The sequence below is a fragment of the Grus americana genome, chromosome Z (assembly GCF_028858705.1).
Source record: "Grus americana isolate bGruAme1 chromosome Z, bGruAme1.mat, whole genome shotgun sequence".
NCBI classification, from domain to species: domain Eukaryota; kingdom Metazoa; phylum Chordata; class Aves; order Gruiformes; family Gruidae; genus Grus; species Grus americana.
Window position 1 is genome coordinate 2,708,056 of NC_072891.1, and position 58,357 is coordinate 2,766,412.

Genomic DNA, 58,357 nt, shown 5'->3' on the forward strand with positions numbered 1-58,357 from the left:
AAGGTTTAAATTCCCTCCCCGTGACCCTGACCACTCAGACAGACTGCACCAGCCAAAGCAAAGCTCGGTGAAAAGCCACTCAACACCAAATAACCCTGGAATGCAAATATTCATGCAATGCATGGGTTAGTTCGGTTGTTCACGATCATTTGCAGAAGAAACCTACAGGAATAAATATTTCAAGTCTCATAATAAGCAAAATAATGACACGCTACCAAGCAAGGAAGGCTCAGGCCTTAAATTTTATTGGTGTAGATGAGAAATCAATCTGGCTTGTGATCAGCTGAGCACACTCAGGTTAACAAATTAAACCCACCCCTCTCGTTCTCCCCCTTTTCCAGCACGTGATGCTGAGGTTTTGGACAACGTTAAATAACAGTTCACGAACTGAGATGGAAAATCCAGAGCAGCGGCAATAAGCTCTGTTTCCTTCTTGTGAAGTTAATATTAGACTTTAACTGTGGGCCCCCAAGCTCCCACTCCTCCTTAGAAGATAATACTCAAAAGCAAACCCGTTACTTTCATGGCCATAATAAATAGTCCTATATGCTTCTGGTGAAGATATTCAGGTCGAATGTCACAACCCACAGGAAATGGCTTCTGGCTTCAGAGGATGTGGCGATTCATGTCTGCTGGGAAAACACTGGTGTGATTTGATCGCTGCTGATTTCATGTGTCAGTGTGTCTCCATGTTTAACCCAGTGGTAGCAAGTAGTTGCTGAATCTGTCAGAAGAGAGTTTTAAAAGTCAGGTCTCACATTGCTGATCTTATCCTTCAGGTTTAAATTCCAGCGGCTCCCAAACATCTAATTTTCAGTTGATGCCTCCGGCTGCAGCATTTGTGCATCTCCTGTCAGAGCTGGACATTATCTGCTCCTCCCAGGGCAGCATCAGGGAGTGACGGGGCACAACGGTGGCTGCTGCCACCGCCTCCTCTCTGGGCACACACTCACTTGAGCACCAGCAATCCTGTTCCCAGCTTTTGTTGGCCGCTGCTGGGCGCACGGCGAACGAACGTGGACGATGGGCGGTGAGTTGTGGGCTGCTGGGACCAGATTCGGACCTGCTCCCCTGCAGGGGTGGCCACTCCTTTGGCCTCTGAATTTCTCCCACCGTGAGTAAAAGTGCTGAGCTTTAGTTGAGGTATATCAATAATATGCAACACACTGGAAACCAACCCTCTGTTTCTCCCTTGTTTCCCCTTTCTAAACCACCATGGGGGACGTTCAAACACTCAAAGCAAAGACCAGAGCCCAATGGCTTTGCCTTCTAGATGGCTTCTCCAATGGCTTTGCCTTCTCCACCCCTGCCCCAGGACTTCCACCTCATCCCATCCACGCAGCCAGCAGCCTTCACACCTATGCTGCTAATCAGCCGGAGTAACGACATTTCAATCAGCTTAAGGAGAGATCCTCACAATAAGAATAAGTTTTCGAGCTTGTCAATGCCTAGCACAAGCTCTCCTACAGCTAAACCTGTACCTGATCCCACCAAGAACAGAAACCAGGGTTAATACAGTAAATGCTGCTGTTAGTTATCATCCGAGTCTCACATGAGTTTTCTTCACATCTCAGAACATTTAGTAGATTGCTTGTTAAAAGGGTAGAAATAAATCATATAGGAACAATAGTTAAATATGGACCTTGGAGTTTCTAAGTACAGTAGTTTCTCTTTTACAAATGGAAGTAGTGCCACTGTGCTGGAGAGCACTGCAACACTATGGCAAGGAAACAGAGATTGGCTTTTATGACACTATTTACAGGTTTTCTATTTAAAAAACTGCCAAGCTTGATTAAATATAAGTATAGTACATTTCTTCCATATACAAACTCTTGTTAGCTGATTAATTATTAAGGTGCTCAGAAGTGTGGATGAAAACAGAAGTTACAATAGATCTGTTGTGTTTGCCTCTATTTACAAACCGTGCTCGGTTGCCTGCTGACACCGGCATCTTCCAAAGAAACTGCAAGCAAAGTGGCCAGTTACGAATTCAGTGCCATAGGAACTGTTGTTTTCTTCACAACATCTTTCTTAGAAGGTAAAATAGTAGTACTTTCATTCCTTTTTTTTATTACCAATGGTGGGTGCCCTTGCTGAGTCTGGGTAGCGGGTGGTGCCAGGCAGCATCACACCGTGAGACACCCTGTTTCTAGCTCTCCACTCCTGCCCAGCCCTTACCACCAGAATTTGCTGGTCTGCTGGGCAGCTGCCTGAGACAGGACTTGCAGCGCCAGGTTGTTACACTGAAATGCGTCCTATGGGGCCTCCTAAGTACCTGGAGAGCACAGATCTACCCCCTACTCAGAAGGGAGAATTTATGTGCGAGAAACTAAACAAGGAGAACGCGCTTAGCAAACATTTTGTCTTCTGATCAGAAAAAATAAAATAAAATCCAAAGTGGCCCATATTTTGTAGGTCAAATTCCTTCCCCATTAACATTCTCAAAGAGTTATTTTCTGTCTGATGGCCAAACTCTACTTCTAGTTCCATTCTCTGCTGACCGATGGCTGACCACGGACACTGCCCGGCATTGCTACTCTCTGTACTCACACAGGTGCTTCAGAGGAGCTCAAAGTTTGGTGTTTTGGGAACCCGTCAAACCAGGAGAGTATCTGACCATAATGAAAATGCTGATTTTGTCCTCATCTTTTTAAGATGCTATAGAAAAAGAAAGGAAAAGAAGTTGATTTGACTTCTGTTTGTAAACTTAGCACGTACTGGCATCTTTCTCTTGTACATTTAAGTTTCAAACAGGTCCCAGAGATTGCAAGGCAAGAGTGTTAAGGCAGTATAAGAAACTCAGTATTTCATTCAAACCTCTTGATTCCCTTAAAGGTATTTCTAAGGCATCAAAAGGGGCATGTGGTTTGTGCTCGCCTTTTCTGAAAAAGGCATTCGGTGTAGTGTAAAAAACAGATGCTCAATGACAGACTGAAGCCACTCAGCCCCAGGCAATGGCCACACCATCAGAGAGGAACAGGGAGATACAACGGGGTTTCCCGGGTGTGGGCTCCTCACCATCGGTCTTTCTGGTACACCTCTGTTTGTACAATCTCACCGGGGTGCTCAGATATGCAGGCCCCGTTGATGTCATTGAGCTTGTTGTCTGGAATATCCTCGGGTTTTGTGCAAAGTTTCAGTGCCCTGGAGATGAAGACGTCCAAGTCAAACTCAGGGTCTGTTTCACTGTTCAGCTCCGTGGGCTCCTTGTGGAGGTGGTGAGGTGAAGATGGCAGGCTCCGTTCCTGCATCTCCGGAAGAGGACTGGGACACTCGAGACCCACCTGCGTGCTCTTCACCCACTGAGCAATCTCCAGGAAGAGGTTGGATGGTTCTTCTTCCAGCGATAGCTCAGCTGCAGGAGCTATGGTTGCTCTTTTCCAGTGGGATAAATCTAAAATTAGCTTGGGCTCTGAGTAATGATGGGGCTTATTGTCTCTCCACAACAATTTATCCAAGTAGGAAGGTGACCCCACTTTGTAATCACATGATTTCCCACAATCGACATCAAACACTCGGTCCATGGATGAGTGGGAGAGCTCCAAGAACCTCTCTGAGCTGCTTTGTGAGTATTTCCGTGGATCGACTTGTGCTTCTTCAGCGATGGATTCAGACCCTGCCCGGGGGTCCCGCTGAACCTCATCCATGTCGTGGTATTTATCGTGTCTCCATTCCAAATCAGAGGAGAGGCTTACGTGATACCTGCAAAAGACATGATGCTGTTAGATGCGCAGATGATGGCTTTGTTAGAAACAACAGTGCTCAAACAGATACGCATGCTGCTGCTATTTTTACCTTTTTCTTGCTAATATGCCGCTTACCTATAGATCTTTAAGTTCTTATTAATATTAGAGACCTTTTTTTTGTGCGTTAAAAAAAAGTAGGGAGGGCTGAGTAATTTAGGAGGAGTCTGAGGTTTGCCCAGGCTGCATGGGCAGGACCAGTAGTGGGAATAAAAGCCCAACAACCAAACCGACTGGTTCTTTCATTTAGCCGATCATCACCTTCTTTCTGCTTGGGATTAAACTACGATTAACAATATTAACAATCAAACTGTCCCTCAGCCCAGAGACAAGCACCTGCAGTGTGAGCGCTCCTTGTTTGTAGCCATAAAAGTAAAAAAGATGAGCTTAAATCCCCACTGAGATCAGACATCACCAGTTTACGCTGATGTCATGGACCAAGAGCATCCCTGAAGGGTCACCTTGCCGAGCGATAACATCTCAAGCCAGGCAAACTCCCTTGATTGCAATTACCTGACAACACCTGTTCTTAGACACGGTTTTCAAAGTGACATCTAATTTACTGGCTCCTAATGGAGTTGCCTTTAAAAGATGTGTTATCGCAAGTATTGGGACACTCTGTCCCGGCAATGAAAGGTGTCCTACAAAACACAGGCAAAATCATTTCCCGTTTCTAAAACACTCAGCTTGTGTTGCAAAATTTATGGCATAATACCAGATGTCCCAAGATGGGTAGCAGGAGCAACAGTCTAGGTCCGAGCTTCTTGTGTCACGCCAAGAAAGCCAAGAGCTAAAAGGGTGACAAGGTGCCCTCCAGCAACTGATTTGCTGCTTTGGGGACTATAACTGGCAGGGATCCCGGAGCTGTGGGGATACACTGAAGGTAGATATCCTGAGAAAAGCGTCAAGCTTTCCTCTCTACCTAATTTACCTGGTTGTCCTCCCCAGCCGCCCCCCTGACACCTGTTCACTCAGGCAAAGAGATTAATAACAGCGAAGGCAAAGGATTTCTTTAGATTATTTTTTCAATGCTGGTGAAATATAGCAGATTAAGAAGGCGAAGAGATTTAATTGCTATGCAGAGAGGAACAATGCTGCAGACATCCTCAGCCAGCTCAGCTGGAAGAAGCTCTATAGAAAAGTGAACCTTGTTAATTCTTAGCTGCTTATTTTCTCCTACCTGCTCCGGTACTAGGACTGGCCTAGTAACTGGGGTAATCATCTAGGACATGAGAGACCTCAGCTCAAGCCTTTGATCTGCTCTAAACTTCCTGTACAAGTTTCAACAAACCATTTCAAAGTCAACACAATTAAAGATTTTTAAAAAAGACCCCAGATCTGTAGCCTCTGGGGCTTCCGCACCTTGAACAGTGATAAATATAGAGCTCCAAATCAGGCCCAGTCCCCAAAAGGTACAAAATTGCATTATTTTATAACTAGTATTATAGGGACAGAGAACAGAGGGAAGAACTGTAGTGTCATTTAAACAGATGTAACTCAAATGAAGACAATATAGGCTGTTAATAAAACCTAGAGCGGAAAGATAGTAACTGGAACGTGCAGACTCAACATCTACTCCCTACGGAAATCAATGACAAACCTTTTGTTAGTTTCAACAGGGTGCCGGCTTGGGTTAGAATTACAATATGGCACGAAGAAGGAAAAGCAGATATTCTTCCTTGGTCTGGAGCACTGGTCTGGTGTGGCTGAACCCAATCAAGAGCAGGTCAGAGACTCACCAGTCAGGTTCTGCCTAAAGAATTTAAGCCAGTATCTGGCCCAGCCCTGGGTACCGTACCTGTCCCAGTTAGACATCTGGCTCTGGTTGGCTTCCATCAGTAAAATATCATCAATCTCATCCTCAATCCGGAACGGATGCTGAGATACTGGTTCATCCTCAGGGCAGGAATATGGACTCATGTAAGGATGCTGCAGACCCATCTCAGCCGTTAATCGATCCATAGGGTTAAATGTCAGTATTTTCTCCAGAAAATCAATAGCTGTGAAGCAGAGAGAAACAAGCTCACTAATTCCTCAAAAGCAATACCAGCTTCCTTTCCAGGATGAGCCTCGTGAACCCCCCATAACAAATCCCCTCGAAGTAAGGAAGGAATTAAAGGTTACATCCCGTGTGCATCTAAACCAGGCATTTCTGTCCTTGCTGCATCCATCTTACCCCCACGGGAGCTGTGTGCTTGCAGTGGAGCAATCTTGCAGCCCGCAGGCGTCACTTTATCTAGCAAGGCAGGCAAAATGACGGCGAAAGCATCGCACCTCCACAGGACACCATATACATGTTATACCCAGTGCTGTGATCCAGGGCCAGAACTCTAAGCTCATACCCCAAAAACACCTTTGGACGGTGTCGGGATTTGATTCCACGCTCTCAGATCCATTCAACAGGGACATTGCATTTCACACAACTGATTTCACATCTTTTATGTGCAACTTAAAAGTGGGATTAGATTTAAAGTGCAATTTTTCAAATTCTCCGGCATGACCAACACTATGAAATTATTTTGTCCCGAGTGCCTAAAATTATTTTAGAAAGACCGTGGAGCATGAACTCTTTCTATGATAATGAAGGAGGAAATTAAGTGCAACTGAAGTGACTAGAATTAAGTCTAAAGATAGAGGGTTTGTTGTGATTTTTTTGATGATTCCTTTTACTGAGGTTACGTGAAAAGATCAAATCCTGTCATGAAAGATGTTGGTTACTCAGTTGATTCTTGGTGCATGGAAGGGTCCCTCGGAGTTCAGATAATACAAATAGGAATATGCCTTTCTTCAGTTATATCTTTTGCATTTACCTTCAGAAATATCCCCAATAAACACTTAATTGTGTGAATGGGACCATTTCTTCAGGGCAAAATCACTCAGCGGAAAGGAAAGGCCATACCTATTGCCTCAGCGCTTAAACATTAACCAATATCCGATTGTCTCCCACAGGATTACTTCATTGCTTGGACTAATTAAGTAGGAAGGAATCAATAGCTTCATAAGGTCACTGACTGCGGGCAACAAGCATGGTGGGACGATATATTAGGAGTTATATATTACGATATATTATGGGTCAGACAGGCAGCAAAATGTCAATGAATTATGTAAGGGGCGCAGGTGACCTTTCTTCCCACAGTAACGACAGGGAATAAATCCATTCCTGTTTGCCAGAGGCTGATGCGCTCCCTGGGTAACCTGGGCCAGCGGGTATCACCCATATAACGGACGTCTTATACCGAAGAGTTATGCTAGTGAACATAAGCTGGGCTTGGTCTTGATGTCTTCCTGAAAGCAGGTGGCCATGTTCACCAGCCCGGTTTAAGCCCTGGAAGGAGCTCAGAAGAGCTGATGTGCCCTGGTCCCCACTGCTCAAATGTGGCTGCCGCCCTGCAAGCTCTCACTGCCTACAAAGCTGCTCCAGGCAAAAGCTGAGGTCCAAAAGCCTGTGGTTTGCAGGCCCTTTGCGACAACATACTGCTGATTTTTTTTTTTAAGCTTTAGCCGAAGGAGGGAAGTGGCTGAAGTGGTATTCAAGCATTGCAGGCTGCAACAGCCCAACACAAGCGATGTCCAAGCCTCGAAGCACTTGGACAACATTTCTGCCTGTGTAGCAACCGTCTCACGGAGTTTAGGTATTTGTGAAGTGAAAGCATGTATTTTCTTGTACTCTACAACTGTGTTCATGAAAAAAGCACAGCAAGAAATCAACAGGGTGTAAAAATAACCTCTGGGCTAAACCCTTGCTTACAGCTCAAGAAGAGGCATAGGAAGGCAGGGATGGTCCTTGAAATTGTCTTGGACTAGTCTTGGGAGACTATTTCATCCTTATTTCTGTATGAGCTACCTGCAAGAAAGCTACTGCATCGTGAGTGCTGTCCTGCAGTCCGCACCCTCCCTGCTGGGACAGTGAGCAGGACCTGGGGGGACAGCACTGGGGACACGTGAGCTCCAGGTGGGGCCATGCACTGCAGATATCTTAATCCCATTCAGCAGCGTTGGTGCGCTTGGCCTTAGAGGATGATTCCTGTGACCCTCTGGGGAAACAGGTCTGAAAAGATGGCAGCTGGGGGAAGTCCCAGGAGAAGGACATTGCTGAAGCCAGCGGGCACTATGGTACCTTCACTGTCCACTTCGGGGAGCAGCTTGCGCAGCGGCTTCCTGACTTCCCATGTGCTGTTGATGAACGTTGGCATCACTTTGAGCAGCTCCTCTTTGTCTTCCTCATGGATAACAGGGATTGTCTCCAGAATAAGCTGCATCTGTTCCAGCTCGTGACCCCCTAAATGGGGAGAAAACAGGCAGTGAGATGAGACCCAGAAGTTAAATTGGGGGGTGGGGGCGTTGGTATTATCGGCCACCCATCTAAAATGAGCCACATCACTGCAGCACCGCGTCCCCCACCAGCCCACCCACGCTGACGTGTGCCCGCATTAGCCACCAATCTTTGCTCCAAGGAGAAGGTGGTGGGATTTCCAGTCGGGTCACCTCTTTTCAGGGTGAAAGAGTTAACCTAGACAATTTGCCCTCCTGGTGTAATCGCCCTGAGGCTGTCTGTGCAGCTTTTTGACTAACCTAGCCATCTATTTAAAATGGCTACAAAGCAGAAACCGTACCTGACTGAAATTATGGGGCATGGGAGCTCTTACCCATCAGTGGAGTCCGTCCTGCATGATGGAAGGATTCAGATATTGGCTCTAACAGCCTCAAAACTGATGACCCTCTTTAAGCAATACTATGGCTGGGCTTGTTTATAACCCCAAATGAAGCATCCCGGCTCACACAGCTGTGGCCAGGCAGGGCAGTGCCTGATGCCATCACCACGTGTCCCTGCCACGCGCTGTGCTACACCGAGAAGCAAAGCCCCTCTGCGCAGTGGCGACAAAAAGTGCTGCGACAACCCCAACGGTAACAAGAAGATCATGAACCCAGCTCCAGGGGTCCCAAAGCTTCATCTTTAAATGAATGCAAGTGCCCGACTGCTCTCCCGATGGGAAAGGTGTTTTCTGACTGGCTCCCGCTGGCTGCTGGGCATCAAGTCAAGGCTCTGATGGTGACGATCCCCACAACTGCTATGAGCCATCATATATTTTTAATGTTTTTTCTTCAGGACATATTTACCCACGCATCCCTAAGCCCCCTCTCAGGACTGGCTACCAGTCAGTGAGAGAACAGCAGTGCTAGCAGAGCGGAGCCAACCGCCTCGTTAATGAACATTAATCCCATTCTTTAGTGCACTATTGGATGTGACCAAGAGCTCCACAGCTGATTTTCAGTTTCCTATGTGTACAGAGAAGCAGCCTGGCAGAAATACTGAGTCACACTATTGATTTTCTGCCTGCCAGAAATGCCGGTTATAAATATTCTGTCATTAGAGGCAGGACTATCCATTAACACAGCAAGCTAGCTGGCTGGGGCAGACAAACCAACGGGGATTTTTGGGCTACCAAGTCTCTGCTGTCCAAGTAATGGATCCACCGCTTTACTGGCAAGCCGAACCCGGCTGATCCATGGCAAGAGAAGTGAACCTCATTTATGGCACAGCACTTCCAATCAGTCTGCAGGGAGGGTGGAGAGGTCAACTTGTAGGGGATGCTGGAGACCATTGCTGGCATCAAGCCCTCAAGCAACCCCATCCCTTTGGAGGTCCCTGGCACCTCGCAGGGGCTGCCCTTCCCAGCCCAGAGCTCTTCATGGGTCTGCAGAAGGTTTCCAGACTCACATCACTGGAGCTAACCCCAAACACACCTTCCCTGGGTAAGGGTAGGTCCAAACGTCAAAGTTGGGGGAAAGGGTCTCCATCCATCACGGCCTCATCGCTCCAACAAGGTTTGGTTCAATGCAGTCGCAGCCACTTTCACCCTGAATGGCAAAGCTCCGAGCCAGAACATGGCAATGGACTTAGACAACCCCAAACCAACACTGACATTAGCACGGCTGGTCACCATCACACCACACATCCTCTCAGAATAAAACCTCAGAAGAAGACAGAGCAATAGCAAAAGCAAAAAAGACGGAGGGACACCTTCCTAATATCAATCCTGGGCAAATGAATTCACTTTCCCATAGAAAAACTAATTTTAGGTTATTTAGAGGTTCACAGCATGGCTCCGGGAGAAACTAAAGATGACCATCAGGAAACAAAACCCTTGTTAGTCAGGCTAATTCCCAAACTGTGATCAAAATTACAGGGTATTAAGAGTCACAAAGGCGTTGTGGCTGTTCTCTCAGTGCAGCTCCAGCCACTGCTCACTGAAGGTACCTGGTAGCTGAAAGGCACCGTGTTTAGTTACACAAAGAAGCTGCTAATGCAACGCTGGAAGCATTGAATTATAGCTTTCAAAAACCCAATTCTCCACCATTATCCTCTATTTATGTAATTCCTAGGGACCTTCTGGAGGCATTAATCCCTGAAAAGAAAAACATGAATTACAGACAGAACGAATGCAATGTGCTGTTGTTACCCGAGGAGAGAACGAGGAGCTCTGCATCGTGTCTCGGAAAAGGTAACCCTTCCCTGGGCTTGCGATCAAGTACCGGGTGAGCACCCAAGCCCTGCTAGTGAATGCTCTGGGAGCAAGCACGGATCCCAGGGGAAAAGCCACTGCGCCACCTCCCAGCACTCAGTCATGGGCACGGCCCCACTGGTGAACCCCATGGGTATCTGAGAGGACAGGAAGCTTTTCTTTTTTCTTCTATTTTCTCTTGCTTCCACTGGCTATGCTTTCGTATATGCTTGGGCAGCAGAGGGTTGAAAAGTCACTGGAGGGAGCTGTAGCCGCTCAGTTACGGATGCTCTTCCCTGTTTTCCACACCGCTTGTGGTGGGGAGCTCTCTAAAGGTCTGCGAACCAGGTTTTATCTGTTGGAGACGTGCTACGCTCCTGCAGGTTTCGGGTCAGCCAAATTTCTTGTGCCCTCCCGGGCCTCTGCCAAGCCCAAAGCTACTCCTGCCACCACATTGCCCAGAGAAGGGGCTGCAGGGAGGGGGCTGGGAGTCCTGCTCTGTTGGGTGCTTGTTATCTTGAGTAGCAGAATGAAAGCAGTGAGTGACATCTATTCCTAATAACTGATCACCTTAATTTAACTGCGTTGCTTAAGCACTCCAGATAGACTACCGAGTTAATTATATTGACTTATGCTAAGCACCCAATTTAAATCATGCTGCTGACGCACACTCAAAAAACAATTTATCCAGTGTAAGGCAATTACTGGATGTTTGCAACTTTCTGGGAACTACATCGCTGTTATTTCCCACGGGGCGTTTGCCAGTGACCCAGGACTCTCTGAAAGCCTCGTCCTGCAGACGCAGAACATGGCTGCATCTGGCCAGGGACAAACTCGTTCTCCCAAGCGAAGAGGAGAAAAATCCAAAGCAAAGATGAACCCCCGCTGTCATGCAAGTGTTTGCCAGTTTCAGTTATTCTGAGTGACTGGGGTTTTATCCTCCTCCACTTTGGAGACCAGCAGATGAAAGACAGTTATGTGGCACGGGATGCCATGGGCACCCTGCTTCTTTACTTACTGCTATAGGAGGAGGCCAGGAAAACGGGGCACCGGGCCAAGACCTTCCCGTAACAACTCTACAGACTATTTTTAAAGCAACCCAAAAGGAATATGTATTTTGAGCTCCAGTTTTGATCCCCACCCATTGACTAAGTATCCTGCCATCATCTGGGGGCTTATTAAGCAATTGCACAGAGCTGGAAAGCAGAGAAGCAGGGATGCTTGCAGCACTTGTCCGGCTGAGCCCAGTCTGTGGTCTGCCAAATCCCATCTCCTGATCTCTAACCTGCTGCGGACTCTCAGGACCAACCTGCAAAGTCGGTTCCTGTATGGATGCTCTGGGCATCTCGCCCGGGCAGCTGGGACAGGACTGATCTCACCTGTAGCCATGTGCAACACCAGCATGGGCACTTCAGCTTGTTCTCTAGATGCTCTTTATGAGCAGTAGTGGAAAAATAAATATTTCCAAGGTATAATCAATCTCATCTGAAGGCAGACAGCTAACAGAGGCCAGATGAATCACATCCTGGAGCTGCCTTGACCATGACGGGAGCTTTAAGGACCAGGCTGGCCACCTAGGTGGTAGATGGCTGGTGTCAGCCAATGTAGCTTCTACCCCTGGGGTCCACAAACAGCAGGAAAACCAAGCTGGGGCTGAGACAGGGGTCAAACACAGTTTGGAAAGCCAGGATAAAGATGAGTGCTTGGGTGAGCTGATGGGGACAGCCAGAGAAGGACCTGGACAAGACAGTCTTGTTTTGCTGTTTGACACAAGGACAAGTACAGGAAAACAGAAATTGACTCAAGAGCCCAAAAGCATTTCCCTGGGGCTCCAGCTACACCCAGTTTAATATGAGGCAGCATGTTGCTCTGGTCTGGTGCAACTCCTGCAGCACCAGGACCCTGCCATCTGCGCTGGGGTTTGCTTCTGCTGCTCTGCTTTACCTGGGGCTGGTTCGGGTCCAGTGCCCTGGACTGGCAGAGCCTTAGGTCTGGCCAGGAAAGGCATCATCCAGTTTGCTTCCACTCAAAAAGCTTGGAGAATCTTCCACAGTGCAAACCACGGCTCAGGAAGGCGAGGCGGCTGGCAGAGCTGCCTTGGGAGCTCACTCACGTGCAGCATCTCCCAGCGAGACCAGAAAATGCCCGTGTCTGCAGGGACAAGCGGCACATGGAGACATCCCTGCTCTTGGAATATATCCCGAGGAAGCGTCAGGAGCAGCCAGGTCTGATGCATAATTTTCAGAGCTGAAGTCTCTGGACTTGAAAATGTTGGGGAAGAGAGATCGAGGACAAGAGGAAGGAAGGAAAGGGAGGCAATTTTAATGACCTCTTCAAAATGATACTGACTGCTTAATTTTCAGCTTTCACAAAAGAAATATGGAAGCTGCAAGCGGGAGCAGGGAGGGAGCGACAGAGCAGCTGCAATCAAACACTGGCTGCGGAGCTCTGCGGTGCACTGAAATATTTGTGAAGAAAATGTCCTCCATTATTAATGAGTCTAATTATTTATTTACACAACTCTGCAAACAGCTGCTCACGAAATGCGTTAAACTTTGTCATTCAAAACACTAATGGGCGATGGAGAGACAACCAAGGAGGAGCATTACTGCAGACCTTGGGCAGCTTCTTTGGTAGCAGGAGAGCGTCTCCTTCATTCCTGAGTGAATGCCTCTGTGTCCCAGCTTGGGAAGCACAGCTTTGCTTCTGACAGTACCATTTTTGGAATTGTATTAAATAAAGATTTGCTTCTCAAGAACATCAGAGTTAAGCTTCAAATATTGCACTGATAATTCTGTGCTCCTTGCCAGTGCTTTTTTTTGGTCTTCTTTTCCTTGCACTGCACTTTTACAACTCCAATATCCACTTATAGGAAAATCCTGAAAAAGGTTGAAAATGGGTAGTGGCATTCAAATGTCAAATAACCAACCACAGGATCCCTATAGCGATGCTAAAGCGTGTCCTTGGCTGGCAAGGAAAGGGGAATTCCCTCTGCCATGCTAAAAAGCCTTTGAATTGGGTAGTAAGGAAAGAGAGAAGGAGAAAAAAAAATTAATCAACAGGAGCCAGAAACCTACCAGCGAAGAGCATCCTTCCCGTCAGCATCTCGGCCAGGATGCAACCAGCTGCCCACATATCGATGGCTTTGGTGTAGTTGTTCGGTGAGAGGAGGAGGCGTGGGGAGCGATACCATTTTGTTACTAAGCCTTCGGAAAGGTAACCCTGAAAAAGTAGAGGCAGAGTCATCAGCAACCTTGCAAGAGAGCTCCTCCACTCCTCCCCAGTCAGCCCTCGCTGCCTGCCGCGGCCCCACCATCGGATCCTGCAGAGAAACCTGCCCACGGTGCTTCTGTGGTATCTATAGCAGGCTGAGGTTGTATATCTTGCAGGATGGTGAGACATACACCACTGGAAATAGAGATGCTTTGGTGCTCCAGGAGGCAAAGCACCTGCTGCTCCCCAAAAACTTACTTGCTGTTTGTCACCATGGTATTGAAGCATCTTCTGCAAAGGACAGATGGCTTAATAGCACAGATTTGCAGATCATACCTGCAAAAGTTACTTCAGGTCACTGTCAGAGGACTTCGATGTATTATATAAATCCCAATTTCACCATCTGAGACATTCTGGAAGTTAAGCATGTTACCTGAGTGCTTTGCTGGGACCCAGCTATAACCCCCCAGTGTGTGACGGAAGCCTTTGCCAGTTCAGTACCTGCAAGCGCTTGGACTTCCAAATGTTACCAGTTTGCAATGTTTTGCTAATTCCATCTCTAGTTAAGCCTGTATTTATAGTCCCTCTACGGCTACCTAAACTGCTGGTAACAGCGAGCTACGTAGCGTTGAATTCCCACAGGTCCATCTGCCAGCACTGGTGCTGAAATTGAAATTTTGAAGGTCAGCAGCTCCCTGGGGAGCCCATGCAAGAGCAGCCGCCTGTGCGTCAGCCCTGGTTGGGCACAAACCCACAGTGAGCACCGGGGGACATGCAAGACCGGAGCAAGAGGTGGCACGGCGAGCGCACAGGGCGCCCAAGTGGGCAGGGCCCAGAGGATGCACTCAGCAGGATCTGGCCTCGCACAGATGCCAGGCAAGTTCACCCTGCCAGCATCATCGGGATGCTGCTGCAGTGAACCCCACTTTGGTCTGGGGTGTGTGCTGGGAACTGCGGACAAGCTCATGCAGCATCTCCCAGGGGTGAGACGTGGGATCACGTAATAAAGAGAACAGGGGGATGGGCAGAAAAACAGATTTAGGGAGGAACATCACTACTGCGTGGAAGGAAAGCCTCCTGGACCAGCAGATGTCTTAAAGCATCACCGAGCAGGTAACGCAGCCCTGCAAGGGAGATTTAACGCAAGTTAATCTCCCACCCGGGAGATTTAACACAAGTGCCAAGCGCTCAGCAGCTCCCACTGAAATCAGGGGGATGTGTTCAAGCCTGTAAATAATGCTGGCATTGTAAGGGATGTCCCAGTGTCCCTAGCTTCGCCCACTGGCCAAGGTCCGGATGCGCGGGTGCCACGCCAGGGTTGGACATGAATGGTTATTTCATCAGGATAACGTTGGAATATTCAAAAGCGGTATTTTCTATATTAAATATAATGCATTAACAGAATGAGGTAGATTGAAACACAGTTATAAAGTTGAATTGCATTTAAATGCTGTGAAGTATTTGGAGAGTAACGAAATGCAATGACAGCACGAATACAGTTCGTGGAAAAACTCAGTGGAAAAACTCCATCCTAACTGATGTAGTTTCATAAACTGTTTTCAGTTGCAGATGCAGTTATGCTATATAACATCTCCTAGGATGTCACAGGATACATCCCTCAGCCTAAACGCAAGAGCAGTGCACCATCACAAACACTACAAGGTTTGTAATGCTCCTCTTCCCCCAATGCAGGTTTTTGTTCCAATTTCCAAACGTGCAAGTCGTCAAGCTTTTAATCATAAAGGGGTTGCTTACAAAGAACATTTCAATTTTGGTCTTCTTAAGATAAGTTGTAATGGAGACTGATTAGCTGAGAAGTTTCATTTAATGCTGTTATATTTTTGCTAATGCTGCTGAATCAGAACCGGCACAAAAGCCTCCAGGCGTTATCTGATGAGACCGCCAATTTTCAGCTACTGTAATTATTCCCAACAATAGAGACATTGATATTTATTGGAAAAATCCTAAGAAAGTAAACTTTGGGGATAGTGATCCAGGGCAATTCCTGGCCAGAACAATTTCCTCCCTTTCCTGGCAAAGGAATGCCATTCTCCTTACAGATTTAACACTCAGTTCATATGTTTCTCCTCTCTGACAGCAAGATGGATTAGAGTCCTTGGGGGTGTGTGCATCATGCGAAATGTATGAGCAATATACTGCAAATATCTATATGTTCCAACAAGCCAAACCATTTCTTCCCCAGGCAGCTCTCATGTACTGGAGAAAATTCCTTGCAAAAACTTCCTGAATATTTTGGATGCATCTTCAACCCCTCCCCTGCCGTGTGAGGTTAGTGGTGGTAATTAATTAGCAGTGCTTCTCATTGTGCTTCCCTCTTCTGTTACCCATCACCATGTATCTGACTGTCGTCTCCCTGCTTCCGTTTGCTGAATAACCCAGACCACCAAGCCCAGAAAGGACCCGTGGAAAGGAGCTTCTCTCCATCCCACCGACTCGTGGACCATACAGTTGGACCCCTCCTTCATTCCCATGGCATTCCGCTGCTGAGCTCTGGGTTATCCTTCCTCTTTCTCAGAGGGGAAAATACTGAGAAGGGCTAATGGGAGGTTTGAAAATCAAGACTTTTCTGACCTGGCCCGAGGTCCTCCGGCAGGAGCGGTCCTGAGAGGCTTATATGGACCCAACACCCACATCTGCTCTGTCTCCACGGTGGCTAAAAACACGGGCTAGATCTTTATTTTTATAAAATATGTAAGATAAGCTTCTGTCCTACTGCCTGGAGGAAGTAAGTACAGTCCTGTGGACTATCAATCCTATGGAGAAATATCACCACAGCTTTGGGAGCTGGGATCACGCAGTTGCCGGCAGAGCGGCAGGATGCTTGGGTAAGGATCCACCTAAACCAGGGTTAGGTACGGGCTCAGCTCTTACCCGTGGTGCCAAGACTTACGCAAGGGCAGCAGCTGTGTCAGGATGGAGAGCCTGAGCACTTCCAGCTATCACCAATGCAAGGCATGGGCTTTAGTACAAGAATTTCACCATTTATGTAGATTCAACCAGACAGAAAGACCAAGACCAGAAGTGTATTAATTACATCTAATAAAGATGGAACATACATCTTCATGACAATATTCTGTGAATTCAGGACAGCCCTTTCTGAACTGAAGAACCACTGGAATCTCTTTAAAAACCAATATAACAGAGTTAATGTAAAACCAGAAATAGTTTCAAGTCCAAGGCTTGCTCTCAAGCCCTCCCTTCCTATTTTTTTTTGCAATTTTCAAGTATCATTTTCCTGCTTCTCTTCTGCTCCTGCAGCATGTGCAGGAACAGCTCAGGCAGTCTATAAAGGTGATGAATTCATTACAGGTAGAATAAGCATCAAGTCGTATCACACAGCACAGCAAGGAAACTGAAAAGCAAAGAAAAACAAATGCTTTTTCTAATCTTTACACAACATGGATTTTGTGTGTTGCTAGAAACACCAGAAGGAGAAACAATTTCGGGTGGGTGCTGCTGCATCCCAGTGTCACAGTGGTCACAGCACGCCGGACCGCCTGCATCCTGAGCGCGCTGAGGGAAGATGGCACGGCGCAGCAGCACATGGGGAGTGCAACAAGACCCACCGGTGCTCTGATACAATCGGAGAAACAACTGGCCCAAGCCCAGAGCTCCTCCTTGCAGGAGGACCAAGGGCATGTCTACTCGAGGCGGACACTGAAATTCCAGATCCTACGTACTGCAAACCACGCAGCCCCTAACACCACAGCCCAAAGGCCTTCCCAAGAATATTTCACGCCAAAAGCCATCTTTCTGCACTCAAAAAGCTGCAGAAGTGTGGACCAGATGCCTGCAAACTGGAAATCCATCAGGATCCACCCACAGTCTGCGTATCTGTGCCTCCATCCACAGCCACGAACGGGATTTCTGCCACTGCACCTGTGGGAGCCAGGTCAGCTCCTGGTGCAGACAGCTGCAGTGCCAAGGGGGGTCTTCAAAATAGCAACAACGCCAAGCTTTCGGAATAATCCTGGTGCAGCAGCAGGCTGGTGCCTCTTCACAGCATTTTTTTTAAGCTTATTTTTTAAAAGGCAGGTAGGGCAGTTGTAGGAGAAGCTGGGAAAGACACCAGCTTTGCAGGAACATTGCTCCAAACTAAAATGATAAAACCCATTGCGCATGGCTCCAGCAACGTGACCTGTGTTCTCATCATTTTGGGATGACAGAGTGCATTTATTTCAGGACCACAGACTATTACGTGCTTCAGCAGAGGACAGAGAAGGAGAATAGCCGAGTTGGGGTCACAGCGGGGAGGCTGCACTGGCTGCACGGAGCCATGGGCAGCTGCCCGAGGGTTGAACGTGGAGGGTGGTCCCCTCTGGGTCGAGTACGGAGCAACGTCCCACATCCTCATCTCCTTTGAAGATCTCCTCATGATGATTCACCTGGGAATTTTGTTATTTTACTGGATGAACTGGAAGCTATTATGTTTGCAGTGATCACCAAGTATGAAACAAAGGGAGGACTTCAAAGGTTTGAAGATGTTCTGGAAACTATTTACCATGAGATCTCCCCTTAAAAGTGCTGCTGCACCCTCTTTAGCATGGAATTTCTGCCAATTAATTCTGTAATTAATACTGCCTTTCGAAACATTTATTATTTTTAAGTCTAGACATTCATTGGTATTTATCCCAATTTTTAATGCTTGACTTTGCTATCTCCCTGCTCTCCCACCCCTCCTGCCCACCACGAGCTATGGGTGCTCAAGGGAGGACAGCATCTCACTTTTACACCTCCTTCCCCCCCAGACTTGGGGCAGATCACATCTGGACTCTCATCTGGAGCCAAAGATATTTATTAGGGCATAGGAATGGGGATGGGCAGATAGATGGGCAGCTAAACACAGCCAGGCAGCCTCTGAAGAAATGCAGGCAGGGGCTGGACCACGGGGGGAAGGCAGCGAGGCGTGGGGCAGGCAGGACCACGAGGCTGCAGATGGAGGGGGCATTGCAGACCGCTCCGATGATGAAGGCAAGATGCTTGCATTCAATAAGGAGGCGGTTTCTGAAAAGGGAAATGCTCAGCTTTGTTTTGCACAAGGATAAGGACCTCATGGAGGCCAGAGCTGCGCCTTGTCTTCATCTCCAACACTCCCCCACTCACCATTTGGGCACCAAGTTGCATGGCAAAGCGTTCAGACCACAAACGGCAGTGACTGAGGAAAAAGGGATTAATGTGGAGATGTTCTAGAGGGATAAACAGCAGGATTAGCAACTCCTGGGGGTAAAGAGTAGTAAGAAGGAAGTGAAAGGAGCCTGCATGGCTGGATGGTGAGAGCATCGGGGAAGAGACAGGGTGGCAGAGAGAAGGGGGCACACAGGATCATCTCCTGAGGCTCCTCTTCTGCTAGACCTGATATTCTGTGCCCTAAAGAGATGTTTGCAAGCACATGAGCACCCAGGGAGCTTAGAAACGTGTTTATCTGAGACAGGGCTCAAATTTAAGCTGTCAGGTCTAAGCAGCCTGTGAAGGTGCAGACCCAGATCTGGACGTGACCTTGGCACCTTGAAATTCATTTTGTTTGTTATGGGGAAGTTTCAAACAAACAGATGCCCCCATGCTGCTCTTACCACATGGAGAAAGGGATTTGAGCAACAAACACCAGCCAAATGGTGGGAGAAATACAGGCGAAGCTGCTCTGCTTCAAAACTGGTGAAGGTCAGCACCCTGCTGTGATCCAGGGCATCTCCCAGAGTTGGAGAGCTCTCCCTTTCCTGCCAAATTATCCTAATTAATCCTAAATTAATGGTTGCCTGCTGCAAGCCATGTAAACAAGACACATTGCCAAGTAAGAGCTATTATTTAGGTGGTATATGTATTTCTAAACTGTGTTTAAAACTCTGCTCACAATCTACTGCAGTTATTATTTGCCATTTTAACACTCAACGGGATGGTTTGGGATTTGAGAAACATCGGGTCAGAAGAGCTGTGACCTTTTAGATGAATAAAAAACCACAACCTGCAATTCTTTGTGTTAGCAGGACCCAACCATCAGTCTAAACATATTCCAGATACAAAACATGCTAAGAGAAAAAAAATCCGAGCGCTTAAGATGACTCTTCCTCGCCGCAAAGACTTGCAAGAAAACATTACGCTAGAGGTGTAGCTCTCTATTGCCTTCAGAGGTTTGGATCTACTGGGTCTTTACAGCAATTAATTACTCAGGGAGTAGGATTTCATCTGCTTTTGGGCAGCTCTGCATTAGCACCAAAATTCGGGGTGTAAGGATCCCTGTTCCGCTCAATGCTAGTCAGCAGCAGGGTAGAGGCTCAGCACCTTCAGACACGGTGATGCTCTGGTCTTCTCCCTCTTGCTGATGCTTTCTGCGAGAGCACAGACCAAGGAGCTTATAAATCTGTATGAGCCCTCGAGGAAAGCAGAGATTGAAAGAGAAATATGGAAAGGAATTGATTTTTCTGAGTCACCTGAGAAGAGCTGGAAATCAAAGGCAGGACTGACCCAAGCCCCATCCAAGCCCTCCTGCTGTACCTCTGCATTTGTAGTGCCCATCACCCGGCTTCAGCAAACTGTCCTCCCCATCACCAGAATTTACAAATACTGACATTATTTGTGGTGCTGGATGCTCACCACAGCACTGCTATTTTGGGCTCTGCTCTGGAGCGGTATCCAGGTCTCTCTGCACAGTGGGGATCTGCCATTTCTTTGCACTGATGGTCCAGCCTCCCACCCCTGGGAGGAATCGGAGGATATTCATGCAATGGCATCTTGCAAAATTACGTCCTACCATGAAGCTGCAGCCCTGGCCATCCTCCTGACAGCTCTTTCCCACTGCACTGGCTGTTATTAAGGTTAGTTAAGCATTGCTTAGAAATAAGAGTAATTCAGCAGCAGACACAGACAGATGACTCCTACCCTGACCCTGCAGTCTCTGACAAGATGATGCTCCTTAAATCAGTGACTTTCTGTGTTCACATAGCGCTGCCTTATTTGCAGGGGTTTTCTCTGGGAGTTACCCTCCCTTGGTAAAAGCCTCTAAATGCACCTGACTTTAAATAAAAACCCCACTCAAAAAGCCAGGAGCCTCTTCCTGAGCTGGGTAATAACTAACTGGTGAGGAAGGGAGCACAGGAGGGGCAGGCAGCAGTGAGAAGGACCCCACGTTCACTCCCCGATGTCCCTTGCAACCTTCTTCCTTTTCCCCAGGCTTTCCTTCTCCCCAGACTCAAAACCAGAACGGATCAGGGCTCAGCTTCAGGATCACAAGATCATCTTTTCACCATCCTTTTCCCTCTGCCCATCCCTGCCTCCCTGAGCAAAGCAATGGTGCCCAAATCAGAGCCACACTGGGCAAAAAACTCACTGGTACATGCAAAGTGTATTTAAACCTTGACTCAGGCTCAGTGGTGGGTCCATGGGGGACACTGAACTCATCCAGACAGACATTCAGCTCAAGAAAATAGATTTTATATTATCTTACAATGCCAAATAGTAATTTTAACCAGAAACCGGCTGCAGACTGCATCACGTCTACTGATGCAGACCACGCAATATTCATGGGACCACATGGATCTCTGAGCTGATGAAGCTTCCACCATGCTCCTCCACGCCTCCAAACCTCCAGCCTGGATGGCCACCTGCATTAAACATCTGCAACTGCCTTCAAAATCCATTAGCATTCGGACTGAGTGTTACGGAGCCTTCTCACCCATTTTCCTTGCCTCACTGCTTTGCACACTGCCTGTGTCAGCACAGCCACTGCTCCCACCTTGAGCTGCTCCACCAGCGATGCCACTTCCCAGCTCTGCTCCCAGCTCCAACCTCCCTTTCTCAAGGGCACAGGAGAGCCCGGGGGCAGCCTGGCTGCAGGAGACTGCCACGCTGAATTAAATGTGTTGGAGGAAAAATGCAGCTCTTTTAATAGCTGGATTTTTGCCTCAGTATACAACTGGTTTCAGTACCTTAGATTATTTTGCAGAGTTTGGCAGCTCCCTGAGAATACGACCCTTCGCAGAGGAGCCCACGTGGCTCACTAATCACTTGTTAGAAAGTGCCACTTTGGGGGAGTTTCAGCCCTCCTTGGGCAGATGGAGAGGAGCTGGCAACAGCAGCAGGAGAGGAAAACTGAGTCAGTCTGAAAGACCCCCCGGGGAGGGAATGGATTTCCTCTATTCAAGGGCAGGTATTTGTTTTCCTGCATTTTACTTCATTCCTCCTTTCCCTGCTTTTCCATCCCAGCCAGACTGCCGCAAGAAGGCATGCATGGACTGATGGACGGGATCTTGACCTCAAATGAAAGAATATGACTGTATGTCAAAGACCCATCCCTCCTTCCCTAAGTAAGTGTAATTCAGACAGAGTTGGGTTTTTAAAAAGTGGGTTGGCACAGAAGTGAGGACAAAGACAAGCAGAATGGCTGTGGATGAGCCAGGTACCCTTTCCACGTGCTTCCGCTGCGGGGATGATCGGCAGCTCATGTTGTATAAAAGCAGCAGCAAAGCAAGAAACAGCAAGATTAGTCATTTAAGTAAAGTGAGCAAACACACACCTCCCCACAGTGCATTGCTGGGATAGAATAAAATATATAAGTATATATTTGATATATATGATATAAAGCAATGAAAGACACCTGAATGGCATTTGAACCCTTCCTGTGCCCTGCTCGGTACTTTGTGGTGCTGGAGAAACCTGGGGCATGCTTGGCAGAGCTCGGCCCACGGGTATGCCTGGGAAACACGTCCTGCCTTGGGGCAGGGAGCGTGACCACCACCAGAGACCACCCCAGCAGGGTTTACAGCTGCCCAAACAGGCTCAAGGACCAGTTGCTCCCAAAAAGATCCACCACAATCTGAGCGCTTCACCCTACATGCATTCAACGCCTTCCCATGCCAGCCGGAAGCTCACTGACACAGCACTGGCCTCGGCAATTTGGCATTGCCTACCTTGTGTGAGTAATGCTGATCCACGATTCTGGCCAGCCCAAAGTCACCGATCTTCAGCACCAGGTCCTCCGTGCTGATGAAAATATTGGCTGGCTTGAGGTCACGGTGGAGGACATTGGCTGAGTGGATGTACTTCAGCCCCCGCAGTAGCTGGTACATGAAGAGCTTGGCGTGCTCCTCAGCGAGCTTCCCCTGCTCCAGCAGCCGTGCCAGGTCTGTCTCCATGTACTCCTGGACGATGTATACCATGTTAAACTTGAAAAAATCTCCACGCAGATTTGTCCCCTTTGGCCCCAACACCTCGTACACCTTCACTATGTTATCGTGGTCCAGGCGACGGATGATTTTGATCTCCCGGAAAGCGTGCTTCATGCTCCGCGCATCGTCGATGGTGATCTTCTTCACTGCCACTTTGCGGCAGCTCTTACTGTCAAGGGCTGACAGCACCAACCCATTGGCCCCGAAGCCCAAGGGGCGAAAATTAATGAAGCGACAGCCCAGGTCGTACCCGTACATGCTAGCTATACAGTCACACTTCTCTGCCATCGCGGGCTCCGTCCTCTTTTGGCTTTTTCTCCGTTGTCACTTGAAAAGCTGGGACAGTTGAAGGGCTTCCAGATTACAAACGTGGTTTGAAATCAAGTGCCTCATTATTAAAGATGCCCATCGCTTCAAGACGACATGCAGATGCAGTGAAAATAGATGTGAGCACACATACACAAACAAAATGTTTTAAACTGGGTGAGAAATCAAGGGATAGAAGAGACTTTCCAAGCAGCGTGGATAACCACAGCCCAGAGATCTCTAGCAAAACAGAAAGGTTATTTTTCTTGAGACTAAAAGATCAGCACTGCTACGTTTTTCAGCCACGTTCTTGTTTTCCTTTTCCAACGTCCCTGAGTCAATGCCGAAGCACGGGGCTGGCAGCACAGCCGGATGCCTGGCCCCACGTCCCCGGCGTCTCAGTGCCGGGGCAGCCAGCTGGCCTCGTGGCAGGGCAGAGCCCAGAGCAGCCCCATGGCCCCTCCGCTGCCCCAAACCCTCCCTGCCCACAAGTTTTGACAGCGTTCTCCCCACCAGTGAAGTGCATCCAGGCACTGGCCGGGCTCCCCAGCAGTCAGCAAAGCTTCACCCTTCTCGTCACTCCCTTTTCAGTACAGGCAGACCCCATCTTCCCCATCAGCAGTGAGAAATCTTGATGGCAGCAAATATTTTGCCAATCAAAATTCTCTTTATCGGCTGCATTCAGTGCAGTAAGTCTCCACGTTTGCAGTTCCAACACCTTCCCCTTGTATGTCTTCCGGTGGCAAAGCCAAATGCCATCTGATCTTTACAGCTTGCCAGAGGAGTTCCCTGTGCTGCACTGCCCGGTTATTCCTCAGCAGGTCTCAGTCCCGCTCCTGGAAGAAAAGAGGAGATGGATTCATTCGTTACCAGCACTGCTATGCCCTGCCTATGTAATGGCTTGCTGAAGGTTAACCATGAGCAAAACTGTGACCTTTTGGAAACTCATCAGTTATCCTCTCCAAAAGCATGCATCAATACCAGCATTTTTCAGATGATTAATTTTTCCTTTTCCATTTGTAATACACAGAAAACTCTAACTCTTCCTTTCCCCTTTCTTCTTTTTTTTTTATATTTATTTATTTTAATCTGTCTGAAAATGTTACAGAGCGATTTGCAGAAGGCAAAAGTTGAACAACGCACTATGTCTCCGACTGCCTATTTAAACCGCATTGCAAGGAAAGCAGGGGCTGAACTGTCCCTGCCGAGCAGCTGAGAGCAGAGATGGCCACAGTTTTTCAGCTTAAAACGACTAAAATTGCTTGGGCAAACAAGGTGGTACCACCATGGCCGGTTTTGCAAAGAGCCTTTAAAACCAGCCACAAGGATGGGACTGCCCCTGAATTTGGGGTCCCACAGCAAACCCTGGCAGCAGCCTTGGGGATGCCGCTGGCTCCATCCTTTCCCTTCCTTCCCCTTCCCTCATGCAGCAAACCACACCATTTTAATGCATTTATAAAGAGAGGTACTCCAGCCTTGCTCAGCCTGGGGTGCACAAGCAGCTAACGACACAGCTCATTTCTCCTCCAGTGCGCCGGGGGAAGGAGGAGAGCATCCTCATTAAGATGGACAAGCCGTGTTGTTAGCTGCAGGAATCTGCCATCCATCAGCAACGCCTGCAACCGCAGCTCTGCCGAGACCTGCTCGGCATGGGCAGCCGTCCTCCTGGTCATGGTTTCACAGACCCAAAACTCCTCCATGCAAATAAGATAAACATAAGAGATAAATACAGGGTCCTATGGTGCTCTTTAAAAGTATAGCTGAATATATTTTTTTTTATATATATATATATATATGAATGATATAGCATTTAAGTCATGGGTTTTTCACCCCCTATTAATATGAAAAGGCTTTATGACATCCTTGGCATTAAGCAGCTGGAACAAATGACTGTGGTGAACAAGCAAGGTGAGCAGCAGAAGTGAGTTGCGGTGTCTCAGGAGCGTAACCCCATATTTCAAAGCCTCTCTGTGCTAACACATGCTCCCTTGAGTGACGGAGGAATCTCTTACCAAGATGCACTGGCTTTTAAAGAAAAGCAAAGCAGCAGAGGAACCTTCTGGCACCACAGTAGACCCCTCACCCAACTGCTAGCAACAGCATAATGGGCAAATACCAGTGTCTACTGGGGATGAGGATGCAGACCTAGCCAGAGGCACGGAGGATCCCAATATTTTGGGGATTTTCCTGACAAAATGTCATCTTCCAGTGGCAGGTCACCATGCAGGGTTGGCCATGGGCAAGGGACCACCTCTTGCAGACGTTCTAGTTAGGAAAAGATGATTCAAAGCCCTCAAACCACTTCAAGATATTTAGATAAAACACTGTGATTTTTCAACCACAATTAATTTGTTTAGAAACAGAATTGAACAAAAAGCATAAAGTGTTAGGAAAGGACTGGGGTTTTTTTTCTAGATGATCAGCTCATCGAAGCTTTCAACCTACCATATCTCCCTGCTGATATGTATGTATCCCAGAGGAGCAAGGACACCCTCTCCTGCTCAGCCCCTGACTCGCTCCCAAACACCCTCCAACGCCTCGTTTTGTGGCACCCCCTCTTTGCCGTGAGACCCGCGTGCAGACCAATGTCCCATGCCACCCACCAAGGGGACCACCAGGTCCTTCTGAAGCCAAGGAGACCAGCCAGCTGCATGACAAGGGCTGCGACCTTGCACAGGGATGTCCCAAATTATACACTGGTTCCAGTGCCGCAGAGGGAAGGAAAAAAATAAAATTATGGTGGATCTGCTCCCGTTGTGTTCTTCATGCCAGATTAAAGTCTCTGTTGTAGCCTTTAATCACCAGAGCTGCTCCATTAACCTGGCAGCAGGTTCACAGCCTGGTCCTTCACTCTACACTCCCCAAGCATCGGGCATCGCTGGCAGTACCCTCCTGCTTTCTGGCAGAAGTTACCCAGATAGGGAAAATACCAAATGCCGAGCTTGGTTTCAGCTTGCAACCATCGGTCATTAAAGGTGGAAGAGAACTGTAATGCTTCAGGCCAGCACAGAGCAGCTATTTGAAGAGTAATCTGGTTAACAGTTAAAATAAAGATGTACGGGCTGTATGACGGTGGAGAGGGATGTAGGCAGAGCAGGGATACCCTCCAAAGAGCATCTGCCAGCAGTTACCAAGCAGTTTGGCAAACACTGCGTGCTCCTGTAGTTGGAAGCGAAAATAATTACAGCCTCCCTTCAATTCAGCAATTATCTAATGCTGGCTTTTGCATGCAAGGATTGAACAGAGAAAGCCGCTCTTGCTATTCGGAACTGGGGCAAGCCTCGGTCCATAGTCACAGGAGGGAAAAAAAAAAGGATGAGAAACAAGGAATGAAGGGAAAAAAGAAGGTAAATAAATCCTGAGGCTCTGCAAGGACAGCAGGAAAGAGCACTCTGTGCAGGAAGGTTACCCCTGTGTTGCAACCTGGCTGCATGGCTGTGGAAAGGGAACACGACGTTGCTTAAACCCCAAGAAGGCAGTTGGGGGTCTGAGGACTATGGGGAGATTTAAGGACAGGCTGGACCTGACGAGCAACCAGGGAACTGCAAGAGGTACGCCTGGCTGCAGCAAAACCGGAGCTTTTCCACTTGTGGTGACTAACCTGAGTTTCCTAAGCCTGCACTGAAGAACTCGGTTTCTCCATGGGTCTCTTGGATGTCTGAGGAGGAAAAAAAAACCCAAGAAAAGTAAAAAAAAAATTCCTACTGGCAAAGGGAACTCTGTGAAATAGCGCTTGGGTTAATCTGCTTCAACAAGGTGCCACGTTGGGTTTGAGATCCATCTCTGTTCCTCATCTCTCAGCCCCACCACCCAGAACCCATCACATTTCTCATCTTTTTGGCACTATGAGCCAAACTCCACAGGGTTTGCTGAGACCAGGTAGGGCTGGATGGGACACGATGTTAGCTCCCACGCTGAGCTTCTTGGCTTACTCTAGATGCAATGGAAGGAAACCAAGTTTTGCTGTGTCAGCTTAATTATTAATAATTATTACAGTTCTAGAAGCACTGAAAGGGAAAATGTGATGCATAAGACTAAAAGGGAAGAAAGAGCCCTATTTCATCTCACGAGCAGAGCGATGGCCTTCACAGTGCTCCCGGCTACATCTCAGTTCCCAGCTGAGTGATGACCCTGCAGCATCTTCTGCAATTAGAGGAACCAGGGCAGAATCACCCCTAAAAGGATGGCTCTGGAGGATGGCAAGCCGTGCTCCTGTCCTCACTCTCCTGAACCATCCAGGGAAAACCTGCTGGTGAATACAGGGAGATGGACTGTGGCCGAGGGACCAGCAGGCAACACACGGCTGTGGGACTGACCGCCATCTCCATTTGTCCTTCTGATCTCTGCCTCCTCCAATCTTGACAACAGCAAACCCAAAGGATCAGGCTGACCAGCTTTCCCGGAACGGCTACAGGAGTTATTTTTCCAGTGCTCTCCACCATCCAAATCACACATCACTTCTGACTCATTATTTTGTTAGAATCACTAAAAAAACCCGAAGTAAAGCATGCACACAGCCTGGGTGCCACTCATGAGTTACTCGAGCAGCTAATGCCTGGAAACTGCAGCAAGGGAACAACCATCCAACTATTTAAATGTACATTTCCAGCAAAGGGCTGGATCCTGGGGCAGTACCGCAGCTCACCAAGGGGAGTTTTGGGATGCTAGCCCCATGAGCAGCAATCCTGCTTCTTCCTCTCTTCTTGGTTCTCCAGGTCTATTGTAATGAAAAAGTATTACTTCAGTGGCCTAATGAAAATGGCTGCTGAGACCAACAGCGGTCATACAGCCAGCAGCGATGCTATTTGGGTGCAGATGATGGAAAATGTGGTCTATTTTCATAAAACTAAGAACCAGAGTCCCAGGGGTTTTCCAGGCTGATGGGCCAGGATCGACCATCCACTTGAAAAGCCGAATTCAGTGGGAGCCTCAGGGCAAACTGCAGCAGAATATAGCCAATAGGTCCTGAGGCACAACAGAGAGTCAGGAGCAGAGAGTAAGAAAATTTGTGGTTACACCAAGGCAACGTGCAGGGAAAATAAATCTGACTTGCTAATATTGGTGAAGTCGCCCCAATCTTTTGCTTGTGTGGTTGATAGAGGGTTTTGCTGGGGTGCTGGGAGATGGTAAAACACAAAGAGACAGTAGTTTTAAAGGATTTGAGTGCTAACTTTATTCCCATCCCCTTTCTCACCTCTTATCATCTTAGTTTTAAAGCTAGGAAAGCTTAAGGGTACTTTCAGAAAGCATATACCAAAAATTTTCTCTGTTGGACAATTCTCCTGGTCTGCAGACCATAAATCCTGTTCGTTTAATAAATATGTGTGAGGTCAAAGTCATCGTTCAAACCTGCAGCTCAGGCAGAGGGAATGGTCAGGAGCTTCTGCGATGCCCTGCAGAGCCCACGCTCCCACCAGCCTCCCAGGCACGGAGAGGCAACCGAGGAAGGGATCCAGTTGCTTATATAGAGAATTATGCAATCAAATTCCCAAGAAAGATTGTGCATATAAGGATAATGCAGGAAACGTAGAAACATGTTCCCTCTTTATGAACATAGTTCACAGTTTCAATTTACGTCTCACTCGCTTTTTCACAGAGGGTGGCATGTTTCACTGTTTGCACAGTGTATCACCTCTGAGATTTTATAATTGGGACCCCTTGTGCCATACAACGCAAAGACGAGGGAATTAAGAAATTTTCTTTTATTCTTCCATTCTCTCTCTCTCTCCCATACCACTCTGCAAGGAAAGCATTTGTCCTCACGTTGCTGCCGCAACGTTGTGATGAGCTTTTCCTTTTCACTGAATCTGCTCCAAGTGGCAGTGGTCTCTCTAGATGGACGAATTCATTAAAGCTCAAGTGTCATAACAAGATGTCTGTTATTAACAGAGCACCACAGGTGCTAATTAAAGGAGGATAACAGCAATCTCTCACTTGAAGACCTTGTAAAGGGCCACATCCTGCAAACCATTACATTTCAACAGTCTTTTCAACTGGACCCAAGATTGTACACCGTGCTGCACAGCAGGATCTAGCAGGGGCCATGTTCATCGCACCGGCTCAGCTTACTGATGCCTGTATTGGGTAGATCTGGCAGGAGCACAATGAGATTCATTTTTTCATACCCTCTCTTTGCCCCAGCAAAAGCCTTTCAGACATCCTTTCTCTCTGCCTCATCGCTCCCCATGCCGCAGTGGCAGCATCCCTGCCGTGCACGGTGGAGGCGATCTCCGCCCTGGAGGAGCTGAGCAGCAGAGACCCCATGGCAGAAAGCGCAGTGGACCGAGACTGGGCAGCTTGGTGCCCACTGCTCCTGTGACGGACTTGCATGTCTTCAGGAAATCTCTCCAAGCTTTAGTCACAGTAATGGAGTTACTGAAGCAGAGGGAAATACGGGCAAGTCTCCTGTAGCTCTTAGCTGCCAGGCTAGCGACTGCCTCAAGGCTGAAACTGAATTTGTCCTTCCCATCAATAAGCATGGGCTCCTGGTGCTCAGTTCTGCAGGATGTCCCACAGAGAGCCCCGGGGAGGGTCCCTCCTCAGGGCTGAACACAGCTAAAGGCAACGCTTCTGCTCTTGTCTTGGCAAACAGCCTCTTCCCTCTCCTCCTGCAGCTCAAGCTATAAACTACAGGATCTTTGCAACCTCCTGCACCTCCCAGGAGTAGGAGCTTTCTATCACAGAATTGGGGGGCCCCCACGCCTGGTCCTGAGACCCTCCACACACCCTGATGCCTATGGGCTGTGCTCTGCACCAACCCCGCAGTGGGCACCCCAGGAGAAGCAAGAACATCAGGAGATCAGATTTGCCAGATGGGATCCTAGGGAAACAGGAAAACTGGGGGCAAGAACCCACCCCAGCAAAACCAGTCTGATCTCAGAGGAACGAGTGGTTCCCCAAACTTCATGATGAATATGGCCAGCAACAGGAACTGCTCAGCCTCTGAAGGATGCTGAAGAACAAGCGATGCTCTTGTGCTTTGTGTCCTCAGCTACCTTGGTGCTGTGATCTCCACCAGAGACACCCTGTCCTGGTACCCCAGAAAGCATCACAAGCTTCTGCACAGACTGGCAAGCACCTGGACCTGTTTAAAAAGCAAGCTGCAAAGTCAGCTGCTGTTGTGAACTACTCTGAGTGAAGCTCTTGCTAATTATCACCGGCAAAGTCCTCCCCTGGAGTAGAATCAGACCCTCTTACGCCAGAGCTGCTTATAGCAAAGAGTCAGGGATTACTACAGTCAAATTGATGACGCACTCTGGGTTTCTGAACACAGATTTTATCCTCCCAGCTTTGCTAGGGCTGCTGAAGCACAGCACATCAGGTACCCTGGGTGATCTCAAGGAACCTGGTTTTCATTAAGAGGGTTTTTTTGCCTTTGGGATCTATCATGCCCTGACAACCTGGCTATACCAAACAACAGCCATGCAACCTGCTCAGGAGTAGATTAAATATTATTTCCAGAGAAATAGGTATATATCAGATGCCTTTAATACCAGGATCCAAACAGAAACCCATTGAGAAGGAGATGAGCAGAGCTGCCACCAGCAAAAGACCAGAAGGCACCAAGTAGCACTGCCCCAGAAGGAAGGTTTTTCATTTTTATTTTCCTCTCACAGGAAAATAGGAATTTTCCTCCTTAACGGCTAGGGCACTTGTGGCCAGGCCAAATTACACTCAGAAAAAAAAAAAAAAAAAAAAAAAGAAAAAAGAAGAAAGAAAAATCAGACAACGCTCATTAGTTCACAGAAAGAACAGAAAACAATGAAGAACTTGCTGACACTCGCAGAGATTGTAGGCAGTGCAGGAAAGCCACCCGCGTGCCCCCAGCCAGACAGCCGGTTTGGGTAAATCAGCCGTGGCAGGGGACTGTGAGCAGCTGAACACAGGCGAGAGGTGGGGAAAAGTCTCGTTTCCCAGTGGGACCCAGTACGTGAAACCACTCTGGGCTCAATGTTCTGCAGCCAGACAGCAACCAGACAGTGCCTTGAACAAACATGGTTCAGTACCTGCTCCCCGCAGCCAACGCACACTCTCCTACCAGCCTAAATACATTTATTTGACATGGTATTAAGCTGGAAAAGCCCAGCTCCATCTCTATGAAGGCATCTGCCTGTGTCAAGCTGTCCATGACAGACAGACATACCTCATACCTCATAGCCAGAGTATTTTGCTGGACCTGTAGCCTCCATTGTGCTCCCTCTTCAGCCTCAGTCCTGCCAGCCGTGGTTTTCATGCTGCACGGGCTTTTAATGGCTGACAACACATCGATTTAAAATGAGCAGAATTATTTCCATTACCTAAATAAAGCAATTCCTAGAATGAATGACTCAGAAGCCCTTCCTCTAACCATAAATCAGAGTGGAAACACAATACCTCATTGGGGCAAATCACTTTGCCCTTTTGGTTTGGCACCCATGGTCTTTTCTCCTAAAAAAGAGAAGAGAAGATCCACTCTCTGCTGGCACTTCATCAGAGAGCTGGGCCTTCACTCTCCAGGATGCCGCAGATCAGGACATTGCCTGTGTTATCACTGGAAGGGCTGGACCAAGATAAGCAAAAGCAGGATGGTTATTAAAAAAAAAAATTAAAAAAAAAATATAGAAACCACCCTAGGGGTTTTTCACTATGACCAAGGAGCCCGCACCAGGAATTTGCCCCAAAGGAGGTATGTGCAGCATGTGCCAGCAGCCAGCGATGGCAGAGCGACTCCTTTGACTCGTCCCTACCCTCCACAGGCCCCAAGAGGTACCTCTGTGGGCAGAGCGCATGATGTCCTCTCAAAACACTGGGATCTCGCAAAAGTGCTTGCGCTTGTGTCTGTAACCTCCCCCTTAATCCTCATCCAGTTTATTTTGGGGCTAGACCGCTTGCAGATCTGCATGCTCAGCTTGGGAAAACAACGAATACAGGCTTTATGGAGAGGAAAAAAACTTGCATTTGTCTGCAGAAACCACTTTGTAAAAGATTTCCACCCCCAATCCTCCCACTACAATCCCGCAGCGATGGCCCCCTGCTTCTGCAGCCCCAACGCAGCAAGAGAGATCCTCCCCCAGCAACTGAGAGAGCAAAGGGGGTAAAAATAGGCAGTGGGGAGACTTGCCCAGTGTCCCAGCCAGAAACACACACACACCCCCCACACCCCCCCCCCCAGTGCCCTTCTCTCCTCCCAGGCAGCACCACTGGGGGCTGGGGGGGGGCTGTACCTCCAGCCACGTGCTCTTGCCTCCATCGTCCTCAAGAGGAGCAAGCCATCAGAGACATCCATCTACAAACAACCCCCTGGGAGGGCGATGGCAGCCTTCACGAAACCGACGTTCTCAAGGTGCCGGGGGTGCTGGACCGAGGGGCACAGCTGCTGAGTACAGCCAGACCGAGTATGCATAGGACATAACCTGCAACCTGTCATAAACAGCACAGGCTGTTAAAACCTCAAGGAGAATTAATCATACATCCAGGAGACTGTTCAGATGTGGTATTTCACCATAAGCTCTGTGATATTTGGTTGCTGTTGAAGAGTCAATCCTTGATCCAAGTGTACAGGGGTTTAGGCAGCAATGTCTCCTGGAAGATGTTCCTCTTCAAGGGCAGAGTTGAGCCACATTTCAAGCCCAAACTGCTTCACCACTCCTACAGACACAAGCCCTCGCTCCTGCTCAGGTTTCCATGATGCACAACTCTGCCCTGTGATATCTCCCAGCACAATCGAAAGGGCAGCCCCCCCTTGCCTGACCCACACATCCATACATCCCATCTGCCTGGGGAGCGAGTCAGGTCCTTCCCGACGACGGGGACTCAGCCCCCCAAACTTCAGCCCTTTCTTTGGTCTGACTCCCTAAAGAGCAGGGCCACAAGGCACCGCAGCTGCAGAGATGCTGGAGACCAGGAATCCCACACTAACAACTTCATACAGCAAAGTTCCCCCTCTTCTACTCTGAGGAAAAGGTCTTTGCTGTTTTAATGCTTCCCAGTCTCATGATTTTGGGAGTTCACGGTGCATAGTCATGGGATACCAGCAGCCAGCAAAGCTGAAAGCCAGTGGCAGAAATGTGCTGGCATCATCAAAAATAACATGGGAGATTTTCTAGAGAATTAAAACAAAAATGTTGTAAGGCCTGGTACTAAAATAGCCTGAGCAAAACCAAAGCATGCTCCCAGCGACTTTTAGCCATCCAGATAATAGATGGGGAATAAAAGGTTTTGCTGGACCACTGCTAAAGCTTGCTCTCTGTATAATCACCTACTACTATAATGAGATTACGTGGATTAGCTTTATTTTAAGGGAATGTCAATGAACTGTACAGCCTTTCTAGGCAGGTTTTCAGTGCTACACAGAATAATACCGGAAAGACATCAAACCAGGCAGCTGGTTTTAGAAAACATTCCTCTAAATAATCCAGGTGGAGAAAGACTGCAAGGCAACAGAGGTGTGTTAATGCAGGCGATAGCTGAATGAATGAATGTTGCAGGGAAAAACAGATTCATCCCTGGTTTCTCTTGGCCAAGTTGCACAAGAAATTAATGACACTGCACTGTCCAAAGTCCTTTACTCTTCTTTTCTAGGAGGGATCCAAGCTGGAGCCTTGGGCACTGAAGCCCAGATATTTTGCTCCCCATATTCTACCAAGCTGCATCTCTGCACTTTCTCTCTCGTCGTGACTCAGCCAGGGCTTGTGAATAAAACCCAATTAGGGATTAAACATCAGAGCAGCAGAAAAATGATGGCCCCTACCCCAGGCAGCTCACAGCCTGGGATCTTTAGCTCCCACCCTGGTGAAACGACAAAAATAACTCATTAAAAAGTCACTTTAATTGCCTTGCCAGTGGTTTGCACAAATTCCAGCTAATGCTTGAGGTTAAAAATGAATTAAGCTTTAAATAGCAAATTCTTTTCCATTCCTCCCACTTTTACCCTTAAATTTTAATGGGGTCATGGTGAAGGGGGAAACAGATCCAGCCAGTCCTCCAGCTCTCATACCCGACTCCTCCACCACAAGGACCAGGCTCAGTACTGCTGGGTTTGTTCCACCACGGGCTCCCATTGCGAGCACCCAACCTGTTTTGGGACACAGCACCTGGGCTGCTGCCCAGATACAATGAAGACAGTTACAAAGTCGATATTCTTCATGCCAGAAGTGGTCTTAACCAGGCTGAGAAAATTGAGAGGGTGCAACCACGCACCATGGTCTTCCAGAGCCCTGGGAAGATGTGCTCCGTCCCACATGGGGCTTGTGCTTCACAGACATTGCCCAGAACTTTGTGTCCAGGTCTACTGCTACTCAGGAGGAGAAACGTTCCACCACCACACTTTTGTTGAAAAGAAGATGCAAACAGGAGGTAAGCATAGGCGGCAAAGCCCAAAGCCCATCTCACAGGAGCACAAGCAGAGCGCTACCTGCCTGCTGCCTGGCTATTGCTGCCTGCTACACCAGGATCACCTGAACCGGGCATCATCCTGCTCCCCATCAAGACCTGAGTGCAGGAAGTGAGAGAGCAGCTCCAGGGCTGAACTGGGGCTGCTGAAGGTTTGTGCTGGTTTGCTCCGTTTTCAAATCTGATGCTTTAAACGTAGGGCCAGAGCATCAGCCTGCCCTATGCTTTGTCAAGAGCAATGTAATTAAGGTCCTCTGCACCAGCTTGGGCTCTAGACTGCCAATGGACAGCATTTAGCCAAGTACTGCTCTGAAACATCCCTTCTGCTCTGCACAAGGCCATAAAAGAGTGATCAGGATAGAGCAATTTCACAGCTTTAATCCATTTCTTGACTTTTGGCTCCAGTGGGCAGTAAGATACCCTTTTTGCAAAAGGAATCATGACAAGAAAACCTGTCTGAGTGGTTTGGTTTGCAAGACTCAAGTCTCAGAGACTTACCTTTTTTTCCCCTTTCAATATCCATTGCTCAAAAAACACTTATGTTTCTAAAGCATTTTGCAAATCTTACAGTACTCTGCTGGGATAAAGGAAAGCTGACAAACATATTACAGCAATAAAGATTATTTTTTTCTGAGTAGTAGCAGGCACTACTGTGAGATTTATTCAGATAAAAAGAGGCCAGTGTAGGAGATGAGCTTAGATTCCAGGATGTGAGCCCAAATCATCAGGAGATTTGGCGACTCCATGGGGAATGGGCATCCCACATCCCCAACGGGGGATGTCCTGTGTTAAAAGCAGCATCCCTGTTCCTTTCCCATGGTCTGCAAGACTGTCTGCCCTCCTCAGTGTCACCGCACTGGTGAAATGAAACAGGTGAGATGAGCAAAAGTACTAACCCACATTCCTCCCAGGGAAAAAGGAGTTTTCCAAACTCTGCCATCACGGTTTTCCCCTAGCTGTTCAGCTACTGCATTAATCCTAAGACTGGTCCTGGGATCTGCTGAAACACACAACATTTTCACGTACTGAAAAGATGTTGCAAGTATTATAATCAGAATTTCCTTCAAACTTCTTCCCTTTTTCCAAAACGCACTCTGCCCATTTTGCTGCTTTTGAAGAACAGACTGCAATTAACTTTCCAGCTCAGAGATTTTTTAAATTTTCTTTTCATCCTTAGACTCATCTTTCTAACAGACAAGATCATGGCATTTCCAACGACTTCAGGAGACAAAGACTGTGAAAGCCTTTCCCGAATGCAGAATTGCCTCTGCGCTCTCCAAGCACACAAGATAATGAGGCCCTTCATGCGCCGTTATCAAACTCCTTTCTACCAGCCTGATCAGCACCGCTAACAATCTTGCTTGTGCCTCCGCCGTCCTCACCCGGTTCAACAAAGCCTCTCCACAGCGTTTACACTTTGTTCATCAGTTGATATTTACCAGAAATCCGAGGTCGCTCGTGCTGAGCTCTTCTGCCTGCTCACCTGCCTTAATGTCAGGGGAAGCAGAGATACAATTGCTAACCCCAGGCAAAACCCGGCACAAGAGGCATGCAGATGGCATGGACGTCTGTCGTGCCTAAAATCAAGCAGGTATTTTGGGAGTGGATGCAGCCATCTCACTACTCTCAGAATTTTTGTTTTTTTAAAATAAGCAGAATGAGCCCCTGTCTAATAAGAAGAGTAGATAGGACTCAGGTGAAGCTGGAATGTGAGACAAGTTGAAAAGTCAGTAATATCAACCATTTATATTGTTTGGCAAATGCAAACCCCATTAAAACACCCTTTGAGATTTCCCAGCCCCTTATTCAAGCAAGAAAGGGGATGACTCAATGATGACACTGTGCACATCACGATCCCTTCACAGCCAGTGGTTATGACTCGAGTTTTATTTTCCTAAAAGAGTCTCATCAAAGAGCCCAAACTGACCCCAAGTGTAAAGCAAACAGAGGAGGGGAAAAAAAAGAAAAAAAAGAAACATGCATATGAAATTTCAACTTTGCATTAAAACTTATCTCACTGAAGTTTCGCAAACGGTGGCACAGGTGTGCAGGAGCAAGGAACACGTGCCAGCTGCCGCTGCTGGCGCAGCTGTATGCACATCTGGCCCCAATCCTGCAGCATCCCCTTCAACCTAGTGAAGCTCTCCAGGAGCAACAAGAGCTGCCCCATTCCACCCTGCAAGCTTTTTTTTGTGCTCCATGAGGCTTCCCTTTTTGGCTCCCCCATAAACCCGCCTCCTCAGCTGCCCATTCCCTGCTCCCAGCTTTCCTTAGCAAGAAGACAAGCCTTGCCTACCTCCACGGAACCAGCAGTCTGCTCCATCCTTACTGCCTTACCAAAAGCACATAATTATCTCTAATTTATGGCATTTCTGACCACATTCAGCCTGGGAGATATGTGGAAGGAAACTAAGGCTGGCCTGCTCATTTCAGGCTCTGAGGAAAGGCTTTGTTAAGCTGATACAACCTCAAATTCAAAAAAACAGGGAGAAAGCAGAATTCCCAGAGAGCATGAGAGTTGTAATTCTTAAAAGAAATTATCTGAAATACATTCTGGGTCAGATTCATTGCTTGTACAAGAGATACAAACCAGTCCCAATGTTTCAAGCTGCAATACTGACAGAAATGCAAAGAAACAACTTTTTTCTCTTCCCGTTCTCCTTGTTCTCATTTTAATTGGAACTGGTCCCAGCTGAATCAGATCCCAAGAAAACCAGGATCTACCCTCTGTCCTTGAAGTCATTTTAAGCCAGGACCTATTTCCACATTCACATTTCCAGCCCTGCCTCCTCCCAGCAGGCCAAGGTTTAATTTACCTTACCCAAAGGCACTTTCTAACTGTTCAAAACTTTCCGTATTTCATGGGACAGGGCAGGGGGAGTTAATGGAGCACACAGCTGCAGCAAGGGGCCGGGTACAATGGGTGCTGTGATGACAGACGTGACACTGCCAGCCCGGTTTGCCGGGGTGCTGAGGACGGGGCGTCCCCCCAGGTCCTTCAGGAGCAGCCCGGGAGGATTTAAGGCTGGGTCCCCAGGATGCAGGCACCGAGCAGCAGCGTGCCTGGTGTCCCCTGGGAATAAAAAAAGGAACGAGTCACCTCTACACCCTGCAGTCGACCTCGATGCAGGCTGCACCCTGGCTTGTGTTTTGCATCCGGCAGACTGGAAAAACTCCCGAAGCAGCAATGAATTGCTGGCAGCGACGGCTGGGACCTGCTCGGAGGCACGCGCGGCCACTCATTCCTTGCTTCCAGCAGACCTGCCCGGCCGCTCGTCCGTGTGCTCGTCCTGTAGCAGCACTGGGCAGGTCAACCCACGCAATTCTTCGCCGTATCAGCAGTTTACTTTGCAGCTGTGGGATGATGTTCCACCTTGCTCGCAAATATCATCCAGCCTGCGTTTTCTTCCACCTCCTCTCCTCCACAAACCCCCCAGACCAGGAGCATGCAGTTCAGGGCTGGGGATACCCCCAGCTCCTTCCAGAGGGACCAGCCATGTCACAGCCACAAAGTGAGAGATGGGGAAGGGGGAACAACTCCTTCCCGACAGGCTCACATCTCCGTAGCTGATACGCTGCATTCCCCCTGCCCCACTTCGCTTACATGTATGAACAAGCCTCTCTCAGGGTCCAGAGATGATCTGCAGAGTTTTATTTAGAAAGAGATTTTGGGAGGAGGGCTTAGGAAGCCTCCAGAAGGAACCAGCCTGTACTCTGAAACATGAAATTTGATTAGGCTTTTAATCTTAGTTTACATAACTAATTGTTGCAGGCATATCAGTTACTATGTAATTAATACTGTTGTAAAATCAGGTGTAGCCAAGAACTGATTTATGCAAACAATCCGAGCAGCTGGGACAGATGGACACAGATGGGTATCAACCTAGGGGGTTGTTTGCTCTTCCCTGAATCCGAAGGGATCCTAACATGCAGCTAAGCCAGAAACAAGCCACTTCCCTGGGAAATTGTACAGATGCAGAAAACCTCTCATTGCTCAGCTGGGGAGTGAGATGACAACTCGGGCAGCGGAGCATAACATTTTATCTGCAGCAGATCATGGCTGGTGAGGAAGGCTTAGTGCAAGAGCAGATGAAAGACTAAGAGCACAAGAGCAGAAACCAGGTTTCCCACCCGCACGTGGCAGATCCACACCAGGTCCCAGGAGGGCACTGCTCTCCCCTCCGCAGAGCGGCTATGCAGCCAGAACACGCAGGAGCATCCCTGCCAGTGACCCGACGGACACACACGCACCTGGGTACCACTTCTCAGGCCACCAGGGATGCTCACATCAGCCCTCCAGAAAGCTTTTTCCTCGAGTTCCCCTGTTCCTTCCCTTCCTCCCAGGAACGCCCTGAGGATAAACACGCTAAGAGCCATGTAGCACTGGGCTGCTGCAGCGGCGTGGGCTGGCCAGCTTCCTACAGAGATGACTGTTGTGTATAATATAGAAACTGAGCTGCTTGTTCCAAGCACAACCACGCCGGCTGCTTTTTAAAGACAGGCTTAGCTCAGATGCAAAGTGCTGCAGGAACAAGCAGCACTAATTCCCCCTTGCAGCCTCCAAGCCAGGGGATGCTGTCGGTGGGGAGATTTGGGAGCTGGTCCCACTCCTGACCTGGCCCCGGGGACAGGGAGCACCTGCAAGGTCATCCTGGAAACTTTCAGCAGGGCTGCAATCAGCTCCTGTAAATCCTTGCGTGCAATTCTGTCTGGAAAGCCCTCAAAGCAGATCACTGTTTAACCTCGCCCTAGCACAGACCACGGGAAACACACAGTGGCTTCCCGGTGCCAAGCTGGGGCCGCACCGGTCAGTATCGCATGTGCCTAGGAAGTGCAGCCAGAAGGTTTGCAAGGTGTGGTGGTCAGTTAGGAGAGGAGAATTGAGATGTCGAGGCACAAAAGAAGAGATTCGGTACTTAAAGGCACAAAAATAATTCAAACTGTACAAACTATCTGATCTTCTTCTGCAGCATCAATCACATATACTCGAAGACCATTCGCTGGGAATTCACAGGCCAAAAGCACCCAATTTCACTCTCTTCTACATGTTCAGCTGCACTGGTACAAGGAGGACAACATCTTGCCACTATTCATCACATACATACACCCAGAGAGGCAAATAAAAATACCACAATGCAAACAACTAATGAATAATCAATATCAAACCCAAGGAACACACCGGTAAGTCTTTCGGATGAAAAGCCGGCAGCACTATGTGGAGTAGCTCACGTTTCAGCATTAATTACCCACAGAGCAGCAGCAGATCTACGTGATGAGGATGAAGCCAAAATGAACTGCCATGTCTAATGCAAGTCCTCTTCCATTTAGCTTCTTTCTGATTCTTTTCTGTGCTAGTCACAGGAAATACAAGCCCAAAATAATGTCAGCAATGTCTAAATTTGAAAGAACAATTTTTATAAAGCTGAAAGCAATGGTTAGCATCACTGAGAGTATGGGACTCACTTGAAGCATCTACCAAAGACCCTAAAAGTTACAAATCTAGAAAAGCAGCAAGAGTTAAATCAGGCAAAAATGAGATGTGGAAAATCCAGGGAAACATGATTGTTCTAAAAGGCAAAGAAAAGGAAGAGGAAAAAGAAATGGCACTGGAAGGAAATGTCCAGGGTTGGTGACTGATGAAGACCTCTAAAGGAATCCATTAAATCTGAACAGCTAACAGAATTAGTTGTAAAGTAAGGCAGTTTTTTAAGCATGCTAGGAATAGAGAATTAGATAGCTGCTACATTCACTATTAGGTACCATCAGTAAAATCGGAAGTGAGTACCTGTGCCACTGATGGGATAAAACAGTTACCAAAGAGGATCAGAGAAACTCGGTCTATAGTTTTCATTTCAGTATTGCCAAACATCTGCTAAAATAAAACATTTTAAAAGCAACCAGTGAAACAGGGAAACTTTGTGTAGTTGCAGTATTTTAAGAAAGGACAAAAGGTGAAAGGCAAGAACAGCAGGCAACCCGGGGTCAGCTCCAGCTAGAACAGCAGAACCGAAATTTCAGGTAAATACATGAAATGGAGACTAAAAATACAATTCCAATCAGCCAGCTGAGTTTCCTGGAATTAGGTCTATTAAATACTTATTTTTACTTTGAAAGCCAACAGGGCTTCATGATGCAGGCAACTGCCTCAACGCAGCTTTTGCCCAAATTTCTCCAAAGCTCATAATATTTTGAGGATAAGTCTCACACCAGGTGAAACAAACCCCAACACACATTAGGTGTGTACCCGCAGAGCCCCAAGTGTGGCTGGTGTCGGGGTGAGACCGGGGAGGGAATCCAACACCAAAGCACGGTCCTCAAGGATTTTCATCACTGCTCAATCTCATCTGTGATTCATTCCGGGGGACTATATTAAATATAAACCTGTAACACACAGAAAAAGCAGCAACTAACTAATGGATGGTTGGTTGATGACACAGCTGCGTGGAGACCCAAATCATTTCAGTGGAGGTCACAGTCCAACAGACCATGTTTTCACACGGCAAAGTAAAACATGAGGCCAGGAAAAGGACCTCCCCCAAGCCAGAACAGGATTTGGGATGAGCGTGGGGCACCTCTTCTGCACATGCTGTCAGAGCAGAGGCAGAGCAAAAGGAGGTGGTCCTTGTCGATGCAATGGGAAACATAGCCATTAAAAGTCGGAAAGCAAGCTCACACCAACACATGGCATTGCCAAGGTCGTGGCTGCATCCAGACTGGCACCTGGACGATGTGATCACACCAGCAAAGTCCCAAGGGTGGCCACAAAAACCATACGTGCTGGAGCAGGAGTCTTTCAGTGTGAGGTTATAGCACCTGAAATACTTCAGCCTCCTGAGGTGTGGGTGAAGAGGTGACCTGATCACTGCAGGCAAGGAGCTGGGAGAGACAAGTCACCTTTGTGACAGGGCATGTGACAACATCCCCCTCTCTGCAAATCAAAGCTAGATAAGTTCAACCTTGAAATGAGATAGCATCTCCCCAGAGCGAGAGCAATTAAATGCTGGCACAAGGTATTGCAGGAAGGTGGGGGCGGGGGGCTCACCATTGCTTACAGTCATTAAAACAAAATTAACAGGCTGGTTTTTAAACCCAGCCTTCTGTGTCTGCAGGATGATAAGCTGCAAATCCTTCCCTGCAGTTGCATTCCTGCAACACCTCCCACCTGGGGATGTGGAAAGTTTCAGAAGCATTATTTGTTCCCTAAAAAAGGCCTGAGTGGTAGGAGAACAGCAGGGTCATGCTAAAAACGGAAAGATCAAGGCAAAAGGACTAAAAAACAAGGTTGGCAAGTGTTGGGTGAGATTCTTCTCACTTAAATTTAGACCTCTCAAACTCAGATATCCAAGTCAGAAACAGCACCCTGAAAGGCAACTCCCTGCCCTGCGTCCGAGGTTTACTGTGGAGTGAAATGAATCCCTGAAATGAATTTGGGAGCTGCCTGTCCCCTCCATTTGGTGGGGGGCACCTCAGACCAGACACTTTTAGATCCCAAAGAGAGGGCAAATGAACCACATCCTACAAAACAGCTTCAACTGCAAGTGAGCTGCCTCACGTTGCCTGGAAAATCAAGAGGTAATTTCAACTTGTAATGCCAATTCTGGCAATTTTGCCTTGGCCAGGAGGCAGAAGCAGGAAAGAAAGCTACTGCAGCACCTGGAGGCAGGTCTTCATGTCTGCGCTCTACATATAAAGAAGAGATAAACAGAGACCATTTGCATGAAACACTCAACCTGGAGAGCTTGAGGTTGGCCGAGATGCTTGCAGTTCGACGTCCTTTCTGAACACAGGTTATTTGATTGGGATTTCAGCCCTTATCAATCCTCATTAATAGGCTAGGCTCAGCTTGAGGAGGGAAAGGACTGCACTGAGCCTGACTTTTCTCTGCTTTGGCTCTGCAGCCAGGCAGAGGCTCACAGTGGTGGTCTCAGAAGCTCAGGAGAATCAATGGTACGTGGGTTATCATGTCCCTTTACCCTCTCCTCTTTTGCAGGGAAGGGAAACACTGATGCTTACCTGCTGGGTGGGAGATTTATCCTCAAAATATGTGCAACTCCAGCCCTGGCTCCTGCGATATCCTCACTACAGTCCTGGTCTGCCTTTCCCAGCAATCCTTTGCCTGCACACCTCCACAGGACTTCTTTGTGACCTTCAACCTGATGGACGTCTGTCCATCCAAAAGGAAGAAAGTGCACTGCAAATCTGAGTCTCAGTTTAATCTCTTGATCATGACCAAGGTGGTGAAAAAGATGTCACCGTCCCCAGGCCTCGTTCTTCAGGAGACTGGGCTCCTGCTGCAGACCAGGAGAGGGAAAAGCACTCCCAAACCAACCCAGCTGCTTCGTCGAGAGAAAGCCTTGATATTGCACATCACCTTCTCCGGCTGCGACATGCCCCAAACATGCAGACAAGAGACAAGTAGTGGAGGTACCCGAACACTTCCAACACCCAGAAAAGGCTGAGCTCTGGATGCACCCTGCACGCTGGGGGGACCCCTCTCCCCTAACCCACCCCATGCCTCAGGGCTGGAGGATGCATCCGGGCAAAGCGTTTTGCGGGGACAGCACGTCAGAGCCGTTGGGACATCAGGGTCAGGTTCCCCCCCTGCCTTTTCTGGTACTCACTATACCAGCCCGGGATGAATCTTCCCGAGGTGCTGTGCTTCCCGGTGCAGCAACCAAGCGCGTGTTCACCACACATTAAGCGCGTTTGATGCCATTAAAGCCTGGATCGTCACCACCTGCCACCTCCAGCGCACAGTCTCAAGAGCCGAGGGTCTAGTTCAGGCAAGGAGTAAATAAATAAGACTGAGAGCAAACGCAGACTGCCTTGGAGGGGGAAAGAAGGAGAGAAGCAGGTTTCTCTCTCCGGACACGGGGAAGGGGGCCAGGGACCCGCCAGGCATGCCGACGCCAGCTTGGTTGTGCGCAGATTGAGCTGTGCAAGCCCACAAGTCTGTATGTATGGGCACACAAAGCACGTATATACAAGTAAAGCATGCATGTACACATAAAGCATGTATAAAACCAGAGCGAAGCAAATGCATGTGTATTGGCTCACCCTCTCAGGCAGCAAACTGGCGCTGCAGGCGTCTCACGGGTTGGAAGCCCACCGTTCCAAGGAGGGGGTCTCCGGCAGGCCCGGCGGTGGCAGCGGGGCCGTGCCGGGCTGGGCTGAGCCCCGGGGAAGGGCGAAGCGACACCGACACCACCGGGCGGTTCCAGGGACGGCTCCCCAGGCGGGTCCCAGCGGGCTCCCCGCTACCGGCCCCGAGGTCCGGTCCCCCACGGGGCAGGAGCGGGCGCTCCGGCAGCGACTCCACTCGCAGACCGACCCCGGCCGTAGCCGCCGCCCTTCGCCCGGCTCACCCCGCACCGCATTGCTCCCCCTCCCCTCACCACCGGCCCCCGGCGGCCTCAGCCCGCAGCACCGGCTCGGCGCGGGGGCGGCCGAGCGCAGCGCCCGGGCGCGGCGCGGACGAGGGGATCTGAGGGGCGCCGCACTTACCGGAGCCGCTCCGCTCCGCCATGGCTCGGCGCACCGGCACCGCGCGCCGGCCCCCGCCGCTGACGTCACCCACCGGCCGCTGCCGCCGCCGCGCGGGGGCCACCTGCCGGGGGAGGGGCAGGGGAGTGGGCGGGAAGGGGGCGATCCCCGGGAGCAGCCGCTTTAGGGGTCCGGTCCCGTTCACGGTCCCGGGGAGGAGCCGCCTGAGGGAAACCGGTCCCTTTCACCATCCCCGGGAAGAGCCGCCTGAGGGGATCCGGTTCCCCCAGCTGCCCGCGGGAGGAGCCGCCTGAGGGGATCCGGTCCCCCCGGCTGCCCCCCAGAGGAGCCGCCTCAGGAGATCCAGTCCCCCCAACTGCCCCCCAGAGGAGCCGCCTCAGGAGATCCGGTCCCTTTCACCATTCCTGGGAGGAGCCCCCTGAGGGGATCTGGTGTCGTGCCCCCCCTGCCCTCCCCGTCACAGTCCCTGTGAGGAGCCGCCGAGAGGGGATGCCGCCTGGCCCCCCACCTCAAGGCGTCCCTGACAGCGGGGGGGAGTAGCCTGAGGTGAACACTGAGACGATCGCGGCTGGGCTTTCTGGCCTTTCCCCCCTGTAACCAACATGTATTTGCTTATCGGTATTAACGCGTGGGTTTCCAGATCCGGGAGCCTGTGAGATCATGCCAGGGCCTGCTTTGACCCCAGGGAGCCCTGGAGCACCTTGGCGTCCTTGTGTCTGTCTGCTCCTGAGGTCTGTCCCCGCTGAAGAGGGCCCTTTCCTGAGGAGAAGGGTGTAATGGAGTTTGGTAGTGCCCCAAGGCGCTGAGGGCTATTACAGGTGAGGTAGCCAAGGTATTTCCACCCCGGAGTGGCATGACCCGCTGAGCAGCCTTAATGGAAAAAAAAAAATCACCGTATGCTGTATTTACAGTGTGAAAGAACAATTAAAGGAAGCTGCTTCAACAGTCTAAATGGAAGAAGCATGATAGTTCAATAGTTATTGATCCCCTCTAGACAAGCGTGCTGCTTTGTTAGAGCTGGAGGAACTGAACCTCCATTGTCTTCTGCAGGGAAAACAGTGAGAAAAAAATAAAAGAGAAAATGGTCCAGTAAATTAAACTCCCAGGGAATTACACAGGAGGAAATGAAGGGGTTTTGAGTAACTTGGTCTAGTGGAGGGTGTCCCTGTCCATGGCAGGGGGGTGGAACTGGATGGGCTTTGAGGTCCCTTCCAACCCAAACCATTCTATCATTCTACGTGTATAAACAATTTTTGGTGGGATAGCCATCTGTAACAAGACTGCTCAACTGTTTCACTAGGATTAAAATGAACGTTCCCATCTAGTTACCCTGTAAGCAGGAAGGTATTGAATTGGTGCTTATGCTTGTGAATGCAAGGGGGAAAAAAATCAGAGAGAAGAAAGAGGAATAGGAGCATTAACAGTAATTGTTAAAACCTCCCTGGGAAACAGATTTTTTTGTGCCCCACATCACTGTGAGCTGAGGTGCCGCTTCCTAGTGCCCTTCAAAGCTGAGCATGGAGGTTATTTCCCAGTTGACACACGTGACAAACACACAGCCAGGGAGATGGAAGGGCACCCAGGGGCACTCCAGGGAAGAGCTGGTTTGGTTGATATGGGTTTGGTTCTGGTGAAGAGTCTGGAGATTACTGGCGCTTTGGAAAACCAGGGCAGCGCTCAGCATCTCACAGGACCTTGGCGGTCATCCCCAGAGCGGTGCCGGGTGAACAACAAACTTTGGCAGTGCTGTGAATGGCGTTGTGGAGCAGCTCTCATGCTACCCTAGCAACAAGCGTCACAGCTTGGCAGGATCGGTCCTGAACACTAACATGATAAAGGAGCCTCCGTTCAAACAGGGTGATTAAACGGCAGTAACTCCAGGCAGCTATAGTTAGCTCATCGTCATCATGAAGCTGCCAAGCGTAATGAATGGAAATACCATGTTTACGGTACGTGGTGTTGGTGCGACTCGAACCGTACGCCATAAATTGCTGGTTTTGGCACTTGCGGCTGTGTAACGGTGCCATTACACACAGAGGCATCTTCAGAGAGCTGCTGCTCTCCAGCATGAGGTGGGTGCAAGGAAGCATATTTCCAAGCAGGATGAAGAGAGATGGGATGAGCGACTTAATTAAACACTATGGAGCCTGAATAGATAATCATGGGCCTGTGCTGCATCTTCATGCATGAGGAATTGCATCTCTTTTTAAGTGGGGAGAAGCAAAGCTCTCAAAAACCTGCCTGAGTGTTTACATCAATTTCCTGGTGATTGGTGAGGAGGGACCCGGCGCACTTGATCAAAGCAGGCAGTGCTGTTGCCTGAAGCATCTGCCAATAATGGGAGCTATAAGAATCTCTTTTTTTTTTTTTTCACCCTGCCATAATGTGGTTTTTAATCCAGACTCTCTCCCTTCCCGGTGTGAGACAGCCGAAAGCACAGGTAAGGCAAATGCAGAAAGGCATAACATTAGTCCTGCCTGAAACCCGGCAATTCAGCCTTCCCGCTGAAGGCTCGGACTATCCGATGCCTTTGGGAAAAGGGTGCTTTTCCCTGCTGTCTCCTTTTCCAGCACTACTTATTTTCAGTGGGAGAGGGGGCATTTTTATTGTCTAATCACAGCATGTGCAGCATTTTATTCAGAGCCTGAAATTCACTCCTTCCACAGGCAAAGATCTGAAACCCACAGATGTTCAGACTGTACCGCGGGGCTTACACCCTCTCCAGGTGTAGATTTCACCCCAGTTGCAGTTAACACCCACTGCAAAATGTTTGTCTCGCATATTATTCTGTCTCCAGTTACAGGATTTATCCAACGTAGTTTGGAAGTTAAATCATTAGCTGAAATAAACAGGACCTGAGTGTCTACAGCACAAATGAGTTATAGAAATCCTCTGCCAGATCTGAACTTGCCGACGTCAGTGAAGTGATACAGGTCAGCCTGGCGCTGTCATTTCCCGCTGGATACAGTACATTCAGCACATCCTTTTTGAAACATGTAACACCACTTTTTCCAGACACATCCCCGATATTTTATCAACTCTTGGAACAAGGTGCAAAATGTGGGTAGTTGCCCTATTAGTGACCTACAGTAGCACACTCTGGGATGAATTGTTAATGCTTTTACAGGTCCATACACAGCAGGCAGAGAATTAAGACTCTTTTTTCATAACAAATTCCATAAAATGAAGCACTGGTGTAAAAGTGGCCACATTTCCAGCAGTACTAAGATTGGCTGCTGGGCTTTGGGGGCATCTCAGGACCCATGAAAAAAAAAATCATCCTTTTATCCATCAACACTTTGTAGGTTGCCTTTTCTCTACATGGATGGGGAATACTGTTAGGAACTGCTCTGTGTTAGAAGAATTTCCCATCTTACAATTGCTTTCATGTGCTTTGCAGGGAACTGCAGGATAATTGATGTGAAAAGGGACTGCTGGATTCGCCTAGTCCAGCCCGCTGCTGCTCGGATCACGTCTCCTCAAATCAGGTTCCTCGTAGAGTCTTCCAGTCGAGTCTTGAACGTCTCCAGAGATGGGAGGTTGTACAGCAGGGTATGGCAAAGGGGATATAACAGAATTGGGTTTCATGTGTGAGGCAGCAAAAAAGAAAACACTGTTTCTTGTTTCGGCAGCCTCCTCTTCTCTGCAGGCTGCCTACCCCACACATCACGCTGCTCACCAAATTTTAGCTTTCCTCAGCATTTTGAGCTTGCAGTCCAATTTCATTCCATCAGCTGTATTATTAATCAGCAGGCTGCAAATTATGTTGCTATAACCCACGTACTTTTTGTATTTTAAACTGAAAATAAAATAAATTGGTGTATAGTAAACAAATCACAGCTTTCCGGGAGAAGCATGCAACTGAGTTGAGTCTCCTACTCAAACTAAGTTTGCCTTTGTAAAGATCAGTTTATATTCCTAGATATTCCTAAATTCAGTGCAGCACACACTAGTTGGGCTGGGGGCAGGAAAAAAAAAGCCATTTAATAATGTGTATGCTTTTTTCCCCCTCCTGTTACTAAGAGGTGCATTGCTTAGTTGAGTTCCGATGTAGCTTGTGTACAGCACGGCTCGAGCACAATCTGCCCACATTAGCCATGGCAGCTCCACTGACTCCACTGAAATTACTCTGATGCTATCAGGAAAAGATGAACTCCCCAGGGGGACTTGTGACAGTAATGTGTGATAAGTTGCCCCTGAGTAGTATTAATGTACAAAAATAAAGTGGAAATTAAAAACAGCAGGACAGGAAAGTGCTGCGAGTGTCAAGCTAGGGAAATTAAACCTCTCTAACTCACCACATTTACTGTTCGCTCCTCCACGTGTGCTCCGATTGCTCTACAAAGTGTCATAAATCAGGTAGATACTTAAGTGCTGGTGTCTACAAAGCAGCTGGGTGGGTGAGTCCTGGCTGCTGGGGACATGTCGGTGGCGTGAAGCAGCCCTCCATGCTGCTCACCTTGCAGTGGCTGCTTGTAACCATCATCTTGTGATGCTCCAAGACCCCCGTCGGTGCACAATGCCCTTCCCCTTTCCACTACAACTAAGGACATCAAAACCACAAATGCATTCCCTTTGGCGCAGCCACCACACCTTCCTCTTTTTTTCCTGCTTTTAAAACACCAAAGACAGGTCAAGGCTTTGAGTTTATAATCTCTTAGAAGGAAAGAGCCACTGCTGAAGCCCTGGCTTAGCTTTATTCTCACGTAGCAAAGCTTACTGTGCACAAAGCTGCCTGTTTGCCCACCTCGTCCTGCCCACAGTGGCAGTGAGACCTTGGCTTTGGGCACAGACCATTGCCGGAAGCTTGAACATCAGTCGAAACACACTGGTGAGTTTTCCGCTAAGGAAACAGCTTGTAATAGAGTCTGCCTCTTCGAAACAGGAATGCTTCAAGGGAGAAAATGTCAGAGGACAAGATCTGTCAGGCATGAGTGAAGTGTTACCCCTGGCCCCTGACAGCTCCTCCAGTGCTCTGGGGGAATGGAGAATTAAATGGAGGAGGAAGGGTCTGAGATACTTCGGAGCCGCGCTGAATCCAGGGCTGGATAACATGGCAGAGAACAGTGTGGAGCAACCAGTTCAAAGAATAATCGAGCGGCTGAGCAGATGTGATGCCCAGATGTTGAGCTCCTGGGGATGAGCCCGTGTAATGAAAGTGGTGTCAGCAGCACAACCGCTTTACTTTCTCTTTATTGCAAACGCTTGTTCGCTGCCTTGTGCCTGCAGAGCCTGTCCCTGCTGCTCTCCCTCCCTGTCCTCACCCTGCCACAGCTGCACCCAGACCTCAGTATCCTCCCTGCACCCTAAAATAACATTATTTATTGGCTTCTTCATCTTCCCACATTACATTTGATTTAACACTGGTGTCAGAGTGCCAAACCGGGGTGACAGCAGTGACCGCTGCCGCTCCCCAGCTGCAAGGGATCCCAGCCTGCTCCTTCCCTGTCACCAGCAGCAAAACGAGTTGAGAGCAAAGCTTTTGATTTCCCCAGCTGTCACCAATTTGGCATCAACTTTCTTGAAGGTTTCCTTTTTTCTTCTGTCTTATTAAACTGACCTAAAACTGCCAAAGCAAAGAAAAAAGATGAAGTCTCTCTCACGTCGTAGGCAGCCACCTTTGTAAATCCTTGGGAATGAGCTTGTCACAACTCCCTGGTACAGGGGGATGCTGTTAGAGCGATCATCTGCACACCCGCGTTTTCCACCTCCTACTATTATCTTTCATGTATACTATAATTAGCCTTTTACAGGCCATAAGCCTCACACCCGGGAGTGGAGGCGCCTGCCAGAGTGATGGCAGGAGTAGACCCTTGAGAAGATGACATGACATTTACCCTGGCATCTTGATCATTAATGAAGATGCTAATTAAAAGCACCATCTCTGCCTGCCCATAACCCCCGATGTTACTGGTTTAGCTGTGGCTACTGAAGCCACAATGGGAGCCCAGGCACAGTGGGAAGGGACCATGGAGGGTCTATGGTGCTGCACAGCAATTTGGGATATTGGCACCTGGATCAGCTGTGCTCCTGACTGCTCAAAGCATTTTGCACCCATAGCAGAAATCCAGCCACAAGAAAGAAAACCAACAGAATTATTTTAAAACTTGTGTTTTTTTTCTAAAAGCAGATGCCTTTCTTTTGCCATGGCTGTCCCCAGCATGCCAAATCCAGACAACGCCCAGATTAAACAGCATCACCTCAAAACTGCTGTTTCCCTGCCCTTTGGAGAAAATCCCTTGCAGCACTTGGATCCTGGCTTGACTTTAAGCAAAGGAGCTACCCCAGGAACAGCTCACCTGCTCACATGGGTATTTAAGTATTTTACCAACTCCCAGCATTTGCATTTCTGCTTGTTTGCAGGACTGAGCCTGCAGAAAACAAGCAGCCAGGTTATCTTTTGCATGGACCTTCACACAAAGCATTGCTCCAAATTACCTGGGAGGAGCATGGGAAGCAGAAGGGAAATAAAGATGGGAATTAGTAGAGGTCTTCCTATTCATAGATTATTTTATCTATTAATTAAAGCAGAGCAGGCTTCAGAATGGGAACAGCTTCCCTAAGGTCCCAATTAAGTGGGATGGCTTTGCACCAGCCGCAGTGGGTATCCCAGGGACTGGGCGAGGACAGAGGGATTGATGGATGATAATGAAGGAGCTGTTTGAACATGTGCAAGTGAGGTTTTCAAATAGCTTTAAGCAGCCTGGTTTGGGAAAGCTGCGCTGTCTGCACCAGGAGATGCTATCTCCTCTGAGAACAACCCAGCTGAGGCATCATCCTTCCCTTTGTATTTTAGATCCAACGTCTGGGGAATATTTCAGTGTGAGAAATAACCTATGCCAAGTGCACAGCAAGATAATTTTTATTTTTATGTTTTTTTCACCAAGACTGGCCATTTCCCTGCATTGCCATTCTAATTGTAAATAGTGTTTTTAAGTTTAAAAAGTGGTTTTGGAAGTGATGGAAACTGTCCAACTTCCCAGCCCGCAGGACTGATGACTGACAGGGACTGGATCATGCTTCATAGCGGCAGTTTCTGTCTCTCAGCCTGATGCTGGCTGTCACCAGACAGGTCCCTGTAGTAACAGTCATTGACCTGGCTGAAACCCATAATTCCCACGTCCATGCTTCGCACCAACTCATATCCTATAATATACTGAAGCTGAGCAGTATTTAGCTGAGTTGGCCTTTAACAGGAGGTCAACCTGAATTTACAACTCAACACCAAGCCCTCCAAAGCTGCTGGGAGTACAAAGGGGTGGAGAAGCAGACACTGACAACAACCTCCCTGCAGAGAAGTCTATCATTCTATCATTCTATCTCCCTGCTGCTTCCCCTCCGTGGCTCCAGCTGCTGCTTTTGTGCCTGGAATTAGTCAGCAAGACTTGCGTGTCCTCATTGACCAGGGAGTTGTCCCAGGAATGCCACCACTGCGTGGGATATCGGTGGGGACGCATGGACCACCTCTCCCATTCTCTCCTTTCTTAGGTGGTTGCAGGCAAAGGTTTCACTGAGCTGGGGTGGAAAGCAGAGCTTAGGGCTCTACCCCTCAGCCTGTGGCTCCCACACCCACTTTTCCTCTTGATGTCCCCCAACAAAAGGCAAGGACTCTGTAATTTCACCAGGATATCTCTTTCGTGATGCACACCATGGTTCATCACCGGGAAAGGGTCTGGATCAGCCAGGACTGCTTTTATGTGAGTAGAAGGAAGCATCAGCCCTGGCTCACGTGGCCATGCAGAGCTCCGAAGGCTTTTCCAGTGCTGGTTTGACCTCCCTGGTCCTCCCTAGATTGCAAGATGGAGAAGATGTTTTCAACTGAAGACCAAAACAAGAATAACCTTCTGGGCCACTGATGCCAACCGGTGCCTTTGGGCTGGAGAAGACTCCAGCTGCCAGTTTCTATGGAAGCAAGTCCTTTGATGGCAAGTGGAGGCTGGGCAGGGCAGTGGCAGCAGATGATGCTCGACTTCTGCGAGGCCAGAGGCAAAACCTGCTCTGGGCCAAGTCATGGTGGCCCCAAGGAGGATTCGTGTGGCTCCCTTGTAGAGTAATTCTCTAACAGGTGGCTGGGTGGAGAAAAATCAATATCCTCCTCTATCTGTGCCAGGTGAAAAAACAACAGCATTACTTACCATAAAAGAGGAGACAATTTTCTGGGGCGATTTCTCTTCCCTCAGGTGTGGGGTGAAGCACCCAGCCTCCATCCCAGCTCCAGCAGCAGCTCTGGAAGCCCATCCTCCATCACTGACCAGCCCCGCTCTTCACACCTGCCCGGAAGACTTTATTCTTCCAGCTGCCTTTCTGCGATGGCTGGTGTGAGCTCAGAGGCCAGGAGTGGGTTCCACTCAAACCCAAGGAAGCTCTGGAGCAGCTGCCCCATGTATCCACTGACCTCTGGTCAAGGTCTCATCTTGGGAAGGTCAAGGTGGCCCCAGCTCCATCCACACATCCAGAGGTGCACCTCAACCCAAGTGCATGACCTTCCGCTTCTGCAGCCCCCACCAATCCCCAAGCAAGGCACAACATTTTTATTGCATGATTTGCGCCGAAAACTCCCATCCAAATGACATTCAGCACTGGCATGTGGCATCAAGCCAGCTCATTCTAAGTCCTTCCCTCCACCTGAGAGCCAGCTGACATCACCAAGATGTTTTCTGGGAACCTGCCCTGTCATGGCACAGACACAGTATGGTGGCTTGACCCAGGCTGGAGGCCAGGTGCCCCCCAAAGCTGCTCTGTCACTGCCCTTCTCAGCTGGGCAGGGGAGAGAAAATATAACGAGAGGCTCCTGGGTCGAGATAAGGACAGGGAGAGATTGTTCACTAATTAACGACATGGGCAAAACAGACTCAACTTCAGAAGAAAATTAATCTAATTTATTACCGAGCAAATCAGAGTAGAGCAATGAGAAATAAAACCAAATCTTAAAACATCTCCCCCCACCCCTCCCTTCTTCCCAGGCCCAACTTCACTCCCCGTTTCTCTCCCTCCTCCCCCTCAGCGGCACAGGGGGATGGGGAATGGGGGTTGGGGTCGGTTCCTCACACGGTGTCTCTGCCGCTCCTTCCTCCTCAGGGGGAGGACTCCTCACACTCTGCCCCTGCTCCAGCCTGGGGTCCCTCCCACGGGAGACAGTCCTCCATGAACTTCTCCAACATGAGTCCTTCCCATGGGCTGCAGTTCTTCACCAACTGCTCCAGCGTGGGTCCCCCACAGGGTCACAAGTCCTGCCAGCAAACCTGCCCTGGCATGGGCTCCTGTTTCCATGGGGCCACAGGTCCTGCCAGGAGCCTGCTCCAGCATGGGCTTCCCACAGGGTCACAGCCTCCTTCAGGTGCCTCCACCTGCTCTGGTGTGGGGTCCTCCATGGGCTGCAGGTGGAATCTCTACACCCCCTCATCCTTCCTCCATGGGCTGCAGGGGGACAGCCTGCCTCACCATGATCTTCTCCATGGGCTGCAGGGGGATCTCTGCTCTGGCGCCTGGAGCACCTCCTGCCCCTCCTTCTGCACTGACCTTGGTGTCTGCAGAGTTTCTTACATCTTCTTACTCCTCTCTCTGGCTGAAAATGCTGCTCCTAGGGTTGTTTTTCTCCCTTCTTAACTCTGTCATCCCAGAGGCACTACCACTGTCGCTGATGGGCTCGGCCTTGGCCAGCGGTGGGTCCACCTTGGAGCCGGCTGGCATTGGCTCTGTCAGACGTGGGGGAAGCTTCTAGCAGCTTCTCACAGAAGCCACCCCTGTAGCCTCCCACTACCAAAACCTTGCCACGCAAACCCAAAACATGCGGGCTGGGGAGGGAGGGCAGGACAGTGCAGGGAAGGCGATGCTGAAGGTCATGCTGCAACAGACCTTCAGGCGGGACAGCCTGCAGAAGGCATGGAAGATGTCGAGTGTCAAACCTCAGCATTGCTGTCACTGAAGACCACTAGTGTCAATGACAAGGCATGAGGAGGAGGAGGAGGAGGAGGAGGAGGAGGAGGAAGATTCTGCAGGATTTCAGAGCTGATATGTGCAACAGATTCATTTGTAATTTGATGTTTTCAGCCAGGGAAATTTTGTTTATCTTCTCATCTGAAGAACTCCGTCACCTATTTATACATTGTCTATGTATCTGTGGGTTGTGTGCTCCCACCTAACAGCTGAGACAAAAACTTGGCCATAGCAAAAGAAAATAAAAGATTATAAATGCTCCCATGGAAAAGATGACTCGATGAGGAGATTTGTGTCTGGGCTCTGTCATTAATCAAGTTAATTCAGATAAGTGAACCACTCAAGTGATATTAGGCCCAGCAGAGTAAGAGTAAAATAATCAAGGCTTTAGAAGAATGAAAAAATCTCTTGCAAATACAGACCAGATTTCTGATGGCTGCTGTGGGCACAGGTACAGAGCCAGAAAACCAGAGGGGCCAAGGACCTGGAAGCCCAGGATATGCTTTTGAGTCAGAGCATGGAGGATTTGGTGGCCACACCAAGCCAGAAAGACCCTTCAGTGGCTGGACTTAGGTGAACTTTGGTGCAACATCATGTCCTGTCAGCCTGGTTAAGAAAAAGAAAAGGTTGGGATGGAGATTTCTGAGCACCCTTTTTCTGGTTATTGGGGATTCGCTTGCCTGCATCTGAGTTCTGAAAACAGGAATAAGTTCTGATTCACCATCTCTAAAGCACCTTTGCAAGAAATCCCCCTGCCACCACCACCCAAATCCCCTTCCAGGCCTCGTCCCCGAGCCGCGGTGCAGAGAGGAACCAGCATTTCAGCCCGTTCCCTCGCTGGTTTTCGGATGAGGAGATGTTTGGTAGAGCTTTTGTATCAACCTGCACCAGGGTCAGATGATAGGAGGTAAAACCAGGAGAAAGCAGAGGATAACAGGTGCTGCTCAAGCCATTTAATGGCTCTGTCACCTCCCTCCATGCTCTTTGTACCTTGAAGAGGTATTTTGTACAGCTGGGAAAAAGTAGGAAATATCTTCCACAGCCACCAAGTGAAGGTCTCCCTGCACGGGCTCCCCATCCTTCATACAAGGCAGCCTGGCTTCTCCCCATGCTGTGAAAAAGCTGGGACCTCTGCTTTGACTGGATGAAAATATCCCAACCAAAGGCAGATGAAAGGAAATCTTGAAACCAGCATCAAAAAAGCTGTGCTGTCATCACAGCAGTGGCGAGCTGAGCAAAGCCTTCAAAAACCTGCGTTTTAATCTTGATCTGCTCTGAAAGTTGGCTCTGCAAAGCCCCACAGCTTTGCATTCCCCACCACCTCTGCACAGCGTGCTTACAGCTTTAAACAAAAGGGTGTTTTGCTACATTTTCTGATACTATTTTGTAGAGCATCTCTCCTACGCTCTCTGATTCCAGGTGAGCTTCCCCAGGTTAATAAATAATATGGTCATGAGGCTGAAAAAAATCACACAAGGGAGCAAATCTGAAGTGCAGGTGGGAGAAACATGGACACATATGGCTTCACGTGCTGAAGGGCTTCTGCAGCATCACCTGCATGGGATTCAGTGGCAGGGAGCCACAGAGATGTGTCATTTCCCATTTCTTCCCTGCTTCTGGGCATGGACACCTCAAAGCCCCAGTCAACCATAACCAGAAGTGTCCCAACATGGACAAAAACCCAGAATCACAGAAAATGCACGTCCCATGTGCTCAGATAAGGGCCCAAATAAAAAGATGCACACTGTTGCTAACGGATCGACACTGGTGGAAGAGTCACAATGGTCCTGAAAGACTATGACCATAAGTTTAGTCTGTAACATTTGGCCCTACTAACGGTGTCACCAAATGCTGTGGAGCAAAGGGGGAGGCAGATTCCTGCCAATTTCTGTAGCAGCATCCCTGGCTGAGGAGATGCCAGGACAGGGAAGGAGAGGGATCAGTTTAGACAAGAGTTCAAATTGCAGGGCCAGAGCTTACATCAAGCAGTTTCCAAGGCTGGGCAGAAGGGCAAGAGGTTTTTCTCAGTTATGGCTGGATTTAAACTGGATATTGGGAGAGGTTTTTTTCTGTTAAGGAAAAAAGATCTGGACTTCCCAAGTCGAAGGGGCAAAGGTGAAGCCGAGTGGGTTTAACACAGAGTTTGGCAAGTCAAAGGGGAAAAAAGCATTGCTCCTTGGAAAGGGATTTGCAAGGTGAGAGCTCAGGGGAGCATGGGGAGGTGACGGCCAGGAATGAAGCACTTTGCACTGCGATCTTAACCAGTGGCTTGCGGCGTAGCCCTAGGAAGTGCTTTAATGCCCTGATGACTCATCTTCCTTTTGTACAATAGAATCATAGAATCATAGAATGGTTTGGGTTGGAAGGGACCTTAAAGATCATCTAGTTCCAACCCCCTGCTGTGGGCAGGGACACCCTCCACTAGACCACGTTGCTCAAAGCCCCATCCAACCTGGTCTTAAACACTTCCATGATGGGGCATCCACAACCTCTCTGGGTAACCTGTTCCAGTGCCTCACCACTCTAATAGTAAAGAATTTCTTTCTAATATCTAATCTAAATCGACCCTCCTTCAGCTTAAACCCATGTCGTGGTTTAGCCCCAGCCAGCAGCTGAGCACCACACAGCCACTCACTCACTCCCCCTCCCCTCCCCCCCAGTGGGATGGGGAGGAGAATGGGAAGGAAAAGGCAAGACCTGGTGGGTTGGTATAAGGACAGTTTACTGGGATAGCAAAGGGAGAAGGGAAGACAAAACAGAACAAAACAAAACAGTACTTAACAGAGTATACGAAACTGGTAATACACAATGCAGTTTCTCACCCAAGGACCGTACAACTCAGACCGCATGCTCAGACCTGTCCCGAAACCGGACTGTTCCCAAGCCACATGTCCTGGAGCTGCTACCCCCCTCCCCGGCTAGCCCCCCTTTTATGCTGAGCATGATGTCATATGGTATGGAATATCCCTTTGGTCAGTTTGGGTCACCTGTCCTGTCTATGTCCCTTCCCAACTCCTTGTGCACCCCCAGCCGTCCCACTGGCAAGGTGGTGTGAGAAGCAGAAAAAGCCTTGGCTCTGTGTAAGCACTGCTCAACAACAGGTCCATATAACAAAAACATCTCTATATTATCAACGCTGTTTCCAGCACAAATCCAAAACATAGCCCCATACTAGCTACTGTGAAGAAAATGAACCCTCTCAGCTGAAACCAGGACAACCCATTACCCCTTGTCCTGTCACTCCCTGCCCTTGTCACCAGCCCCTCTCCAGCTTTCCTGGAGCCCCTGTAGGGACTGGAAGGTGCTCTAAGGTCTCCCCGCAGCCTTCTCTTCTCCAGGCTGAACAACCCCAACTCTCTCAGCCTGTCCTCATAGGAGAGGTGCTCCAGCCCTCTGATCAGCTTCGTGGCCCTCCTCTGGGCCATAATACTAATCCATGCTTAGGAACCACTGCAGACATTAACATTAATGCATAATCACAAGAGGCACCCTCCTGGTTCACACTGCAGCACAAAATATTAGTAACTTCAAGTCATTTGTGACAACTTGGTAGTGGGAAACCCTGAGGATGGAGGAGCCACAGAGCCAGCCTGTCCCCAGGCACCCACCAGCACAGAGCCATCCCTTCGATGCTTTTATACTTTATTAATAAACCAGGGGTCCTACCGCATCGGAGGTTGTTTAAATTTTAATTGGCATGTGCATATACATTCCTACCCAACCAGCTCCTGTCTGAGATGTTGCCATGGCACCTCCCAGCCCCAGGCCCAAAGCACCCGTGTTCAGCTGCCAGATTAGTCACAATTGGCAGGTAGCTGGGATGTACCAGCATGGGGAAACACAGGCCGTTTTTTAAATTCATGGGGCTTTAAAAAATTACTGTTGTTCTGCCCAAGGAGCAATCCTGAGACTTTCTCTCCTTAAGCAACTGAGCGACAACCAGAAGGAAACACTGCTGCAAAGAATAAAGACAAAAATCAACATATTTCCAGCTTGTAACAGTCAGCACATTATTTAATTTTTTTAAAAAAAAAAAAAGAACTATTAAGATCAGTGTGGTTTCCCAGAGGGAAAACATATTTAAATTACTTTGGTGGCTCATGCTCACTGCAATTATTGTAAGACGGGCAGGCGGCTCTGCCCCAGACACTCACCGCACCTGAAAGTGATGAGAGGAGGAATATATTTAATGCTAACTCCCCATGCAGCCAGGTTACGGGGCCACCTCCACTTTGTTGAGTCTTCCCAGGAGGCTGCGTGGGCCGATAATTTACAGCCTATTTACTCAGACACATTTAAATGAGGAACCTTTACACCTTGTGTAAGTTTTTGGGGTTTTTAGAAGCCTTCTGACTTTTACGATATTGCAGGAATACATTACTGGGCATTGCTAAAGAGCTAGAAAATGCTCAATGTAATTTTGATTTAAGATCATCTGAGGCATCATCTAGAAGAGCAGGTTTTTTTCCCATTTTCCTTATGAGTCACCTGGAGCTCTGACCAGGTAGAGAACACTGTCCTCAATGATGGATTACTTTGAAGGTGAACCTGGTTTATCCACAGCGGATGTCATCAGCAGATGTGGATTTTGGGCAAAGTAGAA

The 58,357-nt window shown here is 48.7% G+C and overlaps 1 protein-coding gene across 3 annotated transcripts; it reads right to left on the reverse strand.

Moving 5' to 3' along the window:
• Window positions 1–235: 235 nt before the first annotated feature.
• Window positions 236–44,066, reverse strand: MAPK4 (mitogen-activated protein kinase 4). Of its 3 annotated transcripts, none has more exons than XM_054808964.1 (6): window positions 43,819–44,066; window positions 22,381–23,780; window positions 13,324–13,468; window positions 7,861–8,022; window positions 5,542–5,743; window positions 236–3,702 (listed from the first exon to the last, which is right to left on the reverse strand). In XM_054808964.1, the coding sequence occupies exons 2-6, from the start codon at window positions 22,924–22,926 to the stop codon at window positions 3,015–3,017; spliced, it is 1,743 nt and encodes a 580-aa protein (XP_054664939.1). In that variant the 5' UTR covers window positions 22,927–23,780; window positions 43,819–44,066; the 3' UTR covers window positions 236–3,014. The 3 variants fall into 3 exon arrangements, with proteins under 3 accessions (XP_054664939.1, XP_054664941.1, XP_054664940.1); XM_054808966.1 differs by lacking the exon at window positions 43,819–44,066 and adding an exon at window positions 38,566–38,685; XM_054808965.1 differs by lacking the exon at window positions 43,819–44,066 and adding an exon at window positions 26,546–26,607.
• Between the last annotated feature and the right edge of the window lie 14,291 nt (window positions 44,067–58,357).

What these genes read in the sequence shown, in the direction of transcription:
- MAPK4 (XM_054808964.1), bottom strand. Translation starts at nt 22,926, where the DNA reads ATGGCAGAGAAGTGTGACTGTATAGCTAGCATGTACGGGTACGACCTG. An exon ending in ATCAGCATTACTCACACAAG is followed by an intron (nt 13,469 to 22,380) that starts GTAGGCAATGCC and finishes CTACTTTTTCAG; the next exon opens with GGTTACCTTTCCGAAGGCTT. An exon ending in CAGATGTCTAACTGGGACAG is followed by an intron (nt 3,703 to 5,541) that starts GTACGGTACCCA and finishes TGTCTTTTGCAG; the next exon opens with GTATCACGTAAGCCTCTCCT.